Source organism: Dromiciops gliroides, chromosome 6 (genome assembly GCF_019393635.1).
Source record: "Dromiciops gliroides isolate mDroGli1 chromosome 6, mDroGli1.pri, whole genome shotgun sequence".
NCBI classification, from domain to species: domain Eukaryota; kingdom Metazoa; phylum Chordata; class Mammalia; order Microbiotheria; family Microbiotheriidae; genus Dromiciops; species Dromiciops gliroides.
Genome location: NC_057866.1, coordinates 211,389,590 through 211,450,537, shown reverse-complemented (window position 1 = coordinate 211,450,537; position 60,948 = coordinate 211,389,590). Strand labels below are relative to the sequence as shown.

At 37.4% G+C, this 60,948-nt stretch overlaps 1 protein-coding gene across 1 annotated transcript; it reads left to right on the top strand.

The window, feature by feature from the left end:
- The first annotated feature begins 6,041 nt into the window (after nt 1-6,041).
- MTNR1A (melatonin receptor 1A) lies at nt 6,042-18,405 on the top strand. The gene is made up of 2 exons (XM_043973046.1): nt 6,042-6,294; nt 17,537-18,405. Exons 1-2 carry the CDS (start codon nt 6,042-6,044, stop codon nt 18,403-18,405), a joined length of 1,122 nt encoding a protein of 373 aa, XP_043828981.1.
- Nucleotides 18,406-60,948: the final 42,543 nt, after the last annotated feature.

The window sequence follows — 60,948 nt, the reverse complement described above, 5'->3', positions numbered from 1 at the left end:
GGTGGCTCAGTGGATAGAGCACTGGCCCTGAAGTTGGGAGGCCCTGAATTCAAATCTCACCTCAGACACTTACTAGCTATGTGACCCGTGGGTAAATCACTTAATCCCAATTACCTTAAATATCCAAGGGCCATCTCCAGTAATGCTGATGCCACTGGAACCAGATGGCTCTGGAGGAGAGAGTGAGGTTGGTGACTTTGCACTGCCCTCTCTCACTTAAATCCAATTCGCTGTAAGTCATGACATCACCCTGATGTCATGGTCCTCTTTGAGAATGAAGAACAAGCAACAACAGCAGCAAAGTAAAAAAAAAAAATCCCAGATTGGCCATGTCCAAAAAAATATATGTTATAACCTACAACCTGACTCTATCACCTCTTTTTCAGGGGGTGAGAAGCATGCTTCATCATTGGTCCTCTGAAATTGTGATTGGTCATTAGCCATAGTTCTTAAGTCATTCAAAGTTGTTAGTCTTTATAATATTGTATAGATTCATTTCCTTTTTCTACTCATTTCATTCTGCATCAATTCATACAAATTTTCCCAGGTATTGGTGAAACCATCTCCTTCATCATTTTGCACAAAAGTATTCCAGTTACATTAATATAGCATAATTTATTATTATTTTTTAAATGTTTAGACAAAATAACTTGCATGACCCCCCAGTTTTAGGAACTGCAACCAAATATTAAGATATAAAAGTAAGTGGATTGTGGTATCTCAGTATCAGTATTAGGAGGTATGGCTGAAAATCCTTAGTTTTGTACATGGTTCTACCCTGCCAATGTTGATATTGGATATGGGGAGGGGCAAACTATGTGCATTGCTTGTAGCTTTTTTGAGGGGCACAGGGGTAGGGGCATAAGAAAGGGTGGCATATGAATGCAAGATAATTAGTTTGTGGTAATTGCTAGGATAGTTAGGTGGTACAATGGATAGCATAACAGGACCGGAGTCAGGAAAACTCCTGAGTTCAAATCTGGCCTCAGACACTTACGAGCTGTGTGACCCTGGTCAAGTCACTTCACCCCAATTTGCCTGGGTTTCTCATCTGTAAAATGGGGGCACACTGGAGAAGGAAATGGCAAACCATTCCAGTATCTATACCCACAAAACTCCATGGACAATCAATGATGAGAGTTGGACACAAACCAATGACTGAACAACAATAAATTATTGCCACATGCTCTTAAGTCATTAATGGCCTGTAGCGTCAGTAGTGGGAACTCCAGCTAACAGTCTTAGAGAGTTTCCTAAAGCTCAGGAAGATTAAGGGACTTGACCAGAGTCATATAGTAAGTCATGGTAAGTGTTTGAGGCTGGATATGAACTCAGATCTTCCCAATTCCGATCCTGGGCTCTAGCCACTGTACCGCAATTCAATTAAATTCAACAAACCTATTAATCACCAGGCCTAGGTACTGGAGATACTATGACAAAGGAGAATCAATACTTGTCAAAGAGGAGCAGGTATCAATAACTGGGTAGATCAGAAGTAGACTATGGATGCAGGGTTTCCTTATGCCAAGTCCAACACTCTACACACTCAAAGTCACTAGAAAAACTGATTTTGTTTGTTTAGAGAAAGGAGAGATGATTAAAAGGTGTATGTGTGTATGTATGTATATATGTACATATGTATGAATATATGTATATGTGTATATATAGATATGTGTATATATGTATGTGCATACACACACACATATATACGTACAATACATACATACATACATAATTGTGTGTGTATACATATCCACTGCCCCACCAAATGAGTAAATACATCACATATATATGTGTGTGTGTGTATATATATGTGTGTGTATGTATGTATATATGTGTGTGTATTATGTATTTACTCATTTGGTGGGATAGTGGATAGAATGGTGGACCTGGAGTCAGGAAGACAACTTCAAATCCAGTCTCAGACATTTGTTAGATGTGTGACCCTGGACAAGTCACTTAACTTGTGACTGACTACCTCCTCAACTATAAAATGGAGATAATATCTACAGAAGTCTCACAGGGTTGGTGCGAGAATCAAATGACATAATATTTGTAACTGGCACATAGTAGGTGTTTAATAAACGCTTGTTCCCTTCTAATTTTTATTTACTCATTTGTTTGTTTGTAGTGCCCAGAAGGCACTACACCCTTTCCCTCTTCCCTAAGGGGCTCCTCTTAGCCGTGGTCCCATCTATGCATGCCAAGGAGTTTCAGCCTCCAAAAAGTCTGGCCACTATTGAGGATTTGGCTCCTTGTTTCACATTCTTTGGCTCTTTACATTCCCATCTTGGTGCCCCAGGGAAAATATGACAGCTTAGATCTGACTTATATCTAGGGTCTTCCCAAAGGGAAAGTACTGAATGGACAACATGAGAAAGGTAAGGGATATCTATTTATTTCCTACATGAAAAAGTAAAGCTTTATCCAAAGGCTTTAAAAAACTTTCACTGCTAGAAGGATGCAAGGGAATATGGTGATTTATAACTACTATTATACTTTGCGTGGTGGTTGAGACTCATACATCAGAATTCGGAGGGCTGCCCAATGGACATTGTTCCATTTCACCTCAGCTCTGCACTGAACAAGTAACTGTCCAGCTCCATTCTTTTTGGCAAGCCACACCAGGGTGTGTGGCTCCTCTGACTAGTGGTTATCATAAAAAATAAGTGCTGGAGTTGTTGCTGGAGACTCTTGAAGTGAAGTCAGCATCGACTGAAGAGGACTCAGGATCCCCTGATATCTTGAACTCACATGATCATTTCAAGATTGATGTTTAATTACCTGGGCAAACAAGTATAGCATAAAAGGTGGCCAAAGAGCCAAGCTGATCCCTGCCCCTGCTTGACCCTTTTCTACTCCACTGCTGTAGCTTGTACAGGCAGCCGCTAGAATTTGTGATTCCAAAAGTAGCCAAATGTTGGGTGCATATAGTCATAGGAAGCAGGAAGGGCAATTTTCCACATCTCCAGTTACATTATCTTTCTCCATTCTTGCATAGAGTGGGAGTTAGAGCTTGCCTTTGAAGGCTGTAGCTTAGCATACCCTACTTGAATGTTCATTCAAGTTATTTTCTAAGTAAGGCCTCAGGAAGGAGGCATATGGTAATTTTCACAAATATGTGAAAATGAAAATAATGATAACTACCTTTGATAGCACCTTAAGGTTTGCAAAGTACTCTACATATATTATCTCATTTAATCCACACAAGAAACCTATGAGGTATGTCCCATAGATCCCAGATGTCAAATTTAAAGACCCAGGGCTATATGCTTCACACAAGACTCCTGAGTACTGCCAAACCAGAAGAAAATTTAATTGGGAAATTTTTAATAAAATAAGTAAAAAGAATAATAAAACATAAATAATATTACATTTTAGAACTAAGTCAACATGCAGCCTATAGGGATCCTAGCGGATGCATTAGTGGTCCTGTTTCTATGTGAATTTGAAGGTGATAGAACACACTCCTTCATTGCTCCAAGTCCAGCCGTCTCTCCATGAGACCAATCACATGTACATATTTCAAAAACACATCTATGCCTGTGTAGACATATTTTGAAAATAGGCAGCTAGATGACTCAGTGGATAGAGCAGTGGATCTGGAGTCGAGAAGACCCAAGTTCAAATCCTGGCTCAGACAAATTATTGCTACTAATAATTTCATTTACATAGTACCTACTTAATGTGCCAGGAATTTTATAAATATTATCTTTTTTGATCCTCACAACAAGTCTAGGAGATAGGTGCTATTATTAACCCCATTTTACAGTTTCAGAAACTGAGGTTAAGTGACTAGCTTGGGGCTTACACAGCTAGTAATAGTGTTAGACCAGATTTGGAATTAGGTGTTCATGACCCAAACCCTCTATCCACTGTGTCTAGTTGGGCTAGCCGGGTTACCTTTGAGTGGGTCAATCAACCTCTCTTTGCCTCAGTTCTCTCATCTGTGGGATGGGGGTAATAATGGCACAGACTTCCCAGGGCTGTGAAGATAAAATGAGATAATATTTGTAAAGCACTTTGCTAGCCATTTATTATTATTAAAATAATAGCCAGCAGTTAAATGCTAGCCACCACCATTATTATTATAGCATTAAAAAGCAAAGCACTTAGAAATATTTCACTTGATGCTCACAATTACCCTGGGGGGTAGATGCTATTGGTATCTTATTTCACAGATAAAGAAACTGGAGGAAAACAAGGTTAAGTACCTTGTCCAGAGTCACATTGCTAATAAATAACAGAGGTCACATTTGAACCCAGGGCTACCTGGACTCAGGGTCTAGAGTTCCATTGTCCCACTTAAGAAGGTAACAAGAAACATATTTCAGTAATTCCTTTCTCCTTTCATGTTTGAACTCTAACATTGCATGGCAGAAATGACCTCATGGGTAAGGGGAGAGGAAAGAACTCATAGGATCAGATCTAGAAGGGGACTCACGCCCAGTGCTATCTATTCCATCCTTCTCATTTTTGTGGTATTTGTGGGGGGGGGGGAGAGGGGGGGAGGGAAGAAGAGGGAGAGAGGAAGAAAGAGCTGGGAAGGAGAGAGAACTGGAGTCCATGGAGGTGAAACAACTTGCTTAACATCACATAGGTAGGAAGAGGCAGAACTAGAACCCAGACTTTCTTTCTTTGTTTCTTTGTTTCTTTCTCCCTTCCTTCCTTCCTTCCTTCCTTCCTTCCTTCCTTCCTTCCTTCCTTCCTTCCTTCCTTTCTTTCTTTCTTTCTTTCTTTCTTTCTCTCTCTCTCTCTCTTTCTTCCTCCCTTCCTTTCATTCTTTCTTTCTTTCTTTCTTCCTCCCTTCCTTTCATTCTTTCTTCTTACTCTTTCTTTCCTTCCTTCCTTCCTTCCTTCCTTCCTTCCTTCCTTCCTTCCTTCCTTCCTTCCTTCCTTCCTTCCTTCCTTCCTTCCTTCCTTCCTTCCTTCCTTCCTTCCTTCCTTCCTTCCTTCCTTCCTTCCTTCCTTCCTTCCTTCCTTCCTTCCTTTCTCCCTCCCTCCCTTCCCTCCAGCCTTTCTTTTCTTTGCTTTTCTTTTCGCCCAGTGCTCCTTCCACTGTGCCACCTTATTTCTCTGCACTTTGTTCTGGATTTTAGCAGGCTCTTCCCGACCAGCCACAGAGAAGATGAAGGAGAGAAGGCGGCTCTTGGCTGCAATAATGCCCTGGGACGAAAAGATCAGGAAATAAATGAGAAGGGAGAGCTCTTGTGAGGCCCGTGCCTTTCCCAGAGGTTGCACTTGATGGTGAATGAGAAGCTAGGCTCCAGACTGTCGCTATGGGGCGCTATTGGCACACAGCACGCGACGTGGGTCCTCAGTTCCCCTGAAGCGCTAGGACTTGGTCATTAACGCTAGATGTCACCTGGAGCAAGTGCGGAGGGGAGGGGGGTGGGGGGTGGGGGGAGAGTAGCGAGGAGACGGCGAGTGAGGCGTTATAAAAAGAGATTGAGTCGGGTAGTTGTGCACTTTGGGGGGGGGGGGTACTTGCTTAGAGCCGGAGGGCTGGAAAGCCAGGAGACTTGGGGAGGAGACAGGACACCCCAGAGGGTGCAGCTTCCGCCCCCAAGGAGTAGGGAGAACCCTGAACATCAGAAGGCGACCGCAGAAAGGGGTGTAGGTTAGGCTTCAGAAGAGGAGGAGGACTCAGGGGACCCCAGACGGGAGGGTGCAAGTTCAGCTTTTAAGGAAAAAGAAGAGGGAGCCCCCCAAGGCGGAGGAGGATCCCAGAAGGGGTTCAGCTTCAGCCCCCAAGAAGAAGGAGGGAGACCCCCGAGAGAGAAGGGGGCAGCTTCAGCCTTAGAAAAGGAGGGAGGCCTCGGGGAGGAGAAAGAGAACTGCAGAGGGGGTGCAACTTCGCCTTCTAAGGAGGAGGAGAGGGACCCCAAAAGGGGTGCAGCTTTAGTTTCCTCTGGGTCCTCGCCTCCAGTTCCACAAGCGATCCATCCCCACCCCCATTCCCACACCGCGCTTAGTGGAGGACTAGGGAAAACCCGAGAGCTTCTGAAAGTTATCCCAGGGGTTCGCACGCCCAGAGAGCGATGGAGACGCAGGGGCTCGAGGCGGGGGAAGATCCTGGCGTTTTATCTCAGGACAGCAAAATGATGGAGAATAGCAGCGGGCTGCTCAACTACTCCCGGCAGGATGCCGGGCGGGCGGAGAGCGCCTTAAAACGGCCGGCTTGGGTACCTTTTACTCTCGCGTCCGTCCTCATCTTCACCATTGTAGTGGACATCTTGGGCAACATCCTGGTCATCCTTTCGGTGTATCGGAATAAGAAGTTGAGGAATGCAGGTAAAAATGACCCGGGAGCCACGTGGGGAATGGAAACAACTCTGAACTTTTCCTCAGCAGTGAACCAAACTCAGTTCTCACTGGATTTTCTCCCCTCAAATTCTTTTGGTCCAGAACAAAACTTACAGATACATCTTTCCCCCTCTTTGGTTGCCTCCCTCCCCATCTACCTACCTACCTACCTACCCACCTACCTACTTACCTGTCTTTGTGTCTATCTGTCTATGTGTGTCTGTCTGTCTGTTCATCCGTCCATCCATCTACCTGCCTTCCTATATACTATCTACCTACCTCCTTACCTCCCTACCTATCTGGCTTTCGGTCTATGTGTCTGTTTATCTGTGTCTGTCTGTCTGTTCATCCGTCTACCTGTCTACCTATATACTACTCACCTCCCTCACTCCATATCTATATGTCTGTCTTTCTATCTATCTATCTCCGTCTATTTGTCTGTCCATCTGTCCATCCGGCTACCTGTCCACCTATACACTACCCATCTACCTACCCACCCACCCACCCACCTACCTACCTGTCTGTCTGTCTGCCTGTCTGCCTGTCTGCCTGTCTGTCTATGTCTGTCCTTCTGTCCATCCGTCCATCCATTCATCCATCTACCTGTCTGCCTATATAGTACCTACCTATCCATGTGTCTGTCCAACTGTATATCTGTCCATCCATCTACCTGTCTACCAATATGCTACCCACCCACCTACCTATCTACCTATGTACCTACTTACTACCTATTTACTTACCTACCTACCTATCTATCCATCCATCTATCTCATTTATTTATTTTGCCTGAAGGCTTTTTGTAAGAGTTCATAAGTTTTAGCAGTTAAGCATTTTCTTTATAGTGTCCAACCCAAAATGCTCTTTTGGAAGCAACAGGTAGTTTTTTTAGACTACCAAAAAGAAATAACCATTACATTTTAGTCCAGCTGGTTTCTATTTCCTGAAAGAAAATTTCTTAAAGTTTCTATTATTTTTTTAAAAGTTGTGGAGTTCATTAGACTGTTAGGGGATACACATTACAGCAAGTTTCTAAAATAACTTATTCTACCCCAGGACTCTGTTATCTTTTTTTGTGAGTCATGGACACCTTTGGCAGTCTGGTGAAACCTCTGGACCTCTTTGCAGACTGATGTTTTTAAATGAAAAAAATATATATTTGATTGCAAAGTAAACCAGTTATATTTGTTATCAAATTATTTTTTTAAAATAAAAGTTTATGGATCCCAAGTTAAGAACCTTTGATCTAAACTATTTCCACAATTTGAGATGTGTATTTTAGTCATTTGACTTGAAATATATCAGATGTTAGCAGATCTTAATTATTAATACAAGAAAATGCAATATTATTATTAATACAAGAAAATGGCAGAAGAAACCATGGAGGCCAGGAATTCTGTCATATTTATTTCTATTTTCTCTCAGTGAATAACAAATTCCCACTGAATAAATAAATGGGTGAATGAATGACTACAAAAATCCAAAAAATGGTTCATGGCTATGCAAATTAAGTACCCATCTTTTTGGTTTGTTCTTTTGAAACAGTCATGGTTGTGTTAAAATCCATGTAGTGCTCATGAATAATTTTGCACTTGAGTTATAACTGTTTTTATCAGTGAGAAACTGAGGAGAAAGGGTTTTTCAGGTGAGTTTCTTCAAACCACTCGACAAGCAGAAAAAACTAAATATTTTAGCATCCTAGTTTGGCACTGTACACTGATGCAATATTTGCCCATTTGTGAGAGAATCATACAAGTGAAGGCGTTTATGTGTCTACAAATCCAACAGATCTTTATTAAGTGCCTATTATGTGCAAAGCACATGAAATAATGTTGGATACAATAATGTTGACCATCTTGACAGCTCTTTTGATTAGCTTTAAATTTAACTAAGCACTTCTTTGTTATCTCAGTTGAGCCTTACAAAAACTCTCAGAGGTAGGTCTTACAGATATTCTTAACTCCATTTTACAGATGAAGAGACTGAAGCTGAGTGGGACACACAGCTGAAGGGAGATTTGAGAGCAGGTCTTCCTGACTAAAGGTCCAATCAATATCCTATCCCTTACTTACACCAGGCTGTCTCTTATAGAGACCAAGATGTAAATGAAACATCTCCTGCCCTCAAGGAGTTACATTCTAGGAAAAGATGACAGAACATGTAAACACAAACACACACACAAAGCATATAAAGACAATACAGGACTACTAAGTAGGGACATTAGGGGGTTGCTTCATATTTGATGAGGCACCTGGATTGAACTGTGAAGGAAGGTAAAGTTCTGAGAGGGAAATTTGAGAAGGTATAGGCTGCATTACAATTATAAGGGAAAGGTCTGTGTGAATTCAAAGAATTGAATGAAAGAGTATTAAGTTCAGGAATGATTAGTAGCCAAATACAGCTGGTACCTATAATTTTATATTCAATGCACCTGGGATCTTTTTGATATGGGTGGCTTTTATTTTTGTAGATTATAGCTTCAAGACATCTACATCCTCCCATATTCCCCCCACCCTAGGAGGTCTACCCAGTATGGAAAAGAGAAAACAGAATTTACTCTCTTAATTGGGTATTAATTAATTAAACCAAATCAATCAGGTAATTAAATTAAATTAAATCAATTAATTAAATGTAAGCTCCTTGCAGACAGGAATGATTTATCGTATTAGGGAAGACGTTGCCAATGTGAGCCCTAAATAAATACTTGTATAATATTCTGAAGAGTCCAGGGGCTTCACCAGTCTGCCAAAGTGATCCATGATGCACAAACAGGTTACAAACCTCTAGCCTAGAGATTAAGTGCCCACAATCATACAGGCAGTGTGTACCTGAGATAAGACTTCAGCTCTGGTCTTCTTAGTCCCAAGGCTAGCTTTCTATCCACTGTAACACACTGCATGGAAAATTGTACCTTCAAAAAAAAAAGCCTTAACATTTTCTATCCAACTTTAATCACATTTTATTCAGAAGCTTCATTATGAAATATTTTCTAAATTACAATAATGATGCTACTGGGGAACAACATTAAATGGCATTTTGATGAGGAAAGTTAGGGGACATGTACATCTAGTATTGCCTCCCTGGGACTTTGCCTACAAATGTCTCACTGGTACTTTCTGGAATGATCATTTTTAATGATATCCACAATAAAGAGAACTTTTCACCCGGAGGACAGTTTGTAATATGGTTTTTAGACAGATGTAGTTATTTTATGTGACTCACCAAAGACTATCATGTAAAACCTTATTGCTTTTCACTCTCTTTATTCCTGCTGGATTTATTGTGTTGGCAATATAGATAGGCTGGGGATAGAGAAAAAAAGAGAAAAAAACTCTGACACCTGGCTTTAGAATTTGAGATATGATGTCATTTTATTTTTGAAAACTAATGTTCAGCATGTTGGTACCTGAAATTTTATTGAAGAATCAAGTTTAATTTCCTCTTCTGCTGCTGCTTTTTGTACTTTATTCTAAAAGAGGATGATTACATCAGGGTGACATCATGACTTGCAATGAGGGAGGGCTGTGCAAGGTCACCAACCTCACTCTCTCTTCCAGAGCTATTTGGGTCTAGTGGAAAGATAGATATCAGGGTGACTGGATGATGGCTCCTTATGTTCAAGGCAATTGGGGTTAAGTTACTTGCCCAAGGTCACACAGCTAGTAAGGGTCTGAAGTGAGATTTGAACTCAGGTTCTCTCAACTTCAGGGCCTGTGCTCTATCCACTGCACCACCTAGCTGCTCAGTTAGCTTGTAATTTTGTAAAGGAAAACCTATATAAAGGAAATACGTCAATATATACTTTCTTCCTGTAATTTTATGTAAGAGTCAAATTTAGTCTTCTTCAAACATGGGAGATGAGACCATTGTTTTGTTTTTTGTTGTTTAATTTAAAAGGAATTTAATTAAATTTTCTTTGTATGTGGAGGGAAACAATAATATCAGAAACAATAATATTCCATTACCATATACCACAGCTTGTTTAGCCATTCCCTGATTGATGGGCATTTCTTTGATTTCTAGTTCTTAGCCACCACAAAAAGAGCTGCTATAAAGATTGTTGTACAAATAGGTCTTTTTTCTCTTTTGGGGGATGTCTTTAGGATATAAACCTAGCAGTGGTATTGCTGGATCAAAGGGTATGCAAAGCTCTATAGCACTTTGGGCATAGTTCCAAACTGCTCTTCAAAATGATTGGATCCCTTTGCAACTCCACCAACAGTGGATTAGCATCCCAGTTTTCCCACATACCCTCCTATGTGAAAGGGATCCCTTTTAATTTTTTCTCTAGTTGTCTTAAAATGAGTTCGTCCTTGAAATTTGTCTAGGTTAGAGGATCTTAATTGTATAAAAGCAACATGATTTCCAGTGTTATTTGTATGTTTTCTGGAGTAATCCTTGGTAAATCATTGGGTGTGGTCACTAAATGTGATGGAGGGTTCTTATTTTGATGAGGTGGCCTTTTCCTTTTCATATTTATAGTTAAAGCCATCCCACTCAGAATAGATGCATCAGATTGCTTCAAGACATTTTCATTATTATTTAACTTTTTCTGCCTTTCCTGTTACATTATACTGTCCCAAAAAGCATTTTTGTTTTTCAAATTAATTTAAAAGAACCCCCAGAAAAGAAGAAAAATATATGCTGATCAACTGACTAATTAAAATCTAGAACAGGAAATTACATTAGGTAAACATAATAATAATAAATGTGGCATAGTAGATGGAGAGCAAAAGTTGCATTTGTGAAATATACTGACTGTGAGACCCTGGACAAGTCAATTAATGTTTTGTCCCTCCAGGAAATGGCAGAGCACATGTAGCTGTATATTGGCAGAGGGATTTCTCTCCCTGGGAGTTCTATATGTCAATGAAATCAAGGTTTGAATAATAATTAATATTAATAATGATGTACTCATCTTCACATTTAACATTAGAATGGGTTAGTGAAATAACAACATTGCAAAAATGAATAGCTGTGGAAAACTTGAAGTACTCTGATCAATGCAATGACAGGCTATGATTCCTACCTCCTGATGATGATTTATACTACCCACCTCCTGAACACTCATATGTAGAACGAGGCACATGCTTTGGCTATAAACCATGTTTATTTATTTATTTTGTTATTTGTTTAATTTGTAATTATTGGTTTATTTATTGGTTTTTTTTCTGACTATGCTTATTTGTTACAAGGGTTTTATCTTTCTTTTCTAGTATGAGTGGAAATGGGAGGGAGAGAAAATAAAAGTTAATTGAAAAAAATAATATTTAATGATAAAAATGATTAGCAAATAGAGGAGCCAGTTTGTGGGATTGTTTTCTCTTTGGAGACCATTTAGAACAAGACATAATCTATTGGCGGTTGGAACAGAAGATTAGGGCTGCCTTCAGGAATGGCCAGGATAGAGTTTTAGATGTCTTACCAGTCCTATGATTTAATTACTTAACATCTAAGCTAATGCTATCTTACTCTTTTTTTTTTTTTTGGTGGGGCAATGAGGGTTAAGTGATTTACCCAGGGTCACACAGCTAGTACATGTCAAGTATCTGGGGCCAGATTTGAACTCAGGTCCTCCTGAATCCAGAGCCAGTGCTATCTTACTCTTATGTCTCATCATGACATAGAGGTGATACTGGGTTCTTTAAGGCTGTGGCTAGTAGAACATAAGCCCTGAGAGGAAAGACTCTGACAAGAGATTATCAATATTTCCCAAGGACCATCGGGGCTAATTATGCCAGTGGGATGAATGCTAAGGTGATGAACTAGTTTGCTATGGCCAACTTTAGGAAAACAGCATCGGGTTGAACTCTATAATGGTCACTGTTTTGTGTGTCTGTATGTACCCTCTATTTTACAATTCCTCTGAACTTTTGAAAAAGTGTATTAGTTCAAAGGGAATTATATTAATGGCTCTATTAGTATAATGATCTGAAAAGAAATTGACCATAATTACCTGAACTGAAATGGAACATAATAAAGAGGATGAAAGTCATACACACTGCCTGCGACATTATTTATAATTGTGTTTTAAAACAATTTTTTTTGCTATAAATCTGCATTACACTATTTTGACATAGTAAAGTTTGGGCATGAATTTAGTGATCCAAAGAGAATGTGCTTTTAAAGCCTCATTTCTTTATCATTTCCATGTTTTTCAAAACCACACAAAAATGTATCCATCTAGAGTTATGTAGTACATGTACAATTTAAAATATAGTTAATAGTTTTATTGGTAATTAAAACTAATCTGCAAAATAGGTATAGTTAGCATCACTTATTTGGGGTTACACAGCTGATTTTTTTTGAAAGTGTGTTTTTATGAGAATTCTATTGAAAAGTATATTTTGATGGGGAAAGTCATGTTTCTTTAGCTATGTTTCTTTCTTTATTTTTGGTAAGGCAATGAGGGTTAAGTGACTTACCCAAGGTCACACAGCTAGTAAGTGTCAAGTGTCTGAGGCTGCATTTAAATTTAGGTCCTCCTGAATCCAGGACCGGTCCTTTATCCATTGCCCCACCTAGCTGCCCCTAGCTATGTTTATTAATGTTATAATGTACTTCTTTAAAATAATCTTTGCTTGGTGACATTTTCCAACTAGGGACTTTATGAATATAGGACAACAGGAAATTTCGTTTGATTAGTCCCTAGATCACTCTGGGTTTCTCCATTGTCTTTACAATGTCCTCCTTGGTAGTGTATTCGTTTGGTTATGTTATACTTCCCTTGATAGATTGTAAATGATTGAGGGCAGGGTTTTGTTGATTTTTGTATTTCTATGTCCAATACCTAGTGAAGTGCCTTGCACACAGTAGATACATAGTAAATATTTTTTAAACTGTTGAATTTTTCTATTTTTAATTCTGGAACTATGCAAAACGACCATATGTCAGATTTTTATAAATTCTGCCAATATGGAAAGGTCTTATCTGATGTATCTGATTCCTTTGAAGATTTGTTTTATTGTTCTTGTCATTGTTGTTAGCCTTATGCTAAGGGTAGGCAAACAAATATAAAAATGAAAGTCTTTACCCTCAAGGTGAGCACATTCTAAGGGGAGGAAAAAAACAAATAAATGAGTCCAGAGTGTCCCAAAAGTCTTAGTGCAGTTTTAAGCCATTAAAGCTTAATCTGCACTGTGACTTTTGGCACCCCTAATAGATGAAAGATATATACAGAGAAGATACAAGGTAACCTTAGAAGAGAAATATTGGTGGGGTGGGCAGTGACTTGGAAAGATCTGCCAAAAGTAGTATTTGATATGAATCAAATGAACTCAGGGACTCTAAGAGACAAGGTGAAGAATAATTGCATCGTAAGATTGGAAACAGCCAATGCAGATGTGTGGAGATGGAAGAGGGCGTGTCCGGTGTCAAGAATAGCAAGCAGACCAGTATGGCTGGATTGTAGAGTGTAGCGGGGGAGGGGGGGGGTGGAAATAAGGTGTAAGACAAAGGTTGGGACAAAGTTGTGAAGAATTTTAAGTGCCAAACAGTGAAGTTGGTATTTGATCCCAGAGATAATAGGGAACCTCTGTAGCTTGATGAGTTGAGGGGGAGTGGAAGCTAACATGACCAGACTTGGGTTTTAGGAAAAATCACTTGGTAGTTGTGTAGCGAATGGAGTGGAGTAGGGAGAGATGAAACAGAAACTCCGATGAAAAGGCTATTGAAACAATCCAAACTGTGACTGGACTAGGGCATTGGCTGGGTGATAGGAGAGGGGAAAGGAAGGGAATAAGCATTTATATAGTGCCTACTATGTGCTGGGCACTGTACCAAGCACTTTATACTTTCTCATTTGATTGGAGACAGGGGACATATATAAAAAATTTTGTGAAAACAAAAATTATAATATTTTGCAACTGATTGTGGGGTGAATGAGTGTGAGAAATCAATGATGCCATCCAGTTGCCATTGCCTTGACCCCAAAGACTTTCCTCAATAAATCCCCTAAATAATATCTTTACAAAGTACCCCCATGCCTCCCCCAAACTCAACATTAATGATTAACAAAAAAGAAAGACATGGTTCTTAGTTTTGGCAGCATGTTATTAGTATTCACCATTTTATTTATCCAATGTTTTGTTGCCTTTTCACGTTTATTTAATTAGTTGCACTCCTAGCATATTTTTTCTTGGGGCTTAGCTTCACCTTGCATTATTTTATATGTCTGTTAAAAATAGTAAGATTTAATCATACATTTTCTTTTACATCAAAGAAATGTCTAGATATCCTTCCCCAAAGCACCCAGTTATCCTTCCCTTTAAACAATGAAACACAGCTAAGAAAAACCACCTGACACTGTGCCTCTGTGTCTGAAATAGTATACAACATTAAAAATGTTTTAAATTTTATTTGTTATATATAATTATATTATATATCAAACATAGATATAATATAAACATATACACATTTATGACATATATAATGTAAATTTTCTACATTATTACATTTAGCTATACCTAGATATATTCTAATACATATAACTTAGTATTTTAAAACCTTAAATAACTGTTTTATAAATAATATATACATATAAATTTATATAAATAATTTATATGACAAATTTATTTAAATATAATTACTATGTAAATAAGACCTAAATAACTCATAAATGTACAACATATATATTTATGTGTGTGCTTATAAATGTACCTCCTGTACCCTTCCTAGCACACCCCTCCTCCACCTTTCCAAAATAAACATTTTTATTTATATTTTTTGTTCCAATTTCTATCCCTCCTTCTCTCCCCAAGGCAGCAATCTGATATGGGCCATACATATATGATCATGCAAAATATCATCATATTTGTCACTTAATGAAAGAATGTGAAAAATAGCATTCTTCAGTCTGTTCCATCAATATCACTTCTTTCTTTGAAAGTGGATAGTACGTTTCATCAATATTTTTTGTCTTGGATTGTCTTGAATCATTGTATTGTTGAGAATAGTCAAGTCATTCACAGTTCTTCATCGAACAATATTGCTTTCTCTGTGTAGTGTTCTCTTGGTTTTGCTCATTTCCCAATACATCATTTCACACATGTCTTTTTTCATACATGTCTTTTTTGAAGCATTTATTTTTTCAAATAATTTATACAGTATTGGGATTAATTGTTCTTTAAAAATTTGATATAGAAATCTATCTTACCCTATAAGGAAGTTCAAATAGGGACAGTGATAATTGAAGGGGGAGGGGGGACTGATACAAGGGAGGAGATATTGGGGAAGGCAGTGATCATAAGTAAAACAATTGTGGGAAAGGAGAGGTGGGGTCAGAGTGAGAAGGATAACTATAAATGTGAACACATTTAAAGCAGAGTGATACATATGGGGTAAATGTAAAGAGTTGAAACAAAATCTATTATGCTTCAACTGAAGCAAAGAAAGCAGGAGTAGCAATTATGATTTCAGACAAAGCAAAAGCAAAACTAGATTTAGTTAAAAGAGATAAAGAAGGAAACTATATTTTGCTGAAAGGTACCATGGACAATGAAGTCATATCAATACTTAACTTATATGCACCACGTGGTATAGCATCTAAATTTTTGAAGAAGTTTGAATGAGTTGAAAAATCTCCAGGACCAGATGGATTCACAAGTGAAGAGTATACAACATTTCACACTCAAAGTCCTCTATGTCTCTACTGAAATGTAAGTTTTCCAGTCTTTTCTCCAAGGACCATGATTGGTTGTGATAATTCTTCAGTTGTTGGCTTCCATTTAGAATTCTTTTCATTTATATTATTATAGATGTTGTAAATGTTGTTCTACTTTTTTGTGATGTGTGTCACTTCAAACAAGCCTTTCCATGTTTCTCTGAATTCCTTACATTATTATGAACATCACAATAAAATTACATTATATCCATATACCACAATTGGTTTAGCCATTTCCCACTAGATGAGCAGCCACATTGATACCATTTTCATTGTTTTTGTTTCTCTTTTTGCTACTGAACTCCAAAGAATTTGGCCACGAACATTTTGATGCATTAGATATATCTTTCTGTTATTTTCCTCCTTGCCATTTATGCTCAGTATAAAAAGGTATTAACAGTTTATTGACTTTCTCACATAGTTCAAAACTGATTATCCAATTTGTTGAAGAAATCCAAAGGTATAACAACAATCTATTAGTGTTCCTGACTTCCTACATTTCTCCAATATTGCCTGCTTCTTTTATTACCTTTCCAATTTGATGGGTCCAAAGCAAAACCTCACAGTCTTCTTAATTTGATTTCTCCTATTTTTAGTGATTTATGATATTTTTCATATGATAATTTATAGATTGTATTTTTCTTTTGAAACCTGGCCCCTATATGTGTGTATGATATATGTGTCTATTATATATATATATATACAATGTGTATTATGTATACATACATATATAACATGTGCGTATGAATGTCCTTTGTGTCAATTCGCTATAGATTTTAGGTGTCAGATTTAAATGAGACATATTTAATGTGAGAATTTTTCCCACTTTCTGTACTTTATTGTAATTCATTTATGCAAAAGTATTTAATTTTATGTAATCAGTATCCTCTTTTTTGTCTTTTTCCTCTCTTCTTTCCCATGTCTGGTTAGGAATTATTACCCTATCCATAATTTAAAAACATAATCTTTGATTCTTTAATTTCTATGTTGTGGTTATGTACATTATTTGGTGACCTGGAATTTATTAGGGTATGAGAGATAAGATGATGATCGAGACCAACTTTTCACCAAATTTCTTTCCATTTTACCCAAATGTTCTTGTCAAATAAGGAATTCCTTTGCTAATAGTTCATATTCTAAATTGCTGTAAGCATTTGTTTCTACGTCTCATTGTCTCCTCTGCAGATATACTTTTCTGCTTTGCATCCAGCATGAGATTGTTTTGATAGTGCTTAGCTTTCCTCATCTTGATTTTTTTTTTTGATGCTCTCTCTTAATATTCTTGACCTCTTATTCCTTCCAATCAATTTGGTATTTTTTTGGTGCAATTCTGTAAATCATCTCTTTGGTAATTTGACTGGTCCAGAGAACAGTTTGATTTAACAACCTAGGAAATAAATAGTTCATTAACATTTTCTTATGCAATGAGAAAAAAATTTCTATTTGGAATTCAAAAGAATGAAAAATCCACTCTGTTCAGCAAAGTGAAATTTTAGAAATGCATTTGATATAATAAAAATGAAATTAATACTAAGTAAAATTAACATGTTTTGTAACCATCTTTTTTTCTAGGCAATATATTTGTGGTAAGCCTGGCCATCGCAGACTTGGTAGTGGCAGTCTACCCATACCCCTTGGTGCTTACATCTATATTTCACAATGGATGGAACCTGGGATATCTGCACTGCCAAATGAGTGGTTTTCTGATGGGTCTGAGCGTCATTGGATCCATCTTCAACATCACTGGCATCGCCATTAACCGTTACTGCTACATCTGCCACAGTTTCAAGTATGACAAGTTGTACAGTAACAAGAATTCCCTCTGCTATGTGGTTATCATTTGGCTTCTGACATTTGTGGCCATTGTGCCCAATTTGCTGATTGGATCACTCCAATATGACCCCAGGGTCTTTTCCTGCACATTTGCACAATCGGTTAGCTCGGCATATACAATAACCATTGTGACTTTCCATTTCATCACTCCCATCATCATCGTTACCTTCTGCTACCTGAGAATATGGATCCTTGTCCTTCAGATAAGACGAAGAGTAAAACCTGACAACCAACTTAAACTGAAACCACACGATTTCAGGAACTTTTTGACGATGTTTGTGGTCTTCGTGCTTTTTGCCATCTGCTGGGGCCCTTTAAACTTCATAGGTCTTGCAGTTGCCATCAACCCTGTTAAGATCATTCCCAGGATTCCAGAGTGGTTGTTCGTATCCAGTTACTACATGGCCTATTTTAACAGTTGCCTTAATGCCATTGTATATGGATTATTGAACCAGAATTTTCGAAGAGAATACAGAAGAATTATAATGTCCCTTTGCTCAGTGAAAGTCTTTTTTGTGGATAGTTCTAATGATGTGCCAGAGAGAATGAAAAGCAAACCCTCTCCTCTGATGACCAATAACAATCAAATAAAAGTAGACTCTGTGTGAAAAGAGGAACCTTGCTGCGGCTCATGGATTCATTTACTTTTCTTTATGTGCACAGCCATAGCTAAGCATTCTCCTGAGAAGCTGATCCTTGACTCAGGAAACCTTGAAGAATCATATGGCAACCATATTCTTAAACCAAAACGGAAGAAGCATGAGACTTGAAAATTGGCAGTATCTTACAATACTTAATATACCCTGCTTTACAGTAAAAAAAAAGCTCATGTCTCTTCCCAAATGTTATTACTATATACAAGTCATTCCCTAATTGATAGTCAAAGGATTTGAATAGGAAGTTTTCAGAAGGAGAAATCAAAGTTATCTATACTCATATGAAAAAAAATGCTCTAAATCATTATTGATTAGAGAAATGCAAATTAAAACAACTCTGAGGTACCACCTCATATCTATCAGATTGGTTACTACAACAGAAAAAGAAAATGACAAGTGTTGGAGGGGATATGGAAAATTGGAATATTAATGCATTATTGGTGGAGTTGTGAACTGATCCAACCATGGTGAACAATTTGGAACTATGCACAAAGGACTATAAAAATGTGCATACCATTTGATCCAGCAATACTACTACTAAATCTGTATCCCAAAGAGATTAAAAAAATAAAAGGAAAAGGGCCTATATGTACAGAAATATTTATAGCACTTGTTTTCACGGTGGCAAAGAATGGGAAATTTGAGGGGATGCCCATTAATTGGGAATGGCTGAACAAGTTGTGGTATATGATTGTGAGGGAATACTATTGTGGTATAAGAAACAATGAGGGGCAGATGGGTGGTGCAGTGGATAGAGCGCTGGCCTTGGATTCAGGGGGACCTGGGTTCAGGTCCGGCCTCAGACACTTGACACTTAACTGGCTATGTGACCCTGGGCAAGTCACTTGACCCTCATTGCCCTGCAAAAACAAAATCAAAAACAAAACAAAAAAGAAACAATGAGCAAGATGCTTTCAGAAAAACCTGGGAAGACTTACATGAAGCGATACAATATGAAGTGAGCAGAACCAGGAAAACATTGTACACAGTAACAACAGTATTGTATAATGATTAACTGTGAATGACTTAACAATTCTCAGCAGCTCAATGATCCAAGACAATTCTGAAGGAATTATGATGAACAATGCTATTCACCTCCAGAAAAAGAACTGATGGAGTCTGAATGCAGATTGAAGCATACTTTAAAAAAAAACAAACAACTTTCTTCATTATTCTTTAAAAAATGTTTTGGTCTGTGTTTTCTTTGGAACATGACTAATATGGAAATATGTTTTGCATGACTTCACTTGTATAATCTATATCAAATTGCTTGCCTTCTCAATGAACAGGGAAAGGTGGGGGGAGGGAGAGAATTTGGAATTCAAATTTTAAAAAATTAATGTTAAAAATTGTTATTATGTGTAATTGGAAAAAATATGTAAAATTTTTTAAAAAGAAAAATGTTATTTCTTCAGACTCAAGAGACATTTTAGAACAAAAATACTGAAATAGACAACAAATGTTTTAAAAATTAAAAAAATTAATACCTGACAGGTGTTCACGATTCGACTGATTCGCACCTTCCTAAAATTTTCTTCTAAACCGAAGAAAGGACATGATTCATTTTAAAATGAAGGAATGAGAAAGAGGGAGATATGTGATGATTGATTCTAATTGCAGTGACTATGACACACAACGTCATAGTCGATTCCATTTGGTTTAATTCAACAAAATCTTTATTAAACACCTAATTATATTAGGTACTTTGCTAGGTACTGGGTTTACAGAGATAAATATGGCATAGTCCTAAGCCATCCTTGATTGTATCAGGTAGGATCAATTTTAAAATATCAGTAAAATCAGTTTTTTTTAAAAGACATATACAAAATAATGAGTTCAGTGATTTTTCCCTTTCCTCTGGTAATACTGCCCTCTTGGTGGAGCTATATGTGATTATAGAGGTTTGATAACCTTGTAGTAAGAAAGTTTATACATTTTGTAAGAACTAAATGTTTGTTAAATTGGTCCTTGAAATATTAGGAAGACATTGCTTTACAGTTGTGTCTGATGTACAAATTATTGGGCTATTTTAGAGACAACTAATTATTTCACATGGTTGCCTTTAATCAATGTCAATCAATGAATCCATCCATTTATCTAATGCCACTTAAAAGAGATGAGCCTAGTGATCTACCCAGGAAAAAAAACAAGTAGATGAATAATGTGTATTACTAGATTACAAAATTCAGTTGGATTGTACCATTTAGCCATCTGAATTGCTCCTTCAGTAGATATCTCTAAGGTAAGGCATTGAAGATGAACTGTGAATGAGGCTCAGAATTACATGGGAGAGTGGGCTGCATTGCATTGGAGAAATTGGGTAGCATTCTCAATGGTTCCCAAATTTTTCTTGGCTATCTGTTTCTTTTTTAAATTAATTAATTAATTTACTTTTGGTGAGGCAATTGGGGTTGTGACTTGCCCAAGGTCACACAGCTAGTAAGTGTCAAGTGTCTGAGGCTGGATTTGAACTCCGGTCCTCCTGAATCCAGGGCTGGTGCTTTATCCGCTGTGCCACCTAGCTGCCCCTGGCTGTCTTTTTAACAACAGTATTCTCCTGCTATTGATACTATATAGCTGTACATCATAGAACATAGTGGGGACAGAAGAATCAAAATTATGGGAGACCCACAGGGCAATAGAAAAACCCATGCTAACCATAGGGAAGCTGCAGCATAATATGAAGAATGATGTGTATGTGATATATACGCAGCATGAAGGACACATATGACTGAAAGAGAATGTGGGCAGGTCACTTAGTGAGAACATAGGATAAACACATGGACAGCCCAAGTGAATGGCACTGATGAGATATCTAGAGATTTTCTGTAAATTGAGCAGACCTTGTTTGGAGGACTTTTTAAAAATAAAAAGATGTGGAGAAGAAACACACCAGAGGAGAAAGTGAGGATGAATTGTGATCCATACCTATGTCCACATCAACAGATCAGTGATTCATCAACATGTTGGCCCTAAGTCTTTGAATGTTTGGTTTTAAAACTTATGGGTTGCTTGACTGAAATGATCTTTTTTTCAGATGAGGAAACTGAGGCAGAGTTAAGTGACTTGCTCAGTGTCACACAACTAGTAAGTGTCTGAGGTCAGAGTTGAACTCAGGTCTTTTGACTCCAGGCCCAACAATCTATATACATAAAAACCCATTTCTTTTCTTGCTGAATTATATTTATTATCACATTAAAAATGAGAACTTTGTGAACATTAATGTATTAGAAAAATGTTAGTTATGATCAATATCATCATTGAGGCATCAAAGATATGTAGAGGTAACTTGGCTAGAAGAGAGAGAAATGCCCTCAAAACCAGAGAGATCTACATTCAAGTCTTTGTAACCCTGGACAAGAAAATTCAACACTCGGTATTCTTGACACTTCACAGGGATTGTAAATTGCAATGCAGGCACCAATTTGCATTGATAGAGAGAATCTCCTCATTTGGGAGTGATGTATTCCAAAGATATCACAGGTCCAGTTTCTATTAGAGATTCATGCACATAGATGCATATATGCATATGTGTATGAAAGTGACACATATACATAGATATGCATTGACTACATATATTAACTATATTTGTATCTATATAATATAGGTACAAAAGTACATATTTTAGAGTTTTATCTACATACATACCAACTGCTCATAAACACGTGCTTTCATGTATACATACATATACACACACACACACACACACACATATATATATATATATATATATATATGTATGTATGTGTGTGTGTGTATGTACACACAGGGAAGGAAAGGAGAGGGGAATAAGATTTTTTAGAACAACTATCATGTGCCAGGCACTGTGCTAAGTGCTTTACAATTATGCTCATTTGATCCTCACAAAAAAAAAAAAAATTGCGGTTGATGCTGTTAAGGCCCTCATTTTACAGTTGAGGAAATAGGCACATTTGTTAAGAGACTTCCCCAGAGTCACACAGTTATTAAGTATGTGTGGTCAGATTTGACTCCAAGTCTTTCTGACTCAATACTCAGTGTGTCAACTACTGTACCATATGTGTTTACTAATTAGGGTAATTTTTCAGCTGTTTATTTATATGTCAAGGCATGGTCATTTTTGAATTTTTAATGCATCATGTTTACGTATTTATAATATATAATATTTATATTATGGGTATACCTATAGTGAAATGTATAATTTTTAAATTTTTATGACAGTATTTGTCTACAGTATAAGGGTTGGCCTCATGTCCTTTAATTCTAGGCTTGAGAGATTTATGTTCAAAGATAAATACAAGGAATGAATTTCAGTAGGAAAAAAAAGACATTTCAAAAGAATTTTAAAAGATTTTAATGTGGGGGCAGCTAGGTGGTACAGTGGATAAAGCACCGGCCCTGGATTCAGGAAGACCTGAGTTCAAATCCAGCCTCAGACACTTGACACTTACTAGCTGTGTGACCCTGGGCAAGTCACTTAACCCTCATTGCCCGGTCCCCCCCCAAACCCCCCCAATATTTTAATGCAATGTTTTCTGATATACTCAAAATAACAGTATCTTATCTTGGCTATATCAGTTGCCTGCTTCTATATACAATTAGCCCTGTCAGAGAGGTATCCTTGTCTTCATGGAAAGTTCTCAACATTGCATCACCATAAGCAATATTCAGTTTATTTTTTTTAAATGAATTTTCAAGACAGTCTGAGTTCTTTAATTTGCACATTGTAAATCATTTGAATGGCCAGAATAATATTGGATCATGAAAGAATGTAAGATACCTGGCTATTTCTCCTGATGTAACTATAAAAATAGAAGCAGATGTCTTTGGGATGACCAATTATATAAACTGGAGGATATGTAGCATTATATAAAATATAAGCTATTAATATAATATTTCTTGACAGTGTAAGACATGTCCATAGACCTAAACTTCTCTTGTTGCTAGAATCAAATTAGAAAGCACATTTTAAGTAATTAATATTCATTGAATGAATGGTTTTAACAGTGTTCTATAAGATGATATGAGGGGCAGCTAGGTGGCACAGTGGATAAAGCACCGGCCTTGGAATCAGGAGGACCTGAGTTCAAATAAGCCTCAGACACTTGACACTAGCTGTGTGACCCTGGACAAGTCACTTAACCCTCATTGCCCTGAAAAAAAAAAAGATGATATGGAAATAATATAGCCTGATCTTGTTGTTGCATCATTTTTCAATCACTCCCGACTTTTTGTGACCCCATTTAGGGTTTTCTTGGCAAAGATACTTGAGTAATTTGCCATTTCCTTCTCCAGCTCATTTTATAGATGAAGAAATTGAGGCAAACAGGATTAAATGACTTGACCAAAGACACTATTAAGTGTCTGAAACTAGATTTGAACTCAGGAAGAGGTATCTTCTTGACTGCAAGGCTGGCATTCTATGCACTATGGTGCCACCTAGCTGTCTGAATAGTCTTATAAGGGTTGTTTATTATCTGTCTTGAACTGACTCACTGTAATTCAGTGCTAGAGTATGTATGAGCAAAATGATTTTGGATCTCTTTTGAAATTTCTCTGTTATAGTGAGAAGCAAGAGGACCCAGAACACTTTGTTATGAAAGTACAGGAAAGCTTGCATTACATTATACATTAATATGTAAAGTCAGTTAAAAATTAAATAATAATGATTATGATATATGAAAACTAGTATTTTATCTGAAGACAAGCTAGTCTCCAATGGCTCTTATTGATTCTTTCAACTATATCGAAGTGCTAGGTTTAATGATTTTAGCATGACTTTTAGCTAAAAATCTCTATCCCTTGTTAGAAATTTCCTACAATGTGCCTGAAAGGCATAAGTAATATCTATAGTATGTTGCATTTAAATTCTTTGTGATTCATGTCAGAATCTAAATGTAGGGAGTCAAGATCTGTCATAAAGGGAAAAAAAGAGAATACAAAGAAAATCACTGGAAGGGTTAGGAAGTGGTCAAAGATGTAGTGGCAGGCATTATCATCAAGGATAGCTTGGGAAACAGACTTCTAGAGATCACTGGAAATGCTAATAACTAGCTGTGGGAGGTGAGAAGAGGAGACTCACAGGAAGGCTGTAAGAAAAGAAAGGTAGAAAAAACCCATAAAATTTTGTTGGATCCTCAAATGATTCAATCAAAGAAATTTTGGCTCCATTATTAGTGGGAAGAATAAAATGCGGGTCTAAAATCAGGCCATATTCTTTGTTTTCTCATCGCTGTTTTGGTAACATAGAATCTGAAAACATTTCTAGAAAGCTAAAGTGATACAGAACAGAGTTTTAGGTGGCAGATCATCCAATGAAAGCCTTTCATTTTATAGACTAAGCCTCAGGTCTTCCATTTCCCAGTCTAGTGTTGAATACCACACTACCTCAGTGATAGTTTTTTCAGTAGATGCTAATGATTCCATTCTTTCAGTATAGACTATACCATCCAGTATAAACACTGAAGTTATTTATAGGCTTTGGAAATCCAAAGAAATTAATCCACTTATAAATTTATTTTCAAGCCACTTAAGGGAGGTAGGTGTTATTCTTACCTCCATTTCACAGATGAGGGAAGTGAGACATGGCATGCCGAGTGTCACACAACTACTCAATGTCTGAGGCTGGATTTGAACTTAGGTCTTCCAAACTCTAGGCCCAGCATTCTATGTCCTATGCTACCACCTAGCTGTCTCCTATGTCTGATATAACATTGACAACCAGATAAGGACACTTTTCAATTCCTATGCTTGATTCTAATTGTGCTGCCACAATAAATATGTCGCTTTTTTGTGACAAAAGCAAAGGATTCATTATTCCTTAAGCATTTTTACCTTTATAGTGATCCAAATAATAAAGTTCTAGAATTGTAGGACTGGAATGGATTGTAGGGATCATTTAATTGAATTTACTCATTTTATATTTTTAAGAAAATGAAATCCAGAGATTTGAAATTAGTTGCTTAAGTTTGTACAGCACTAGAGCCAATGACTTCTGACCCTCGGCCCAATGATCTCACCATTAGCAGATTGATGAAGGAAAAATTAAACACATTTACTTATTTGTAGTTACACTTAATGTTTAGCAGGTAGGAATATATTGAACTTAATTTTATATGAGAAAATCCAATATAACATACTTAAGTTCAAAAAATAAAAATTGTGGCAAATAGAATACAATGAAAATTATACCCACACAGTCAAACACATGCACACATACATATATATGTATGGATGTATAAAATTTCCCCCCAATTACATGGTGAAATAATTTTTTTATTTAATTAATTTTTTTTTTGTGGGGCAATGAGGGTTAAGTGACTTGCCCAGGGTCACCCAGCTAGTAAGTGTCAAGTATCTGAGGCCGGATTTGAACTTCGGTGCTCCTGAATCCAGGACCTGTGTTTTATCCACTGTGCCACCTAGCTGCCCCCAATGGTGAAATAATTTTTAAACATTTTTTTAAGTTTTGAGTTCCAAATTCTATCTGTCCCTCCTTGCCCTCCATTTCCTCCCACCTCACTGAGACAGTAAACAATCAGATATGGGTTATCCATGTGAAATCATATAAAACCTTTCATATTAGTAATTTTGCATAAGAAGACTTGAGTAAAAGAAAAAGAATGAAAGATAAAAAGTGAAAATAGCATGCTTCAGTCTGTTTTCAAATAATATAATTTCTTTCCCTGGAGGCAGATAGTATGCTTGCTTCTACCATTGTATTGCTGAGAATAACTAAGTCGTTTACAATTCTTCATTCAACAATATTGCCGTTATCGTGTACAATATTCTGGTTCTGTTAATTTCGTTTTGCTTCAGTTTCATGTAAGTCTTTCCAGATTTTTTGGAAGTCATCCTGCTTTTCATTTCTTATAGCACGATGATATTCCATCACCATCATATATTCAGCTTGTTTAGCCATTCCCCGATGGGCATCCCTTTGATTTCTAATTCTTAACCACCACAAAAAGAGCTGCCATAAATATTTTTGTACAAATAAGTCCTTTTATCTTTAATACTTTTTAAATGGATAGCCCAAATTTGTAATCTTTGTAATCCTAGCAACTTTCAAAACAAAAACAAAAACTCATATGGCTTCATTTCAAATATGCAGATACAGGTAAACAGGATGACACACAAATTAATTCAATTGTCCCAGAGATCTTGAAAACTGGAGACAGATTACAAAGAATATAAATATATAGCATTCATAATATGTAAGTAAGAAAGAAAAAAACAGCATTAAATCCACTGAAATGTAACATCATCAAGTTTCCAGACTATAGTAACAAAGACATGTTTCTGCGTACAATAAATTGTCACTTATTTAAAATTACCAATTTGAATTTCATAAAATTTTCCTATGGAGCAGATAAATGACAGAAGCTTGAATATGGCATATAAAACTGTAGAGACCATAGGAATTAAACCCCAAATCACTCTCTTCACAAGGTTATACTCTCTTTAGCAAAAAACCCCCAAAACCCAACTATATTTAAAAATCAATTAATCGATCAATTCACAAAGAAAATGGTGAGATTCTTTATAGCTTTTGACTTATACAAGTAATAGAGGCTTGTAGGACAAAGAGAACAAAGTTAAGGGTCTTTGGAAATTTGGGTAATTGATGGAAGTGCCTTTAACTCTAATTAAGTTGGTGCTATCTCACTGCAATCATTATGATTTCTTACGTTTGGGGATCTGTACCTATATCAATATAGTTACTTGATCCTAAGGAGGTCATTGACCACACGAAAAGATCCATCTGTGCACAAATGTCCCTGCCAGCATATTTATGATACAAAGAACTAGAAGCAAAATATGTACCCAAAGGTTGAGAAATTACCAAACCTATTATGGTATAGGAAGATAATGGAGTATTACACATGATAAGGAATGAAGAGAAGCCATGTGACATAGTGGATAGAGAACTAGCTTTGTGGTCAGGGAGTACTCGATGGAGGCAGCTAGATGGTTCAGTGGATAGAGCACTGGGCCTAGAGTCAGGAAGAACTGAGTTCAAATCCAGCCTCAAGGCCTACTAGCTGTGTGACCCTGGGCAAGTCACTTAGCTCTGTTTGCCTCAGTTTCTTCATCTGTAAAATGAGCTGGAGAAAGAAGTGGCAAACTACTCCAGTATCTTTGCTACAGCAACTCCAAATAAGGTCACAAAGAATTGGACACAGCTGAAAAATGACTGAACAGTAACAACAAAAACCCAACTCATTTCTAAAATGGAGTCTTTTTTCCCTCATGACAAAAAACAAAAACAAAAAATATAAGGTAAGTAATGCAAATGTTACTGTCCCTTTTTAACATCAGAGAAACTTGAAGCTCTGAGAACTGAAGAGACTTGCTGAGATCCCATAATCAGAAAGTGTTAGATTTAAACTTCAGTCTTCCTGGATGTCAGGTCAAGTGAAGTTGACTTCGAGTTCATTATATTCCATTACCTCTCATCAAAATGAGATGAAGAAAAAAAAAATACGAGTATTTCTTAAACACTAGAAAAACTGCTAAGATCAGAAATATAGTTTACAATAATGACTAAATATATTAAATAGTTTTGCATCAACCTACAATTTGTATAACAAAAATGAAAATAATTTTTAAAGAAATAAAGGAAAATAAATAATTATAGTGATATTTAATGTACAGGGGTCACCTAGGTGGAGCAGTGGATAGAGTGGAGTCAGGAAGACTCATCTTCTTGAGTTCAGAGACTTACTAGCTGTGTGACCTTGGGCAAGGTCACTTAACTTTGACTTAGTTTCCTTATCTCTAAAATGAGCTGGAGAAGGAAATGGCAAACCACTCCAGGTTTTTTTTTTTCAAACAACAACAACAACAAGAACAGACCCAAAACAAAACCCAAATGAGATCATAAAGAGTCAGACAGGACTGAAAAATGACCGAACACAAAAAGCATAACAAATACAATTAAAATGACAATATTACCCAAATTAATTTAAAGGGTTAATGACAAACCAATGAAAATTCCAACGGACCATTAAATATAATGAACTATATATGTGTGTGTATGTGTATGTGTATTGTGTGTATGTGTAGGTGTACGTGTGAGAGAGAAAAAATATTGCCAATAGTATTATTAATTGGAATTAAGAAAAAACAAGGTCAAGGTAAAATAATCATATTTCTTGGCTTCCAGTTATATTATAATGTAGCATTTATCAAAACTACCTGGAACTGGATTTAATATAGAAAAATTTGTAACTGAGACAGAATGAGTAACTTAGAATTACAGCTAATGGTATTTAATAAACTTGTGTTTGATAAATCCAAGTTCACAAAATATTGGGAAGGAAAACATTATCCAAATATAAATAATTTTCAGACTTAAAAAGCAAAAATTGGTATTAGATCCACATTTCACACCATATGCTGTAATAAATTCTAAATACATGAATTATAAAAGTAATATAATTTAAAATAGCGGGGCAGCTAGGTGGCACAGTGGATGGAGCACCGGCCCTGGAGTCAGGAGTACCTGAGTTCAAATCCAGCCTCAGACACTTGACACTTACTAGCTGTGTGACTAGTCACTTAGCCCCAATTGCCTTACTAAAAAAAAAAAATGAAACAAATAGCATTAAATGTTTTTCAGAGTTGTGGAAAGGAGAACATTCTCACCTATCAAACAAATACAAGATATTGTATTCAACAAAGCATTTAAATTGATTTGATAAATTAGATAGGAAACAAAGAGATAAAATTTGATAAATTATATTGCACATAAAAATGATGCAAAAGAAGAAACAGATTGGGAAAGAATTTTTCCCATAAATATATTCAACAAAAATATCATATACAAAATAAATAAATGATATAAATTTATAAAGTACATTCTGTTTGTTAATGGAGAAATAGCTAAAGGATATGAACTGATAGATTTCAAAGAAACACAAATTAGCAATATACCAGAAACATTTTTCTAATGATCAGAAACATGCAAAATAAAAACTCTGAGGCACTATGTTGTAATCATTAAATTGGTTACAAGAAATATCTAACAGGATCCAAAATTGTTTTTGACAGGCTAGAACAAATATAAGATGACATTTAATAGAGTAATGTGAAGTTCTTCACAGAAAACAAGTGTTTAGCATGAAGGAGTTGATTGTTCTGTTATTCCCTGTTCAGACATCTGGAACTCAGTTCTGACCATATTTTAGAAAGAACATTTAATAAACTGGAGCATGCCTAGAGGAAGGTGAGATGTACAGATACCATACCATGAAAAGATGGATTAAGGGAACTGATGAAATTCAGCTTTGGAAATTGAAAATTTGAGTTGGTTGGACATGACATGAGACTTCAAGTATTTTGAGAGGAAACATGGAAAGACTTTTTTTAGTTGGCACCAGAAGGAAGAACTGGGAGCTATGAATGAAAGTCCCAGAGCGACAGATTTATCTAAAGTGGTCCACCAGTCGAACCTCCCCAGGAACAGAGATTACAAGCTTGAGCCATCACACCTGGCTATGTTTACCCCCCTCAAATTTCTTTTTAAAATCTTGTCAAGTCACTGTTCTTGTTGATGTTTATAAAGTTTAGAGTGAAAGCATTCTCCTTGCAGCCCCGCAATTCTAATGTCTTCCTTCTTTTATTCTGTTTATTCTATCTATAACTTGCTTCTTAAAATTCGTTTATTTGTTGTCTTCCTCGTTATATTATGAGCTCCTTGAGTACAGATATTTTCTTTTGCCTCTTTCTGTGTCTCTAACACTTAGCACAGTGCCTGGTAAAGTAGACAGTAAACTGCCTGACTGGCAATGAAGCGAATTATAACCAAATTGAATCCCTATCTGCTTATATATTCTGGTAAAGGAGAAGCAAATAACTGAGCAGTCGTCTTATCTTGGAAGAATGAAGGGGATCCAGATATGGGTCAATGATTTCTAATAAAAGAATCCGTACTTGTATTTTTTTTTTTTTGCAGGACAATGAGGGTCAAATGCCCAGGGTCACACAGCTAGCGTCAAGTGTCTGAGGCCACATTTGAACTTAGGTCCTCCTGAATCCAGGGCCGGCACTTCATCCACTGCACCACCCAGCTCCCCCCCCCCCCGCCCCATAATTGTATTTTATAGTTTTTTCATCACTGTAACTGAAACATTTTAAAGTGATGGATATAGCCATATAGAAATATTTTTAATTAATATTTTAAATATGTGTGCATGTACATGTGGCATTCATTTAGTATCTGTGCATTTTTAATAGTTTTTAATAATAATAATTGTGTTACATTTATTTTAACTCATGTTCTTGAGACTGGTAGGCTGCACGAGTGCATTCTTATAATAGGTAAAGAACCATTTAGATGTTATCTTCTGTTTTTATGGAAATATACTTATTATGTATACCTGGGATATGATCAATGTGGAGTCCCAAATTAAAATGTTGATTTATCTTGCAAATTATAACCATTTTTGGTTTTTACATCTACATTCTTGGCATTTCACCATGGAGCTGATGTTCTAAAATTCTGATAGCACCAAGTGTCTTGTGACTCGCTTTCTTGTTCCTACTCAGTCATATCAGACTCTTCATGACCCCATTTGGGGTTTTCTTTGCAAAGATACTGCAGCAGATTTGTCATTTCTTTCTCCAGCTAATCTTGTAGATGAGAAACTGAGGCAAACAGGGTTAAATGATTTGTCCAGGGTCACACAGCTAGTAAGTGTATGAGGCTAGATTTGAACTCAACATGACTCTTTCTGGCCCCAGGCCCAATACTCTACCCATTACACCACCTAGCTGCCCCAACTCATTTACACAGAACAGAAAATATTGGCCAACTCTGTGATACTGAAAAGATGACTTTATAATGTTTGAGGACCTAAGCACCTAATTGTACTTGTGGCTCTGCTTTCTGTGATGGGCTCTTAGAAAATACTGCATGTTTCCTGAAGTGGGGATTCACAATGAAAGGAAATATACTCTTTGGAAGCACTGAAGTGATCCACATTCAATGCCATTTATATCTGAGTGGTTTACCGCTTACCCACTGACCCCATCCACTCTCAATGCCCTAGGAAATTTATAATCTAAACACAATCTCTATAAATTTTACGGGGAATAAGAGGACAAGAACAAGGAAGAGTTCCATTATTTCATTAGCTTTATGAATATCTAAATGCTGGGCTGAAATTGGCACTTAAATGTCCCTGAGATTTCTGAAAAATGTTCCTTGACTTTTATTATCTCCTAATTTAATCCTTGGGAGAGAGAGAGAGAGAGAGCTATCTTGGGTATTAAGGCTGGTTTTTGACAAGTCAGGGAAGGTAGAATATCATCCCATGTTGTCCTGAAGATAATTAATGTGAAATTCTTTAAACTTTTAAAGTGCTAATTGTTACTTTCTGTTATTATTTATTATAGGATATTATTTTTTATTTTTGGTAGTGTCACATTTATTTTCTCATAGACTAGGTGTGGCCCTAAAATTAAAATCTAAACATTTTGTTGTTGTAAGAAAAAAATTATATTTTAAAAAGTGACCTATGACTTGATACCTTTTTGTTATGGGCCAGGGTACTTCATTTGAATGAGCCGAGGTACCTCAGAAGTTTTCTGGGGTAAATCAAAGAACCTTTTCCTTGAGAAACTAAACCAAAGGACAGATACACCTAAAGAGCTAGCTCTAGGACCACCACCAGTCTCCCCCACCCCTCAGGAGAGATGATTAGGTGCGGCTGCTGCCTTTGTGCTGTGAGGGGGAGAGATGGCTTGATAGATCCAGAGCCGCCCCTCACCCAACTTCCCCCAGCCACCACCAGTGGATGGGTATACTTTGGTTCAAGACCCAAAGGCCCAGAGCAGACATTGGGACTGGGACTATGGGCTGGTGTAGGGAGTGCGTTTATACCATCATGAAGCAATCTGCAAGGGAAGAATGCTCTCCAATCAACTAAGTGTAATATTAATTGCAACACAGCAAACCAGCCAAATGGAGAAGGTTTCAGCACCCTGGGTTTTGCTCTTCCTTTGTCAACTCCACATTGCTTTACAAGCCATGGAAGAAAGTTCCAGGGCTGACTGATGATCCATACCTACTTTTCCATGAACCCTCTCTGAATACTCTAACATTTCTTGAGCTCCATATTGAAGAAATGAACAAAAATAGAAAGGAAAAGACTCTAGATTCAAAGCATAGTTTAAGAATATTTTTTTTTAAATGGGGCAGCTACATGGTGCAGTAGATAGATTCACTGTCCCTAGATTCAGGAGGACCTGAATTCAAATCCTGTCTCAGACACTTGACACTTACTAGCTGTGTGACCTGGGCAAGTCACTTAACCCTCATTGCCCTGCAGAGAGAGAGAGAGAGAGAGAGAGAGAGAGAGAGAGAGAGAGAATATTTTTCCCTTAGAAACACATAAGTTGTATGGAAATGCTTATAATTACCGTGAAAGAAAAAAATGGAGGCAAAGACTGTGAAGAGCTGGTTATCAAGTTTTCCCTATCTTAATGGAGGCTGGCATTTTACAGAGTGTTTTTTCATTTATGGAAATCTTTCCTCATTCATGCTTATTGGGAATGAAATGAAGTAGGATTTAAAAGCTTTAAAATTATTCTACTCAATTTCTCTCATGTGGTGAGCACAACAACTCAACGATTTTTTTTTCTTTTGTTGCAGGGCAATGGGGGTTAAGTGACTTGCCCAGGGTCACACAGCTAGTTAGTGTCAAGTGTCTGAGGCCAGATTTGAACTCAGGTACTCCTGAATCTAGGGACAGTGCTTTATCCACTGTGCCACCTAGCTGCCCCCAACTCACTGATTTTTAATATCTATATATACATATATAAGATATAACACAATATACACATGCATATATAAACATATATATGTGTATATATACATACATATATGCATATACTATACACACACACACACACACACATATATATATATATATATATATATATATATATATATATATATATATATATATATATATATATATATATATATATATATATATATATATATATATATATATACTTTTTAAAAGAAAAGCCAGCATGGATAAATGGAAACCAATCAAGACCATGTAGAATAGGAGTTTCCAACAAACAGATCACTTTTAGCACACTGATCTTTAAATTTGTTCAATCCAGAGCCAGTTGCCACAAATATAGCATCTTTTTTTGGTTTGTGGGAATTTCAGGGGGGAAAGGGAAATATTAGCACCAATGAGCTATCCTTTTAATCTTTCTCACTGTCACCCACATGTGATCATTCAATAATTTGTTTCCCTTCTTAGGAGTAAAAAACTACAATTTCTGAGAAAATTTAGGGACTTCTATTTTCAAATGGGTAAATATGAGGATCAAAGACAATCTAGGATTGCTGCTGCATAGGGTAGATTGGGTGATTATTGAAAACCTTCCCTAAACTCTCTTAAATCTAACATTTCTCTACTCTTAATTACTTCCTATTTATCCTATATAAAGCTTTCTTTGTGAGTATTTGTCTGCATGTTATCTCCCTCATAGGACTATATAGTCCTTGAGGACAGGAATTATCTCTTGCCTCTCTTTATATTTAGCACTTGACACGGTGCCTAGAACAGAGTTGTAGCTGCTTAGTCCAACTCTTCAGGACCATATTTGGGATTTTTTGGCAAAGATATGAGTGTTTTGCCATTTCCTTCTCCAGCTCATTTTACACATGAGGAACTAAGACAAACAGGGTTAAGTGACTTGTCCAGGGTCACATAGCTAGTCAGTGTCTGAGGCCAGATTTGAAATGGGGTCTCCCTGACTCCAAGCCGTGCAATCTATCTACTGTGCTACCTAGCTGCCCATAGTGGACACTAGCACATAGTTGTTCAGTTGTTTTAGTATCTCTGACTCTGCAACCCCATTTGGCGTCTTCTTGACAAAGGTACTGGGATGATTTGACATTTCCTTCTTTAGTTCATTTTACATATGAGGAAGCAGCACATAACAGGCACTTGATCAATGTTGATTAATTAATTGATTAATCAGAAGTCACAGGCATCCAGATATAATGCTGATTCTATTTTTCTTCTTTTTTTCTGTGCAGAGAGGTTCATCCTTCATGTGAGAAGGACAGAACAAATGTAATTGACTGAAAGAGATAGTATGAAGGTCCCTAGCTGTTCTTAATGACCTAAGGTCACCAGTACCAGGAGAGATGTATCTCCGAAAACAGAAAGACCTGGAAGATGTGATGGCTCAATCACTGTCAGTGATCTTGAAAGATCATGGAGAATGAGAGATGCCACAGGACTAATGAATGACAGTGTCTTTGGATTCTAAACCAGTGAGCTTGGCTTAGAATTCTGGCCAAATCCTAGGACATATTATGAAAGGAAATAATGCACATCTAGGAAAGAAAATGCGGATCTCATGGAGTCAGTTTGATTACAACAAGGAAAGGCCGTGCCAAATTAAACCCACTTCCTTTTTAAACCATTAGATAGGGTTCTTGCCTCTGTTCACCAAATCCTATTCTCCATTAGAATTAGGCCAGTGCCAGAAATGCCACATTCATCCTAGCAGTTGTGTGCTCCACTCAGCACCAGAAGTAACTCCAGAAATGTGCCAAGGATAAGGAAATCCTTTATCTCTCTTTACATGGCAGTACTTGCTTTATTCATCTAATGAGTGTGGTCTCTGTGGATTTAGTCAAACAGATTATCCCCTTAATAATCACTTTTCCTCAAATCTTCATCTTTTCTCTAACTGCAAGATCATATTAACTAATATTCTCCCGTCCTTAAAAATAACCTAAGCTCTTCCCTACCATCCCCTCAAGCTATTGTCTCCTCCCTTTTCAGCCAAATTCCTAGAAGAAAAAAAAAACAGGTTTGCCCTCATTACATCCACTTCATCTCCTCTCACTCAACACCTCAACCTTTTGCAGTCTGCCTTTCAACCTTATTACTCAATTAAAATTACTCTCTCTGTAGTTACCAAATGTCCACTGCTGAATCTGATGATCTTTTTTTCTCAGTCCTCTTTATATGTATCTTCTGCTGCATTTGATGTTATTGACTTCCCTCTCCTCCTTGGCATACTTTAAGTCCTCTGTGGGGGTTTGTGATTGACCACCCCCCCCACCCCCACTTTGTCTCTGCCTACCTGTATAGTCCTTCCCAAATTCCTTTTTCTGGTCATCATTCCTATCAGCCCCTAAAAATGTATGTTTCCCAAGGCTCGGTCCTGGGCATTTTTTTCCTTTTTATACTGTGTCTCTTGGTGACCTCAATAGCTTTCATGGGTTTAATTATTGTATTTATGCAGATGACTCAAATCTATACATCAGACAGTCTCTCTTTGAGATTCTTGGACATCAAAAATTAGATGTCTCAGTGACAAGTCAAACTCAATATAATCTATAACAGAATACATTTACTTTCCCTTTGAAACTACCTCATCTTTCAACCTATTTCTATCCCAGGTACCACCATTTTCTGTCTTTCAGATTTGTAACCTTGGCACCATCTTTAACCTTAACTCATTCTAATCTATCTTTAATATCCAATTAGTTGCCAAATCATGCCATTTTTACCTTCATAATAATCTCTCTTTTCTCATACAGTTATCATTTATTATTTGTTCCCTAAAATGTTGCAACAGACTCCAAATTGGTTCCCCTAACTCAAGTCTCTCCCTGTTCCAATCTATCTTCTACACTGCTGACTTTCCTACTCAGTAAACCTAAGTGGTCCCCAATTGCTTCCAAGATAAAACATGAATTTCTCTGTTTAACTTCTAATGTCCTTGCAAGCTTATCTTTCCAGATTCATAGTATATTAAACTTCCACCCTCACCTTCCCCTACTCTGCAAGCCTTACAAATAGCACTTTATCTGCCTTTATAAACACTGGCTGTCCCTTAAGCCTGGAAAATATTCCCCCTCATCTTCACCTTAGAATCGCTTTTCTTCAAGATGCAGCTAAAGCATCACCTTCTATAAGAAGTCTTTCCTGATCCTTCCTGCACTAACTACCTTGTATTTATCCTCTATATTTATCTGGTGTGTGTGTGTATCTTGCCAAGCTTAAGATCAGTTTTCTTAGATCTTGTACAGAGAATAAGAGCAACATAAAGTCTTTTCTCCAAATCAGTTTGACTTGCTCATATACAAGACTTCCAAAGGATTATTTTCACAAGTTGTGTGTATACATCACACATATTTATATACATAAGTATAAATACATATGCATACATATGTATTAATGCAATCTATATATACATATGTATGTTAGAATCCACAGTTAAATGGTTATTGGTAACTTTGGAGAGAGCAGTTTCAGTTGAACAATAGGATGAGATACCAGACTTCAGAGGGTAAGGAAATGCATGTATCTATATATAAATATATAGATACATATTCATGTGTATTTATATATACACATATGCACACATGCTTCTTGTTTCCCCATTAGAATGCAAGCTCCTTGAGAGTAGGAATTTTTTTCATTCTTTGTCTCATTCTTTTATATTATTGAGACACACGTAAAAAAGACACGCACAATCCAGCATTTCTTTTTTCTGCATTTTCATTTGTAGTTGTAATTTTCCTTGGACATTCTTAAAATCCAAACTTAACAAGTTAGAGAAATCCCTTCGAATCCTCCTGAAATAACAAACATGAACAAATTCTTGGGGGAAAAATCTGTATACTGAACTGCAAATCTTGATAATTCTACCAGATATACACATAACCCTTTTTCTGGGAAAAGGGACAAAGTATGATTGGTTTTCAAGTTTGAAAATAATCTATTGGAGCAATTTGGAGAAAAGACTTTAAATAGCTCCTCTTCTCTGTGCCAAACCTAAGAAAACTGAGAGACCTGGCAGGATATATAAGTTGAAAAAGTAGAATTGCCTCACTTTTTAGTCAACTACATCAAGCTAATGAATAAAAAAAAATTAGCTAACATATTTCTTAACATAGATCAGGTCATTTGACTAATCAGTGTATCTGTCATCAGCCTACATGTGATCAGAATCAGAGTATTAGGGGACATAGCAACTAACCTATATCTTTCATAGTGGTATTGTAGGGCTGTTGGCTGGGTTGGCATAGTAGTAGCCACGCTGAAGAAAATACTTGCAGTGAAGTATCAAAGACAGCGAGTACATTCGAAATTGCTACTTCATTCTTGGAAATATTTACTACCTTTCTGGGATTGTCATAAAATATAGTTCTGTTGCAAAATAGGACTTTCATGGTTAAATGTGGGAATGGGAGAGCTCTCACTGGGCATGTTCCCTTCCTAGCTGAAACTACTTTTCATTTCTTCATTCCTCTATGTTTATTAAAACAACAACAACAACAACATCTCATAGAATTGTGATATTCTGAAGCTCTGTGTGTGTGTGTGTGTATGCCTGTCTGTCTCTGTCTCAGTCTTTGTCTGTATCTGTCTCTGTCTCTGTCTCAGTCTCTCTGTCTCTGTCTGTCTGTCTGTCTGTCTGTCTGTCTCTCTCACTCTTTCTCTTTCCCTGTCTCTCATTTAAGTTTTGCTGTTGACAATTGAAAACATCAGAGTTGATCGGTTTTAAGGGGATATATATTTTTTCAGTAGCCATAGTGGTTAAACATTCTGGTTAGTTATTTTTAAAAATTTAGCCCCAGGTTTCCTTGGCAGGCAACCTGCCTAGGGGAAGGAACCCTGATTTTAAACCTCCGCTGCCTTGCGGCTATGCCCATATATGGGAAAGGCTTTGGGAGTTAAGCCCAAGGAAAAATCAGGAGTCAGAGTCCCTTAGGCAGTTGGATGTTGGACATCACATCCCTCTGGCAACTCCTGTGGCGGCACTGGTACCAAACTGTATTGGCTCTGCCTCTCCTTTGGATCCACCAATGTCATGAAGAGGGAAAACCTCCTGCATGGGCAACAGCTTGTTTTTCAATTGACCCACCCAGGTCAGGACCCTGGAGAGGACACTCCAGCTACTTCTCATGGGGTAGATACAACACGGGATGCGGCAATTACCGGTCATAAGTCACTCAGGAGCTGCGGCTCCTGTATCAGACTGCACAGCCACACTGTGGCCTGTGGCTCTTCAAGGTGCTGATCCATGGTCGTCCGAGACTGGTGGAGGCCTACTACTACTACTAGCCCCAGGGAGGGCTACTTGCAGTATTCTCTAGCACTGATTTTAAAATGGAAAGAGATTGCATATTCTTTTGATAAATGGATAGGATGATATATATATAAATGGATATTTATATATATAAATGGATAGGATTATATATATATATATATATATTTTTTTTTTTTTAATGGGGCAATGGGGTTAAGTAACTTGCCCAGGGTCACACAGCTAGTAAGTGTCAAGTGTCTGAGGCTGGATTTGAACTCAGGAACTCCTGAATCCAGGGCCGGTGCTTTATCCCCTGCGCCACCTAGCTGCCCCAATATATATATATTTTTTAAATCAGACAAGGTATTTTGAAAATGATCAACAAATTTATTGGTTGCTGAAATCCAGCTTCCAAAAGCTTGGAGCAGTAGGTAAAATAAAATGCAGGAGAATATGAATAGAGTTTCATGTCTTCTCAGGGAAAATCACTCTCTTTTTCACATCCTTCGTGTGGACACTGGAGGCACTATGTAACAGTCCATATTTATGAAGTGCTTTACATGGAACCTCTCTTGATCCTCACTAAAACCCTGTGAAGTCAGAGTCATTATTCCCATTGTATAGATGAAACAAAAGCTGAGAAAGGGTTAAGTGACTTGCCCAGGACAGCACCGTTATTAAGAGTCTGAAACAGGATTCAAACTCAGGTCTTCCTGACTACAAAAAGAATCCTCTGTTCAGTATACTATATGCCAGGAGGATTCTGTACCATCCTAGGGCCATTGTGCCAAGTCTGTCATCGGACTCTCCCCCAAATGGCAATAGAAAATAATCATGTATTATGTGCCTACTCTGATCTAGGCACTAAGTATATTACTTATAAAATAATTAAAATGAACACTTAGAGGATTATTATCCCCATTTTTTCTTATGCAGATTGTTTACTCAATGGACAAATCTTTTACCATAAAAAAACATTTAAATTTATTGTTTGCTTGTTTTTAACATTCTATTCTTTTTAAAATTTTATTTCCAAATTCTCTTCCCTACATGTATCATCTTCCCATATATAAAGGTAAACATCTTAACCTTATTAAATCCCTTGTGGTTTCTCTTTCATATTTACCTTTTTATGCTTCTTTTGAGTCTCATATTTGAAGTCACATTTTCTATTCAAGCTCTAGTCTTTTCATCAAGAATGCTTGAAAGTTCTCTATTCCAAAGACCTTAAGATATTTGTGACAAAAAGACCAGAACTCAATGGAAAATTTGATACATAAGATTCAGAAGAAATATAAGATAATATAAATATGAGAATAATAAGCCAAAGTGCTTACCTCTTATAAGTTAAAATTTTATTAGTATTTTAAGACTGTCATTACTTGGGTAGTTTGAAAAAAAGGTTGGGATATGCTGAGTATGATGGGGTGATTCTAAAAAACAATATTGGGTACATAAAGGTAAAAAAAGATCAATTATCTCATATAAATGAAGCATGAATGTAAGAACTGGTACTAAAAGCAGGTAGTATTGGAGGGTTGGTAGTGCTGGAACCTTACTCTCATCAGCTCTGGATTAAAGAGGGAACAACATATACATCTAAAAAGTTATAAAAAGTTTTCTAAGTTTATATAGAAATAAGAGGACAAGGAGACAAGATAAGGAAGGGACTTTTAGAATGGTGTGTAGATTAAGATTTAAGAGGGTGGGAGGAAAGGTTAAGAGAGGGATTCAGAGAGGTGGGTAGAATAAGGAATAGGAGTGTAAGGGGAGAGCATAAAGAATGGATTCTTTAAAAGGGTGTGGAATAGGGAGATAAAGGTTAAAAGTAAACTATTTCATTACATTTCCATTTATCCTCCCAAAAGATTATATTCAGTTTTACTGGGTAGGTCATTTGTGTTTATAATCCTAGCTTCTTTGCCTTCTGGAATATTATATCCCAAGACCTCTTCTCCTTTAATGTGGAAGCCACTAAATCTGTCTGATTCTGTCGTTCCACAATATTTGAATTGTTTCTTTCTAGCTGCTTATATTATTTTCTCTTTGACCTGGGAGCTCTGGAATTTGGCTATAATATTCCTAGGAGTTTTAATTTTGGAGTCTCTTTCAAGAGGTAGATTATTTCAATTTCTATCTTACCCTCTGTATCTAAGGTCTCAAGGCAGCTTTCCTTAATAATCTCTTGAAATATGATGTCTATATTCTTTCTTTCATCATATCTTTTAGGTAGTCCAATAATCCTTTTTTTCAGCAATGGGGGTTAAGTGACTTTCCCAGGGTCACATAGCTAGTAAGTGTCAAGTGTCTGAGGCCGGATTTGAACTCAGGTACTCCTGAATCCAGGGCTGGTGCTTTCACCACTGTGCCATCTAGCTGCCCCAGTCCAATAATTCTTAAATGATTTCTATTGTTTTTCCCAATGAGATATAGCACACATTTTCTTCTATTTTTTCTTTCTTTGACTTTGTTTTAATGTTTCTTGGTGTCTCCTGGAGGCATTAGCCTAATTCACTTGCCTAATTTAGATTTTTAAGGAGTGATTTTCTTCAGTGAGTTTCTGTACCTCCTAACACCTCTAATTTGGCCAATTCTGTTTTTAAGTTCTTTTCTTCAGTAAATTTTTATACCTCCTTTTCCATTTAGCCAATTCTGCTTTTAAAGGAATCCTCTTCAGGGGCAGCTAGGTGGTGCAGTGTATAAAGTGCTATCCCTGGATTCAGGAGGACCTGAGTTCAGATCTGGTCTCAGATGCTTGACACTTACTAGCTGTGTGACCCTGAACAAGTCACTTAACCCTCATTGCCCCGCAAAAAAAAGAAAGAAAGAAAGAAAGAAAGAAAGAAAGAAAGAAAGAAAGAAAGAAAGAAAGAAAGAAAGAAGAAAAGAAAGGAATCCTCTTTAGTGGATTTTTGCTCCTCTTTTACCATTAGGCCAATTCTGTTTTTTAAGGTGTTATTTTCTTTAGCATTTTTTTGTACATCTTTAACCAAGCTGTTAATTTTCTTTTCATAATTTTTTGTACCATTCTCATTTCTTTTCCCATTTTTCCTTCTACTACTCTTATCTCTTTCTTTTTTTTTATTCTAGGAATTCTTTGGTTTGGGTCCAATTAGAATTTTTGGAGACTTTTTTTTGTACCTGTTTTCACATTGTTGTTTTCTGAGTTTATGTCTTGGTCTTCTCTGGCACACCACAGTAGCCTTTTTATGGTCAAATTCCTTTGTTGTTGTTGCTGTTGTTGTTTTCTCATTTCCCTTGCTTATTTTTTGACTTTAAAATTTATATTCAAATTGGGCTCTTCTCACCTTGGGGTAGGGAGGCACTCTCCCAAGCTTCAGGCTTTTTCATGCTGCTGTTTTCAGAGCTAGTTCTGGGAGTCTGCAAGTTTTTGATGCTTCCAAGGTGGTGTAATCCTAGGAGAGGTGTGATTACAAATGAAGAAATTGAGGCAAACAGAGGTTAAGTGACTTGCCCAAGGATAGCTAGGAAGTCTATGAGGCTGCATTTGCACTTAGATCTTCCTGACTCCAGGTCTAGCACTTTATCCAGTGCTCCACCTAGCTGCCCCAATAATAAGTGATAATAAGTCAAAGGATGCTGGAAGTAAGAGCAAGCCCCAGAAACTCCAAGATAGGTCTGGTCTTACACAAGGGCTATTCATGTTTCAAGCAGGGGTTAACTTCTGAGGTCCCTTTCATGATTCTGTGTGGGACTGTGATTCTTGAGGGACTTAGAAATAAACCATCTGATGAAAAGTGGATGCACTCCCTGAAGATCCCAGCATCCAGGTCATTCCTGAAGGCAATTCTTAAACATTTCTAACTGAGTTAAGCCATTATGTTACCTGAGAGATGAAGCACAATTACTAACACATTTCTTAGCAGAGATGCTTAGTCTGATGCCTGGCACATAGCAGTCTCCTAGCAATCCCACTTGACTGGCAAGTAGAATATCATCATATTAATCCATTATACTCAATATCATAGAGTCACTGAATATTAGGACTGGAAAGGACCTCAAAGATCATCTTTTGCAACCAACTTATTTTTAAGATGATGAAATAGGTCCAGTGACATGAAATTACTTGCCCAATATCACAAATCTAGTAAATGGCAGAATTAGAACACAGGTCCATGTCTTTTGACTCTAAATAGAATGCTACATTACTGTGGAGCCCGTATCACTTAGTGCAGATGTCACCAGGACTTTTGTGTTGTTGTTGGTCAGCCATTTTCAGTCATGTTCTACTCTTCACGATCCCATCTGGGGTTTTCTTGGTAAAGATACTGGAGTGGTTTGCCATTTCCTTCTTCAGCTTATTTTATAGATGAGGAAACTGGCAAACAGGGTTATGTGACTTGGCCAGGGTCACACAGCTAGTGAGTATCTGAGACTCATCAGGAAGATGAGTCTTCTTGACTCCAGGCATGGCACTCTATCCATTGCACCACCTAGCTGCCCAGGACTACTGTAATAGCCCCCAGAGCTGGTCTCCCTGGCTCATCTCTTTCCTCTCCAATCTGTTCTCCATGAAGCTTCACAAAAGATTTTCCTATAATGTCCCTCCCCTATGCTTCAATCTCCAGTGTCTTCCTATTACCTTGAGGATAAGATATAATCTTTTCTGCTTGGCATTTAAGACTTGTCATAACCTGGCCCCTTCCTATCTTTCCAGTCTTTTTACCCAGAAATCTGTTTCACACTATGGTTCAATAACGTTGCCCTTTCTGTTCCTCATCCACAATGCCTTCTTCAGTCTCAGTGCCTTTGTACTGTCACTGTTTGCTTAGAATGGTTCTTTCCTAACCTGGCCGTAACCTCTTTGGGAGGCTTCACAGGTCCTGGCTTCCTTCATTACTCAGCTCAACACCACCTTCTGTAAGTGGGCTTTCCTACTCCTATCAACTGCTGCTACTTCCCACTCTGAGATCGCATTCTATCTGTATTTTCTATGTCCATGTTTACATATATGTTGTCTTCCCCATTAGAATATACACTCCTGGATGGTAGTGATTGGTTTTGTTTTTTTTTTTTCTTTATCACCCAAATGTTTAGCAGAGTGCATACACATAACAATGGTTTAAATGCTTGTGGATTTCGGGGAGGGAGAGGATAAGATCGGGACTAAGGAAATTTTAATAGCAAGAATATCCAGGGCTCCTCAGGGCTGCTGGGAAACTTCGGTGATGGGAAAGGGACAAGGTCCTGGGTTAGCAGGGAACCAAGGAGGAGAGATGGCAAAAGCTCACATTTGCTGACTTCATAGGATATCACTAGACAGCCCATCACATTTGCTTCCACAGGGGAGGTTGCCAGTAGTTACTTCTGTTGGCTCCTCTCTACTCAAACTGAAATTGAAAATAGCTGGGTGAATCTGGGAGTTGATACCAGTATCCAAAGAAGTGTTCCTGCTCAGCAATAAGAACATTTTTGTCTATAGAGAAGCTCTTGTCAATGGTATGCTCTGGTTACTCCCAGATTAGTACCTGGCATTCCAAGCCCTGTGCTATTTCTTCCACCTGGTGCTGTCCTATAGTGTCCCTGCTCAACACTGGTCTATCATTTGCAAAATGTCAGGTCAGCTCCAGTCGATAAATGTTATAGAAATTTGAACTCCAAACATATTTGAAGTCCACTGAAGAAGAAGGAGAAGCATCTGCCCATGCAGAATAACTTCAAAATCAGGGCTCAGGGCGACAAGGGATAATGTTGTTGTTGTTGTTGTTTTATAATCACATATTAATAATATTAATGGAATGATATTTGTTGTTTGCCTAACACTTAGTCAATACCCTTTAGTCAGCTAGGTAGCAGCTAGACAGGAAGACTGGATTTCAAATCTTGATTCAGACATTGACTAGCTGTGTCAACCTGGGCAAGTCACTTGACCTCTGTCTGCTTCAGTTTCCCCATTTGTAAATTGGGGCTAATAATAGCATGCGCTTCACAGGGTTGTTGTGAGGATTAAATGAAATAAATGTAAAGACCTTTGAAATCTTAAGGTGACATTTAAATGCTAGCTATTATCATTTTCATGTCCTTATTATGGAAGAAATTGAATCGTGCCTTATATGTACTAACAGTAGTTAAGAAAAACATTGTTTCTCAAAGTCTCCCTCTAAGGAATAGCATTCTTAGAAGCTTGATAATTTTTTCACAATGGAAAAAATTATTCCATACAACTTCATTGCTTTGAGAGTATCATTGAAGACTTAGATTACTGCCACAGTACACTTGGGGGTGCTGATATTGTTATTCCCACAGAGTAGTTTAAGTATCAGGAGATTTATTGTCAGCAAAAACAACATATTTCTATCATTTCCACAAAGTAAGAGTTGGTATGATTTCCCTTGAAATTATTGACAAAGTGCAAACTTTTCATCTTTTCCCTTAAAAAAAAAGTGCATATAAAATGTCAAACAAATATTCGGTGCCATAGTATTCATGCTGCCAAAAGATTGTATTATAGAACTAGGAAAAATAATAATGAAATTCATCTGGAGGATCAAAATGTCAAGAATCTCAAGGGAAATAATGAAAAGACTGGGAAGGAAAGGGCCTAGCAGTGCCCAGTTTCAAACTGTACTCCAAAGTAGTAATCAGCAAAACTATTTGGCACTGGTTCAATGCTTGTTTCCTACCTTCCTCTCCTGCCACTTTATCCAAAGGCTTAAATGAGTGCTAAAACTTCTTAATTCTCCCCTAATAAATAGATAGTCCTTTTGAAATCATAGTTCTGTTTCCAAATGTTTATATGATTTTTCATTTTTAAACATTTACCCTCATACTCCATAAAACATATGGATACATGTTAGCAGAGATATGTATCATGCTTATAGCTCTGAAAGCTTCAACATGATCATCTTTTCAATGCCCTCAAACTGTGTTATTTTGCACTTACATTTATCTAATTTATTTATCTAAAAGACCAGGGTACCTAACTTGGTAACCTTGGTAACCACTGACAGTGACCTCAATAGCTTCAGAAAGTCTTCACAATTTCCATGAACTCACTCACAGCTGGATAGTTGCCTCCAATGATTGTCACAAGAAAGCCTGAGTCTTCAAGGTGCTGGGAGAAATTTTCCAAAAGAATACACTTTTAAAAGAAGAGATCCCAAAGAACTTATGAGAATTCTTCTGCTTATGTAGTCAGTTAAAATACATATTCTCACAACCAGGTTCTCAATTCTTCACTTTTTACTTCTGTGAATCTTTCCTTTCTTAAACTTTACACATTCTAGGATGGAATCAAACTGGCCTATTTCCTGTTCCTCATATCTGGTCCTCCATCTCCTACCTACTTCTCACTCACTGCCTGTGCCCTTCGAGGTAGATGCTCACCTTAGTCACATCTGCACTTTCAAATCTCTGATTTCCTTCCATATTCAGCTCAAATGCTACCTTCTGAAGAAGGATTTTCCCAGCCTATCTGTTATTTATATGTCTCACCTACAAGAATGTTAGCTCCTTGAGAGCAGGAGATGTCCCCCGCTCCTTCTTAGCCCCAGTGTTTAGCACAGTGCCTAGAACAATCTTGGTAACAACTTCATTTCAATATGTCAATCCGCTGTTAACAAGATTATGTTTCTTTTTTTTTTTGTCTACCACTTGCAATGTAAAGTATTCAAAAGGACATAAGGTTAGAGAGCCTGAGACCTAGTCCTAGCCTCTTCTGTCTGTGTGATGTTAGGTCAATCACTAGACTTCTTATAGCTGTAGTTCCTTAGCTGTAAACATAATGACACATAAGATGAGACAGCCTGGACCTCCTATGTCTTTTCTTCATTTAACCCCATGTCTAGATGTGAATGTATAATCAATTCCTTAGCTGTTCTCTAGAGCCAGGACACCAAGCACTTAAAAAAGGCGATCTCCACACTGCTAACATGCCTCATAGATTCTGATCTTCCAAGATTGAGCTCAATCTTCTATCACTTGGAATAATGGGTACCATATAAGATAGAGCTTTCATAACAATAGGAATTGGACCTGGGTTCATATCTTGCCTCTTTCACTTACTACTTCTGTGACCTTGGACAAGTCACAGAATCCTTCTAGTCTTCAGTTTCTTCATTTATAGAATGAGAGAAGCCTGGGATCAGTTATAAAGAAACATCATAATGTACAAATGAACCATAATCATTTGTGTGGAAATCTGTCTGGGAGGTAATGATTATACCTAAATAGGCTAGTTATTCTAGGAAGTGTTGTTTGTTTGTTTCCCCTCAGTGATTAGAGGGTAGGGAAGTAAGGGCTGAAGGAGCAATAAGTTTTAAGTAGGAGATAATTCAGACATGGATCTGTTAAAATTCCAGGACTTAATCAGGAAGTAGAGCTACTGTTCCCTAGACTCAAGTGATTCAATTACTTAGATTGCTTATGATTAAAGGGCCTCCCAGGGATCTGCAGTCAAATTCAGGTCACTATTGTCCCCAAATTTTTTCAACTGAATTCAGTTAGGTAATTTCAATGTTGTAATGTAATAGTAATAGTAGTAGAAGTAATAGTAATAGCAGTAGTAGTAAGAGTAGTTGTAGTAGTATAAGCAGCAATACTCATGTAACTGTAGTAGCATAGTAGTAACTCATAGGAGTAGCAGTAGCAGTAGCAGTAATAATAGTTGTTGTAGAAGCAGCAGTAGTAGTACTAGTAGTAGAAGTAGTAGTATTACTAGTAGTAACAGTAGTAGCAACAGTAATAGTAGTTATAGTAGTCGGAGCAGTAGTAATAGTAATTGTAGTAGTAGTAGCAACAGCAGTAGTAATAGTAGTAGCAGTAGTGGTAATAGTAGTTGTAGTAGTAGAAATACTAATACTAAACATAATAATTATGATTACTACAGTTCACATTTATACAAGCTTCAATCTTTACAAAATGTTTTCCTCCTAATAATCCTTTCAGGTAGGTGTATTATTTTCATTTTACAGATGGGGAGACTGAGCGTCAGTGAAGATGTGACTTGCTTAGGACCATACACCTTGAGAGGATTGCTGCCATAGCTCAAGCCCAAGGCTTCACTCCACCAGTGTATTAGGGATGGACATAAGTGCATCATGTGACCAAACAAAGTGTTGACTTTTTCACTGGCAGAATTGACAATGAAGTGAAATATTTGGGACCAATCCAATGTTGTGTGAAGGTGGAAGAGAGTTAGTTTGTTCCTTTTTACTTCTTCTGGCCTTCTTTAAATATACTCATTAATTCACTGAATCCCTGCTCAGTAATGAAATACTGATAATACAAAGACTGACTTTGGATTCTGGTGTCTGTGTGGAGTTCTTTTTATCAACTGCAATTTTATACTAACAAGAGAATAAGAATTTGGATTTTAAATATTTTGAATTAAGTTCCTTTATAATTCACTGCCTTTACATATATAAAGCAAATAACCCATAAGACTTAGGTAGTTGATGAAAGGGGAATCTAGGTGGCCCAGTGGATAGAGCCCCAGGTCTAGAGTCAGGCAGATCTGAGTTCAAATCCAGTCTCAGACACTTACTAGCTATGTGACCCTGGGAAAGTCACTTGATCTTGTTTGTATTAGTTTCTTTGTATGTAATATGAGCTGGGAAAGGAACTGGGAAACAATTTCAGTATCTTTGCCAAGAAAACCCCAAATGGGGTCACAAAGAGGCAGACATGAAAAAACAACAACAACACAGTAGATATAAATCAGGGCTAGCACCAAGCAAAATTACCAAACAAGCAAGTTGATCTTTAGCATACCCTTTCCCTTTTTAAAAAAACATAATTTTTAAATGATTAAGCATTTATTTTCTCCTATCCCCCTCCTCCTCCCATTGACTCTCTCCAACAACAACAAAAAGAAAACCATTGTAACCATTATCCATAATCAATCATAACAAATTCCCATGTTGGCTATGCCCCCAAATGTGTCTCATTTTGCATATTTATTCCCTCACCTCTCTGTCAGAAGGTTATACTTTTTCCTTTTTAATTCATCTCCCATCCTCTTCTTCCTTCAACCCTACTACCTCCCAGGGCAAAACCAAAAGGGAGAGGGGGACTAATTGCCCTAGCATTTTGCCTTAATCCTGGTTCAAGAACTGAGTGTATCATTATTTCAATGTTTGAACTAATACTCGAGTCTTAAAGTGTCCCACTTCCTTTTTAGAGAGCCCTGACTTATCTCTAGACTCTGGCCTTCAGTGGCCATGATGGAATTCTTTGAAAGATACACAGAATTCTGGATAAAGGAAGAAAAATAAGGGTGTTTAGTGCTAAGAACATCAGCCATAAGGAAGTGCCCATTGGCAACCTATTGGTTACAGGAACACAATCAGGATGGTGAAGAGCTAAGTCTTATACTTCTGCATTCCCACAGCAACCCTCACACTATTGAGCTTTCAGGACAGACTTGTCCTGATTGCTTGCTTGATTAAAATTGGGAAGATCTTATCTTTTGTTCCCAGTTGATGAAGATAAAGATATGCCAGGAAAGTCGCGTATGGGAGCAGAATGCAAGAGAAGTAGAATGAGGGTGAGCTAGTAGCAAAAGACCAGGACTCTGGCTTAGGGAAGGGGGTGGGGTAGCAATGCTATTAATACTATAGCAATCTGCTCAGTTTTTCCCAGGATAACTTCCCCCTTCTATGTGACTTTTGTGGAAGTGATCTGTAAAGTGTTCAATGACTCTTTAGAACACAAAGCAAAACCCTGATGAGGAAGCTCATGGAAGGAGACCTTAAATAAAACTAGAAAGCACTCATCATCTCCTAAGTATTGCAAACAAAATGGTCAGTGACTTCCCTGTGTCAGCTGCCCTCCCCAACATAGCCAAACAAAACCCTGAACTCACTGACTGACAATTTGTTGTTTTTATGGTTTGTACACAGGACCTTCTCAAATCCTTCTGCTTGTCTTAATCACCTCAGCCTTGCCAACAGGAAGTCTGTGAGTCTTATTTTATTGGATGCTACATAACAGTTGGGTGGTTCTTGTGTCTTTCTTTTGCTTTTTTTCTTTTTAATAAAACCTGATATGTGAATGATTTAATGTATGAAATAGGTCCATATAGGGAAATTTGACCATTTGTAGATTTGAGCATATTTGGATCCACCCCTGCTCTAATGGGGAAGGAAAAAAATTAGTCACACTCAAAGCCATGAAGATTCCTAGCTTTGACCTTACCTAAGTAGGGTTAACAAACCCTTGCCTATGAACTAGTTCTGGGGTTGCTTTCTGCCTTTCACAATAACCCAAAGATTCTTAAAGCCTGAATGAATGTCTGGCAAGTACCTCAAAATGGGTTCATTGTTTCTCTATTTCTGCATATCTCAAGTCAAAGGGACCTTGACTTTTGCATTGCTCTGGCCTGGTGGCAGTATACCAATAATTGGATGGGCCAGATAGTTCAGATTTCTCATATATGCATGAGTGCTTTGGGGCCATTCTTGATCCACTCCTCCCCTCCCACTCAAATAGAATTAATGTAGCATGAGGGGGGAACCCCTCAACTTCCTCAAAGCTGTTAGTAATTTAGCCATAATTCATATAAAGAATATATACAAGTTTCTCCTGACATTTCTCCCCTGAGAAAAAGACCCATCCAGCATGCTCTAGTTAATCTTTTACTCTGGCCATTTAGGGGATGCTCTAATTTGGTACCTGATTAAATGGTAGGTAAAAAAGGTTTGTGGCTCTCTTTGAACATTGCACAAGACCCGGCAAATCAACTTAATGGCTCATTATCCCGATCATTAGCAGTGGTGCACACATATTCAGTGTTTATCAGTTCCTAGAAAGTTTACCACAGCTTTCCCACAGATTCATTCTCCTGAAACCCAGCATCTTTCTTGATTACAAACCAAACACTATCTGTCTCTCATGCTGTTTTGTCAACAGCCTCTTACCCTTTAATTTTACAAAAAACAGTTAAGATATGAGAATTTAGTTTCACCTGGTTGGGTTAACAAGTCATTTTCTCAAAGTAATTGGTGGCCAGCTTGCTGTGTTCATTTATATTGCAGTTTTCCAGACTCAATACAAGAAGAAGGAACTCACACATAAATAAATGAATAATTTCTTCCTTACTCCTAGATGACATTAATCTTCCAGTGCCTTGTGAGTTAGAAGTTTTGGATTTAGTCAGAAGATCTGACTTTCAGATTCTGGTTTGATATTTACTAATTGTTTGACCTTAGACAAATCACAGTCTCTTAATCCTCAATTTCTTCCTCTATACTGAAGAATTTTTTCTTCTTCTACACAGTAATGCTTTCCTATAATACTATCTCTAGGGTTGTTGTGAGGAAAGTACAAACCTTAAAATGGTATCTATATATTTTAATGGTATCAGTATATTTCATTCATCACTGTTGTGAGGTCTTGGTGAGGAACTTCCTCCATCAACAAAAATTAGCATTGAACTTATAGCCTTAGAATGAATGAATGAATGAATGAATGAATGAATGAACAAATATTTATTGAGTGGTCACTGTGTCCCAGGTACTGTGATAAGCACTGGTGGCAAAGAGACTTAACAAGAGACAGTCCTGCCCTCAAGACAGTCCTGCCCTGCATTCTAAGAGATGAAGGCAACACACATAGGTGACAGAAATGATTATTAATAACTAATGATTTGGGGCCAGCTAGGTGGCACACTGGATAAAGCACTGGCCCTGGATTCAGGAAGACCTGAGTTCAAATCCGGCCTTAGACACTTGACATTTACTAGCTGTATGAGCCTGGACAAGTCACTTAACCCTCAACACCCCACAAAAACAAATAACTAATGATTTGGGGAGATCCAAGGTTCCTCCATTTTTCTAAAGCCCTGATTTTAAAAATCGTAGCCTCTTTAAGGACATTGCTCATAATGAGATTGGGCTGACTTTCTTGCTCCAACTACACCCAAGTGGAGTAGCTGCCATGTTCTGTTCAGGCTTGGATGAGGCATAAATTCTTTGAATAGATTGCCCAAAGCTGGGGTGGAGAGGCTTAAAAATGGATGAGTTTGTCAAAGTTCAGGCCCAGACCCTCATTGTAATATTCATTCTCTCATTAACTGTTAACCAATCAGAGTTGACTACCATCCTTTTGAACATATAAAGAACATATAAGCCATGAGCCAGCCACCATGGTGGTCTTTGGTCTAAGAGAGAAACAACCAAACAAACATCCTTTTATTAAAAAACATGCAGGCCTTATTAACAAAATGATTAAATTACCCAGAAACTATGTCTTAAAACCTTTTTTGTTTTTGTTTTTTGTTTTGTGGGGCAATGAGGGTCAAGTGACTTGCCCAGGGTCACACAGCCAGTGTCAAGTGTCTGAGGCTGGATTTGAACTCAGGTCCTCCTGAATCCAAGGCCAGTGCTTTATCCACTGTGCCACCTAGCTGCCCCTTGTCTTAAAACCTTTTTAATCCCCACATAGGGGAATAGTGATCAAGGAAGGGTGTTGCTTTGGAGAGGCAAAAAGGCAGTGAGTACATATGGGTGTCAGGCATATGTTGAAATGGCTTGAAAGGGATGTGAAGATGGTAAATCAAATGATGTCTATGACCAGTCAGGAAATATAGTTTAGCTAATAGACTAGTTTGCACACACTCAGTCATGAATCAATTGAATTGGACCCTAGGGTGGCGGCTGCAAAGATAAGTGGTTTAATTCCCCTGGGACTAGGGGAAAGGATTACAGAAGACTTAGTATGGAGGCCTAGATCTCAGGCCCATGTGGGGCAAAATAGGTCATATCAGGCAGATGCTGAGATGGCCTTGGGGATGGCTGATTTGGATGTGAGGCTTCAGCATGAGGAAGAGTTAAGGGACTGAGCAAGGTCAAAGGGCCAATATGTGACAGAAATGGAATTTAACCTCAGTCCTGCCTAACTCTCAATATATACACTCTGCCATACTGCATCTCAAAGTACTAGATAAATGTGAGTTATTATTGTCACTGTAAAACTGCCTAGAGACACGTGTCATCACTCATGACCTTGAGTTGTAGCTCTTTCATGTTTTATCATCACATTGCTCATAATTCTTGGTTGAGAGGGTAAATTTCTTTCTGGTCCCTGAGAAAACAAGATGGCACTAGAAAAAAACAAAAACATAGGCATTTAAGAAGTACAACCTGGGGCAGCTAGGTGGCACAGTGGATAAAGCACTGGCCCTGGATTCAGAAGGACCTGAGTTCAAATACAACCTCAGACATTTGACACTAGCTGTGTGACCCTGGGCAAGTCACTTGACCCTCATTGCCCTGCCAAAAAAAAAAAAAAGAAGAAGAAGAAGTACAACCTGTTGGTTACAAAAGGTCTATTTTCAGATGAGGTCAGCTTGCAATGAAAATTTAAATTCCTAGTTCCCAAGCAAAATTAGGGCAGTTCAGTGGTACAGTGGATAGAGAACTGAACCTGGAGTCAGGAAGAACTGAATTCAAATCTGGCCTCAGACATTTATTAGCTGTGTGACCCTATTCAAGTCACTTAACTGAGATTGTCTCAGTTTCCTTATCTGTAAAATGAGCTGGAGAAGGAAAGGCAAACCACTATAGTATCTTTGCCAAGAAAACCCCAAATGTGAAAAAAACCCAAATGGGGGCATAGAGAGTTAGACACAACTGGAAAGGGACTAAACAGGCCAAATTGAGGAGTATGCCCTCCAGTATTCCAGTGAGATCCCCTCCAGGGTCTCCATTTTGAGAAGGGGCCCAGGCTGGCCTTCATTCTGCTCCTGGTCCTGCCTTCTGTACTTCAAAACTGGGCTCCTTCACAGCTCCCTTTCCTATCATAGCCACTTTTCAGCTTGTGTGTTGCCTTCCTCCATTAGAATGTAAGTGTCTTGAGGTCAAGGATTCCTTTTCTTTTTGCTTGTGTCTGAATCCCCAGCACTTAATACAGTGCCTGGCTCAGAGAAAGTACCTACTACATACTTGTTTCCTTCCTTCCTTTCTCTACCCTGAGAAATGTCTTTACTACTTACTACTCTTTTGCATTCTTATCAGCTCCAGAGTTGGACTCACAAAGACAACTCAGAACATTTTGGGGGCCAGATAAGTGGTATAGTGGATAGAGCACAGGCCCTATAGTCTGAAGGACCTGAGTTCTAATCTAGACTCAGACACTTGCCACATTACTAGCTGTGTGACCCCAATTGCTTTGCCAAAAATATTTTAAAAACATCTTATTGATATTCTTTTCTTTTAAAAAAATATCATTGTTAATTTTCACTGATTCTGCCTTTCCTTCCCCCACCCCCTCAGCCCTGCCCTATAACAAATAAGCATAGTAAAACAAAACAAATCAATATACTGGCCACATATGAAGATGTATGCATCAATCTGCCCTGCTATCTATTACATCTGTTAAGAGTTAGGGGAGGGGGCAGCTAGATGGCACATAGGATAGAGCACCAGCCCTGGAGTCAGGAGTACCTGAGTTCAAATCCAGCCTCAGACACTTGATACTTACTAGCTGTGTGACCCTGGGCAAGTCACTTAACCCCAATTGCCTCACTAAAAAAAAATAGGGGACACACTATATCATTAGTCTTCTAAAATTGTTATTAGTCACTGCATGAATCAAGGGTCTGAAGCCTATCAATATTATTTTCCTTTATATTATTGTAGTCATTGGGTAAATTATTCTCCTTGTTTTTCTTTCTTTACTCTGTTAATTCATACAAATCTCAACTTTTTCAGAATTATACATATCATAATTTCTTATTGTATCTTATTGTATCCATTGTATCTTAATTCATCTATATACCACAATTTGTTTAGCCACTGACCACTTGCTTAATTTCTATTTATTTCCTATTACACCCAGAATATCTTATTCTAACTTAATTTGCAATTTAGCATAGCAAGTGCTGAACAGTTGTGTGTTTTGTTGTTTAAGCACCACTACTGATTTCAGATCCTGAAATAGTCAGTGATCTTAAGGGCTAATGAATGAAGTTTCTTATATGCTTAGTAGTGGTGAGCTAAAAAAACCCCACACACCCTATATTTTGAAAAAAATAGGTAACACTATATTTCTTGTGTAAGTTCAGGGATTGTATCATTAATATAAGTGTATATACACACACACACACACACACACACACACACACACATATATACACACATATATATAGTCATTATATATAGCCAGAATATAGTATGTATATGTGTATGTATATATACAGGTACACATACATGCATACACACATGCATGAGTATATGTATACACATGCATGCATGCATACACACACACACATACATACATATCCAAATGGCTCAACTAACGTAACCCTTGGTGAATGAGTTAATCTGAATTTCCTTGTTTTACAGATAGCTAAGGATTAATCAATTAACTCACCCACAGTTTGAAAAATGTGATTATTTTAGATGGAAGTCTTTCTAAATTGTACTAAACTATTTCCTGACTTTACAGAAAGAATATACAAAAATAGTTTCATCCATCATTAATGACTTGGGATCATTAGGAAAATCAATCATTCTATAGTACAATTATACAATATGATGTCCAAGGCCTGTTGAGGCATGTAGGGCTCTTTGAAACTACATCAATATGACACTGAGGACAGAATAAGGCAAGGTCTGCTGCTGAGAAAACCCTATTATAATACTACTGTCAGTTTACCCCATCTGCATGGGATTGGCTACAGAGGTAATGGCTCCAGTCAACAGCGAAGTGGAAGCACTAGAAAGGCAGTTATACAAGATGAATTGGTTGGTTATCACACAGTAACAAACAAGCAGGGCCAGAGATGAGATGTGTCAGAAATGCAAGAACATTAGCATCCAAAGATCAAAACAGCTTAGTATGGTCCAAGAGCAAGCACGACTCCAAGGCACCAGGCATCCAAATGGGTTTGAGCTCATACAAAAACATAATTACACATCCGATTCACTCAAAATGTATGTCTTTTTGAGTCTATTTTTTTTCTTCTTTTGACTGGAGGTTGGGGAAGTTGTGAGAAAATAATAGGTTTTGGGGGTCCCAGAGGCCACCCACTTGAGGGTCTAACTCTGGAGGCTTGCCTGACCTCTTTTAAGGCCAACCCAGAATCAGTAAAGTTGAACCTCAGACTCTGAATGGAAACTATAAAGATTAAAATCACACCTACCTGAAAGCCTTTCCCCCCAGAGGGACTGTCCTCTGAACTCTGACCCTAGCACATACTTCTCATTTTAATATGCACTGTTAAGGGCTAAAATTCTAGCTAAACTGTCTAAAATATCTAATGAGTGGTCGCCAATAAATTATAAGCTTTAGCAAGAGTTAGACTTTTAAGCATTTATTAAGGAGAATAAGAATTTGGTAAAGAGAGAGAAAAAGGCCTAGATTCCTATCTATTAAAGGGAGAGCACATTTTTAGCTCCCGTCTCCGCCAGAGTCCAGAGGAAAGAGCCCCAGAGTCAGCGCCAGTCTCTTCCTTCCTCCTCCCACTAGTCTGCGTCACTTCCTCCCGCCAAGAACTCTTCTACAGTAAGTATCCAGCAGGTGGCGTCATTCCAATCGTTACAGTCCCCCCTGTTGTTCCTCAAGAAACAAAATGTTTCCTTGACGGAACAGTAAAAACAATATAATAACTATTGCTAACTAATAATATGTGAACAACAATATAGAAAAGGAAGAGAGGAAAGTTTTGTCCAGAGGGGTGATTTTTTTTTTTGTCCTCATGAACCGACGCTTTGACATTAGTCTTGCAAAGGGAGGGCCTCTGCAGAGAATACGTTACAGATGGTGTATATTATAACAGAAAGAGAAAAAAAAAACAACAAATCAAAACTGTTCATTTAAAGTCTCTGAAAGTCTTTTCTCAGATGTCCTCTAGGTGTAGTCGTGGAATGGAAGTCTTTTCAGGGGTTGATGTGTGGATGCTGGTAATCAGCCAGGAAAATTTCCTACAAAATTGAGCTTAACACAACTTTAAAATAGCTTTGTCAATAATGAAATCAAACAATGAAAGTTCTCAAAAACATGTCTAAGGGAATTCAGAATCTTAGTTGTTACACATGAAACATATAATAAAACAAAAATTGAAACATTCTTTAAAATTATAATCTTACTATAGTCCCCCCTTATGGAGGGTAATTGAGAAGACAATTGCTGTGATATTAATTTTTAAAAATAATTTTTATCTTTGTTTCATCACTTTTTGCATCATCTGCCTAATTATCCTCATGCCATTATGAGAAATTAGAAAATCTAATATAATTGGTAACAGGTGTCAAGGCCAAATTCAACACTGTTATTTATCATGACACCTGAGATAATTATGGGGGTTACCATAAAAGAACAGAGAAATGATGGGATATGAGCATTCCCACACTTGAGCAATATGTACTGCCCATACAGTATGCCAGGCTTAAAATAGGTGGATGGAATATATGTCCATGCCACCGAACATATTGGAAGAAACTGAGTCAGACTTAATCAGATGCATGGGATTGAGATGTCCATGGCATCAGGCATATAGGAGGGAGCATAGAAGCCAGGTGTAGAAGTGAGATGGGTGGGATGAATACTTCCAGCCATCTGTACAATATTGTGGGGAAAAAGAGAATAAAATATTAAACCAAGAGAATCCAACCTCAACATTTGTCAAAAGCCGTTCCCTCGGCCATACCTTGACTTCATGCATGTCTCCCCTCATGTGACAGTTCAGTGTCTGCTCTTGCATGTATTCCTCTTGTGATTGGATGGCATCTTGGCCAACTGGCATCTGATAACTCAGAATAAAGGCAATTAATGTCTTAAATGATAAGTTCCCATAATCCAAGTCTCATATGGATTTAAAATTGAGGATAATAAATGATTGCAAAAAATGTGAATACATCTTGACTCAAAATAGAATATATAATTATGCAACAATTTCAAATAATACCCTTTTTTTACTTAGTATACAATTACTTTTGTGAAAAATCAGAACATACTTAAATACAAGTTAAAGCACAACAGAATCTCAAAGAACTTTTTTTTTTTTGAAAAAAGAAAACTTTTACAAATGTTCCCCTCTTTTTTTTTTTTTTTGGGAATATGCTTATCAAAAATAATACTTCTAGAATCAATTTACACTTGCCATGGCAACCAATTTGCCAGGGAAATGCTTTAAAGAGTTTGATCAAATAATCAGTTGAGGAAAAAAAAATAACAAAAACAAACAACTCAGAATATGGGAGCACAATACTCCTAGAATTAACATTGTATTATGAAATCAAAACCATGTTTCAAAATTAGATAGATGAATGAATAGAAGAAAATACACGTGGAATAATAAAAGACAATGAAATTCAAACTAGGGAAATCTAAATGAATATGAATTTAATATTAATAAGAGTACTATAAAATATAAACTTGATCACATGACTATAAAAAGCTTTTACAAATATTCTCCTTGTTTTAAAAACTAAGTATAAAACACAATGTCAAAAGCAGGAAAATCTCTACGAAAATAAACCCATACCATTAATTTCAAAATGTATATGTAATAGCATAGAAGTCCTATGTAACCTCTGAACTGACATTAATACTCTGAATGAATTCAGAACACTTTTGATTCCGATATCTAAAATCCCCAATACTCATATCAATACCTTGCTGCTTACTTCTACATTTCTGTAAAATATATATACTTCCATGGCAAAAGAAGCAGAGTCTTGAACTATGTTGATTGTCATTCTTATTCAGCTTAAGTTTTTCTTCTTTAACCCCTTTATATTGTCTGTCAGTCTTTTCACCATACAAATGCTTTATAAGATTACTAATTAAAGACAAAAGCAGGTTAGCAAAATTATGAACAAAACAAGCATATCTGGAATTTAAAGAGTTTTCTCAGATTGTCTCAAAAGCACAGCCAGGCATATAGAGGCTGAGCCTGAAGCTGCAAATGCAGGTAGAAAAAGTTGAGCATGCGCATCAGATCTCTGGACTTCCCAGGCAGGGGAAGCTATGGGCTTGGCCATAGGAGTAGAGGGTGGGGTCTGGGGAGGAGGGGAGGGACCAGAGCAATTTGAATCAGACTTGATTTTGAACTCAGGCCTGGATTCCTCTTCCCCCACTTTGCCTCCAGGTGCTAGGGGATTAAAAGCTTCTAGAGGGTGGGTCATTGCCTCCAGGCATGCAAAATTAGAGCAACAATTAGTGTTGGAACTGGGAAAAGCAGCAGGAATCTCTTCAGGTTTCTCTGAAAAAGCATGGTTGGGAGAGGGAGAGATATTTCCTCCTGTGAGTAAGTTACTGGCTCTTTTAACAAAAATAAAAAGAAAAATAGAAAATCCACAAAAACAAAGCATTAACATGATCTTATCTCCCATTTGTCTGGTTAAACAGACCAAAATCAAAAATAGGATAATTAGGGAGTTTAAAAGGTCCATTCGAAAAAATTCAAAGGAAAAACACAGCCAGTACACCAGTACTTAGCAGTTAAAGGGAGAGGGAGGGGAAATTTCTTACCCAACCAGAAGATCAGAAGACTGAGGTTTAGCTTTCCTCTTCGTGGTCAGCCATCTGTTAAGGGCTAAAATTCTAGCTAAACTGTCTAAAATATCTAATGAGTGGTCGCCAATAAATTATAAGCTTTAGCAAGAGTTAGACTTTTAAGCATTTATTAAGGAGAATAAGAATTTGGTAAAGAGAGAGAAAAAGGCCTAGATTCCTATCTATTAAAGGGAGAGCACATTTTTAGCTCCCGTCTCCACCAGAGTCCAGAGGAAAGAGCCCCAGAGTCAGCGCCAGTCTCTTCCTTCCTCCTCCCACTAGTCTGCGTCACTTCCTCCCGCCAAGAACTCTTCTACAGTAAGTATCCAGCAGGTGGCGTCATTCCAATCGTTACAGCACCACCCTCAAGTCCAGTAAACCAATAGATTTGAATGATGTTAGCCAATTAGCTTTGAGCAGTGTGTAAGGGCCACCTCTCCTCTGGACCACAGGGGACTTCCACACTCTCTAGGCTGGGACCCTGGAGGAGGCAGCCATATGGTCCCTCTCTCTCTCCCCTCTATCCTAGATATGTAGGGCTTCTGAACTTTCAGAGCCATGTGTTCTCTCTCTACTAACATTTAATGTTTAAATACATGCTTAATGCCCCAAACTGGTGCAGTAGCCTCTACTTTATAAGTGGCAATATATTAGAAACCCCAGCTAAGTTCCCTAAAACCTAGAACAGAGTTAGCTACCCCCATATAATTTCAAATGACACACGGTAGACAGTCCTCATTTCACTCCCTCTTGTTCATCTGTGCAAGGTTCAGATTTGGACAGCTCCCCACCACTGGAGGATCTCTTTCAGATAGAAACATTTTTTTTTTCTTTTTGGCTGTAGTAGATACTTCATTTGCTTTTTTGTAGCTTCTTGACTCCTCTCTTTTACTCTCAGAATTTTAGTTGTCCCTGGTGCCAGGGAGTCTCCTGTGGTGTTCTTTGGCAGGAAGAGTATCCACATGGATGAAATGGGTGTCATAAGTTTATATAATCAAAGACTAAAAAGCACTAGCACTTGTATCTGAGAGAAAAGCAATGTTCTTTCTTTAATTATATACTTAAAATTGGAATGTCATGTCATTATGATCACTCCCTTCAGTGACATAGGCTCCTTTAGCTTGTTTTTTCATGTTGTGTGTTTCTTGTCTCTATAATTTCTCTATAAACAGTCCACCTAATGTGCTGGGGGTCATCCTCTGGTTCTTTTAATATTTAAAGGTTATCAGTGTAGAACTTGGGCCATCCATTACTGTCTCTCAACTTCCCCTTGAGGTAACTTTTGGAATAATATTCCATCTTAACTTAAATGGAAATAACAAAGAACCTAGCTCTTATTCATTGAGCAAACAAACAAACAAGCAAACCAAATGGAAAAAACCAGGGGAATCAGGAATAGGTCTTCTGTATTCTCAATTAAATAAATAATTTATTGAATTGGTTATTAAGCATGACTACCTTAGCTATTATTGTCTTTGAAATCACAGGTCAAACATCACTCACTGGACAACAAATTCAAACGGTTGCTATCTTTTCAGGGTGCCTTCATTATCTCATTCTGTGTTTCTTTTCCAAATCCTTATTACCAACAATAAGGCATAAATAGTTGATTTACAGCTATTTGGATTAATATTATTCCTCAGATGATAGCGTTCTATTAAATTCTAGGATTTTATTATAGGTTTACTCTGTTTAGTTAAATGGAACTACTTGTTGTTCCCTAAATATTTCTTGGACTTGCCTGAAAATGCCCTCCCTTTGAATCTCTGCCTGCCAAAACCCTAACCTATCATTCAAGGCTCAGATGAAATGCTACCTTCTTCATGAAGCCTTCTCTGACCACCCTCACCTCAACCAAATGTAATCTGTCCCATCTCTGAATCCTGAGAGTACTTTGTAATTCTTGTGGCTTTTATCATATTTTACTTTGCACCACATTTTTTTTTGTGTGTGGAGAATTCTGGA

Excerpts from the sequence above, each read along its gene's own strand:
- MTNR1A (XM_043973046.1), top strand. The coding sequence starts at position 6,042 with ATGGAGACGCAGGGGCTCGAGGCGGGGGAAGATCCTGGCGTTTTATCT. Across the intron at positions 6,295-17,536 it reads TAAGAAGTTGAGGAATGCAG|GCAATATATTTGTGGTAAGC; the intron begins GTAAAAATGACC and ends CTTTTTTTCTAG.